At 31.7% G+C, this 72089-nt stretch overlaps 5 protein-coding genes across 9 annotated transcripts; 2 read left to right on the top strand and 3 right to left on the bottom strand.

Moving 5' to 3' along the window:
* Positions 1-12321: 12321 nt before the first annotated feature.
* Positions 12322-15496, bottom strand: LOC146932017 (uncharacterized). Of its 2 annotated transcripts, none has more exons than XM_085703605.1 (4): positions 14885-15496; positions 13871-14209; positions 13318-13385; positions 12322-12966 (listed from the first exon to the last, which is right to left on the bottom strand). In XM_085703605.1, the coding sequence occupies exons 1-4, from the start codon at positions 15027-15029 to the stop codon at positions 12565-12567; spliced, it is 954 nt and encodes a 317-aa protein (XP_085559731.1). In that variant the 5' UTR covers positions 15030-15496; the 3' UTR covers positions 12322-12564. The 2 variants fall into 2 exon arrangements, with proteins under 2 accessions (XP_085559731.1, XP_085559732.1); XM_085703606.1 differs by having other exon boundaries at positions 13318-13379.
* A 3235-nt stretch (positions 15497-18731) lies between these two features.
* On the top strand, positions 18732-22799 carry LOC146932016 (uncharacterized). Of its 2 annotated transcripts, XM_085703603.1 has the most exons (10): positions 18732-18868; positions 18976-19068; positions 19392-19429; positions 20190-20452; positions 20600-20841; positions 20927-21133; positions 21233-21325; positions 21432-21533; positions 22060-22438; positions 22553-22799. In XM_085703603.1, the coding sequence occupies exons 4-10, from the start codon at positions 20203-20205 to the stop codon at positions 22570-22572; spliced, it is 1293 nt and encodes a 430-aa protein (XP_085559729.1). In that variant the 5' UTR covers positions 18732-18868; positions 18976-19068; positions 19392-19429; positions 20190-20202; the 3' UTR covers positions 22573-22799. The 2 variants fall into 2 exon arrangements, with proteins under 2 accessions (XP_085559729.1, XP_085559728.1); XM_085703602.1 differs by lacking the exon at positions 18732-18868 and having other exon boundaries at positions 18951-19068.
* A 22024-nt stretch (positions 22800-44823) lies between these two features.
* LOC146932015 (phosphoglucomutase, putative / glucose phosphomutase) lies at positions 44824-48447 on the bottom strand. The gene is made up of 7 exons (XM_085703599.1): positions 47828-48447; positions 47479-47742; positions 46214-46730; positions 45893-46092; positions 45547-45659; positions 45185-45325; positions 44824-45083 (listed from the first exon to the last, which is right to left on the bottom strand). The coding sequence occupies exons 1-7, from the start codon at positions 48374-48376 to the stop codon at positions 45002-45004; spliced, it is 1866 nt and encodes a 621-aa protein (XP_085559725.1). The 5' UTR covers positions 48377-48447; the 3' UTR covers positions 44824-45001.
* An 826-nt stretch (positions 48448-49273) lies between these two features.
* LOC146932014 (Calcium-dependent lipid-binding (CaLB domain) family protein) lies at positions 49274-51261 on the bottom strand. Its single transcript, XM_085703601.1, has 3 exons — positions 50785-51261; positions 50466-50561; positions 49274-49716 (listed from the first exon to the last, which is right to left on the bottom strand). The coding sequence occupies exons 1-3, from the start codon at positions 50893-50895 to the stop codon at positions 49405-49407; spliced, it is 519 nt and encodes a 172-aa protein (XP_085559727.1). The 5' UTR covers positions 50896-51261; the 3' UTR covers positions 49274-49404.
* A 15880-nt stretch (positions 51262-67141) lies between these two features.
* Positions 67142-69856, top strand: LOC146932013 (glucan endo-1,3-beta-glucosidase 14-like). Of its 3 annotated transcripts, none has more exons than XM_085703596.1 (3): positions 67142-67336; positions 67439-68493; positions 69384-69856. In XM_085703596.1, exons 1-3 carry the CDS (start codon positions 67273-67275, stop codon positions 69576-69578), a joined length of 1314 nt encoding a protein of 437 aa, XP_085559722.1. In that variant the 5' UTR covers positions 67142-67272; the 3' UTR covers positions 69579-69856. The 3 variants fall into 3 exon arrangements, with proteins under 3 accessions (XP_085559722.1, XP_085559724.1, XP_085559723.1); XM_085703598.1 differs by having other exon boundaries at positions 69141-69856; XM_085703597.1 differs by having other exon boundaries at positions 69138-69856.
* Positions 69857-72089: the final 2233 nt, after the last annotated feature.

Here is a 72089-nt window from a genome sequence, read left to right as displayed (position 1 = left end):
GTTCTTTAAAGACATTGTTTAAGGAACTTAAAAAAAGAAATTAAGGCTTACAAATCAAATGTTTGTCAATGTCAAAATTACATAATTTTCTATGCAAAAACTACCTTTTTTTGATTCCTTAGACAATGCTCTAAGACACATGTTAACATTTCCCTAAAAGATTTCGGCAGCCCTCACAACTTATTGGGAATTGAAGTTGTCTACTATCCTTTACTATGTTAAATCATCTTTTTATCTATGAACATTTCCTACATTTTTGAACAAACTCATCTTTTTAATACTCGAGCGCCATACACATTTCCCTTCAGCTTAATGTGAAAATGTTCCCTCTTTCGGCGTTCTTCTATCATATCCCACTTTGTATCAAACATTGGTTGACAACTTAGCGTACCGTAGCATTACTAGACTTGATGTTTCTTATACAATGTACATTGTTAGTAACAATAACGGATCTTAGAATTTTAGGCCGTGGGGACAATACTATTGTAATACTTAAGATGTTTCAAATTTTTTTTTTTTTTTTTTAGATTTTCCAAACTGGAAATATTTCAACTTTACAAGAAATATCAGATATAAAGTTAGTTAAGAGATAGTTAGGTTAATTATCTTTGTTATCTTTTTCATTTTTATATCTGATCACCATCAATTTATTAAAGTTTTAAATAAATGAGATATTAAATAACACGGATAATAACATAACACAAGCCATCATATTAAAATTTTGGGAAATGTTAGGGCACTAGTTAAAGTCTTTAAAGAGTAATTTATCATAAAAATATGTGTAATCAATGCATCAGAAATCAAAATATTTGACCTTTTTATAAAATAATTTCTTTTTTTAGAATCCTTAAAAAGAGTGTCTCGGGAACACTCGTTAACAAGACCCTAAAATTTTTAGTGCATGCACGTGCACATGCCCATGCCCCTACACAACTTGTTGTAGATCCATCCATGAGATTGGTAAGTTAACCGTTTCACATACAATTTATTGAATAGTTGTTCTTTGAATTATTCATTATCTTCAAAACAATCAATTTCAAAATTTATTTTCTCTCGTATTCTTTTTACCTCGACTCTTATCCGGATGACAACCCCATTTACTCTCTCTCCCTCTCCCTCTCAGGTGATACTATGATATATTACACCCACAACTACTGAAATAGTTTGGTGCATTGATTACTCATAACTTTACTGTAATGAACACTTTTCAAACCTATTGAGATTGATTATATCACTCATAATCGTCGCCGTCGTCGTCATCATCATCAACATGAAACCATTACTCTCTTGTTTTTTCCTTCTTGTAGATTGCTAACAAAACAAAAACATTTTCCATTAAATATTTTTTCGTTTCTTGATTGATAAACTCTCGATTCTCCATACTAATGCATTGTGAGGAAATATACTAGATAAGCGGTATATGCTAGGTGTTGTTCATTTTTTTTTATCATCTATTGTATATACTTTCTGTATCTAACCCATAGTGAATAGATCAAACGTAATAATATACAACCCAATATCAAACAAGATGGCTGGATCTGACCCATTGATATAGTTGAGCTCGCACGAGATAGATCAGGTTGGGTCTACACGATCCATTAGACAATTCTACCAATGTCCATTAACAACTTATTTATCTTCAAAACCCCCTCATGTAGATTGGTCAAGTTGGTAAATCTTCAAAATATAATTTTTCTATTTGAATGAAGACCTCTTAGAACAATTAGTAATGATATAATTTTAGTTCATTTTTAACAAATGGAAAATAGATTATTTTCTTTGTAATTTTGATTGCTACAACTATTTTTAATATAACTTCTTACTAAATACAATATTATTTAATTATTTGACAAAAAAAAAGTTGCCCAACTAATATTTTGAGTTCAGATCCTCCCCTGCACCATGCTAATGCATTGTGAGGAAATATATTAGATAAACAATACTCCCTCCATTCCTTTTCTTTTGATGTTTTAGAGTTTCAATTATATTCAAAAACTTTTGATGTTTTAGTGAATTTATTATTGTTTTCTCAAGTTTACCCTTGTTGGAAAACACCATAAACTATTAAAGTAGTTCTGACCTTTGGTTTATCACATGTGAATTTAATGATAAATAAGGACATTTTAGTCAAAAACACATAAATATTTATATACTTTAATTACTCCTTAAAACTTGTGCCAAGAGCTAAAACATCAAAAGAAAAGGAATGGAGGGAGTATATGTTAGGTGTTATTCATTTTTTTTAATCATCTATTGTATATACTCATCAATTGCATCACATGGGCGAACTAACCAATTGGATTGCATAACCCATAATGAATAGACCAAACTTAACAATGTACAACCCAATATCAAACAAGACGTCTCGATCTGACCCATTGATATAATTGAGCCCGCACCAGTTAGATCAGGTTGGGTCTACACGATCCATTAGACAATTCTACCAATGTCCATTAATCGAGGGTTCATTAAAATATACAACTTATTTATCTTCAAAATCCCCTCATGTAGATTGGTCGAGTTGGTAAATCTTCAAAATATAATTTTTCTATTTGAATGAAGACCTCATTAGTAGATAATATGTAAGTATATATATGCTCTGAATCATGAGATTTTCTCCAACCCTGATGAGCACCCGAAATCCAACTCGTATAAACTTTACCAATCCAATAAAAAAAACACCCATGTGATGCAAATTGTATTATATTATTGGAAAAATAAGTATAGTACAAAGAGTGAAAAAGGTATGTTGTTGAAGTTGAATGATGAGCTTTCAACATCATAATAGTTAAAGAGTTAAAAGACAAACATATCACAAACTATCATAGAAAGATAAAACAAAAAATGATTTGTGCAATGGATTGTTGTGAATGATGTGATATGGGCATGGAGGTCAGGTGTAAGAGACAAGAGAGACAAGTCTAAGCCTAAGAACGTTAGTAGGCAAGATAGGATATATTAGCAAAGTAGGTTCACCATTTTAATGCATCAGGGTGGCCTCCTCTCCCCAACCTCAACAGTTTTCTTTGTTGTCCTTTTCCTTTGACACATTGTTTTGTTTGCACTTTGCAGACATGCAGTGATGACAAAATCCTGCAACTTCTAGTTTTGCATAATCGTAGACAAACCCTCCTTTCTTTCACTCTTCAATTATGAATGCCTCTTTTGCACATAAATGAATTTTACATTTTTTTTCATTTGGGTCCTTCAATTGTACGACTCTATTTTGTGGTCAGGGGACTGATGATCTTTCACTTCTGCTCTCCTGGTGGGTCAACGTCTGTCAGCCCAGTCCCACAACCGTTTTCTCTTTACCTTTTCGGATTTTCCATTTATTTTTGTATACATAATTCTCTCTTTTCCGTTAAACCACTTGTTTTTAAGAAAAATTTAGTCTTAATAATCTGAAGTTCGACAAGAGGCAAGTAAAACCTAATTAAAAATTGTTTTCGTCAAGAATGAAACTCGAATTCTCATAAACGATTCGTTCAAAGAGGAGCTCTCTAATAACTTCAATTCAATCACTTATAGTGGTATGTAGATTTTTTTTTCCTGTTATAATAGCATAATAACAAATTCACTGTTGCACAAGTTACAATTTTTTGACAGGGCACAAGTTACTTCTTTTTAAGCAAGATAACACAAATTACATTCTTTTTAAACAAATTAGCACAAAAAAGAAGGAAGAATAATTTTAATTCTTAAGAAAAATTGTGAGATTTAATTTGCTTATTTAGAAATTAAAGTAACTTCTTTAGTCAATAAGAAAAATCGCAACAACTTAAAAAGAGGCCAACTTCTTTACTCGAACTATCATTAGAAAAGAGGTTAAGTCCCTAACAATAAATAAAAAGAGTTCCTCAAAATAATATTTTTTTCCAGTCAAAACCTATCCAATTTTTTTAGTCATTATCATTATCATGACATTGTTTGGTCCATGTCGCTGATCTTATTTTGTAAGATAATGTTTGGTTGTCGTCGTATGTAGTACATAATTTTTGCATTTTGATATTTACCGGTAAAAATTATGCATTAAATTTATATCCACCGTTAGTGTAATTATTTTTTACATTATAAAACCGTTTGACTTTAATCACAACTACTTCTAAAGTTACACATTTGAACGATTATGGTTAGTGAACAGTATAATTTTTTTTTACATTGACAATGTGTCTAAATGAAATTTAAAAAATATTTGATCAGTAATATTATTTGAATCAATTTAATTAATACAGCTAAAAAGTTTTAATATTCGAAATCGTTTTGCCCCCATTTATGAAATATTGGTCAATTTTCTTATTGGATGCATACAAACGAAGTTTGTATAAAGAATTCTATTTCAATGTATGTATCGAAAATACATGACATTGACACCACAATGTCACGCAAGTGTTGTCCATGGAAGTGGAAGTGATCGGTTCGGTTCAGTTTCATTTTTTTGTAAGAAAACATTTAAAATATCTCTTTTTTTTAAGGAACACTAGTGTGTAAGAAAAAGATGTTTTGGATTAAAATACATCTAATGATTTTTTTGGGTTCTTGAAATCGAGTTTAAATATTTTTGAAAAAATCAAATCCAATTGTGAACCAAAATATGAAAATGCGATTTTGAGGCATAAAAAGACTTTTTTTTGCTGGTGGTCGTGATTTGAACCCCGAGCCTTACATATTTTATGCATTGTCCATACCAACTGATCTAAACTCACGAGGACTACAAAAAGACATTTAAATGGAGGGCAACTTTTCTATTAGTTTTTGTTAAAAAAATTATAAAAGAAAATTGATGTTTGAGTATTTTTTTTTTAAAAGAAAAACATAAATTTAAGTAGAGTGAAATCTAGACTTTCTCATATAGCTTTCCATCACTAATTGGGAGTTGCCAATTCTTACTTACATTCCACGCAATCTTCAAGTGACAACTCTTTTTGGTTGTCAATTGTATTTTGACAATTGAAGTGCATTGCATATTATTAATTACTCCACATCCTACACAAGAGAGCACTTAAAACATTAATTGTCTCGTTTGTTTACAAGAAAACTATTTAATTATATAACCTTTGTCCATTCGTACTCAAAACTAGCTTGACAACCTTCAACAAGACTCTCACTCTTTATCATATATATAGTGGACATTTAATATCTACTTGCTAAAGAAGTATAATATCTGGCAAATTGATAACCTAATAAATAAATGTTACAAACTGACGAAAATAATTACTTGGTTGGTTGGTTAGTTATTTAGTTGTGCAAAGTTTTCTCATGTGTGTGTATGTTCGATTTAGCTTTTGATAAATATGAATTTGAATAAAATTATTTTCGTAAAATCAATATAGAAAAAACGAGTTTGAAGTGAAGTAAATATTGATCATGGTCGGAACATTTAAAATTAAATTAAGTTCAATGTAAAATTCAATTATTATTTTTTCTACAAAATAGTATACAAAACTATATAAATCAAAGGTTTATAGTCAAAATTAGCTTTCGAGATAGTAACTACTTATTAGGATGACAACGAGTTTCCACAGGCACAGAAAGTAATAATCAACGACTCATTCCATTCAATAAAAATGATTTATGTGTCTGCTATATATGTATCTATTTTGATCCCTAATCGGGTATTTAGCGGATTTTGAGGTATTCGTAATTTTTTGCGGATATCGATGAATAATTTTTTTATTCAAAAAATGCTATTTTATTACTCCCTCCGTCTCATATTATGTGACCTAGTTGATTCTGTTACGTATGTCAATGCACAATTTTGAACTTAAATATCTTTAATAATACATTAGAAAAAATTATTAAAAAAAAATTCTGTTTTAGGAAAATTATTCCTCGTAGTGTGAAAGGGAAAGAGGGAGAAAGAAAGAAACATTGGAACAGAGCATCCTCAAAGTAACTTAAACAAACCACGCGCAATGCCGATTCCTAGCGACAGTCCTCCCCCCTCCAAAACCCAGTCATCTATCTGAACTCCTCCCCCCTCCTCCTACTCCGCCCTCTTCCCCTCATTCGGCACCTACGTACTCCGGTTTCTTTATCGGCATTCTCGTATGGTTGTCCATTCCTACTTTGTTTGTTTTTGGGATAACCATTTGGCTTTTGGCCAAATGTTATCTCAAAAACAAACAAAAACTCAAAAAGAAATAGGAACTGGTAGAAGAAGCAGCAACTCAACAGGAAATGGTAGATGAAGCAACATCTCAAAGATCCCCCACGACTCATCAGGAGTATGAGTGTGTGAGTTACTGTTGTGTTTCACCAAACATGATGTTTTTTTATTTTGAGGATTTTAAGAATTTGTAAGTTACATTCATGTGGAAATATGGTGTGTAACTTCAAGCACTGTTGTATTTCAAGTTTTTCTATTCTATGAAAGAAACAGTATTTTGGTGCAGAAAAATTTGTTGTAGATTATTTTGCTATTGTTGCATATGTGCTTCAATTTACCAATGCGATGCATTTTTGTTGAGCAATTATTTTGTTTCTTATAACATACTAGGGGCTGGCATTGTAAAATCTTTTTGAAAATTTTGGGTTCTGTTTTATTTTCTGACATAATTTTTATGGTTCTATTGTTAACTTGTAATATAGAATAATAACCAGGAAATGAAATCAGGTCAATAAGTATTTGTTTTGGATTTATAAACATTGTATTTATAAATATGTAATCTGTCAGCAACAAATGTATTATTATATTTTTAGAATGTTATGTAATTTGAACTACACTTAATTTAATTAAATCACATGTTCTTAAAGGAAGAAACCAAATTGAACTGAATTGCATCTTATTTGTATCATCCGTTTGAATAACTTTTTGCTTCAAAATTGATTCGGGAACACATCTACAAGTACAATATGGGCTTGAAGAAAGGACATTTTACAATGTCTTAGGATTATATGTTGAAAGTTGCTCAATAGACCTCTCAATTTCGTTCTTGATCGGGTCGTAACTAATACTGTATTTGTGTGTAATTTTCGATTGGATTGTAACTCTTGATTGGTTTTCTTCAGCCAAGTGAGAAATTTTGGGGTGCCTATTAAGCAACCATCTTATATGATTCACCTACATTCCACTTCTATATGTTGGTGAATTCAATTTTGCCATTGCAAGAATTATTTATCCCTAAATCCAAATTTCTACTAGAAGACAATAATAGTTTCTATTTCTTACAAATTAATTCTACAGGGCATATCACCATGCAATAATTCAACAAAATGTTATACAAAATCATTCACCAAAGCTGAAATAGTTACAACAAAGACAGGGGCGGATCTGAGATTCAATTATTAGTGGGGCTAATTTTTTTTGAAGGAAAGAAGACTAATTTTTTTAGAGAAATAATTATTAAAAGATAGATAATGCACAACGTAAGTTACAAAATCTTATCTTAAAACTCGTGCGCGCGCACGCGCACGCGTTCACGCACGCACACACACAAACCCATATATATATATATATATATATATATATATATATATATATCAAAGTTGCAAAAAAAATAAAATAATAACATTGCAAGCATTATATCTTATTAGAAGATAATCAAATCAATGTGTTTGGAGTTCACAAGTTCGACTCTCACTGAGTTTATTTTTACAAGTAAATTTATTAATGTATGTTGCTTATATTATCATGAAAAAATTATCAAAAAAACGCAAAAGTAAAAAGTCGAATTCCTCCCCCCTCCAAAACCTAGTCATTTATCTGAACTTCTCCCCCCTCCCCCACCCTCTTCCCCTCATCTGGCACCTACGCACTCCGGTTTCTTTATCGACATTCTTGTATGGTTGTTCGTCCTTACTTTGTTTGTTTTTGGGATAACCATTTGGCTTGTGGCCAAATGTTATCTCAAAAACAAAAAAAAACTCAAAATGAAACAGGAAATGGTAGAAGAAGCATCAGCTCAACAGGAAATGGTAAGCAGCAGCTCAAAGATCCCCCTACGACTCATCAGGAACATGAGTGTGTGAGTTACTATTGTGTTTCACTGAACATGTTGTTTGTTATTTTGAGGATTTTAAGATTTTGTAAGTTACATTCATGTGGAAATATGTTGTGTAACTTCAAGCACTGTTGTATTTCAAGTTTTTCTATTCTATGAAAGAAGCACGATTTTGGTGCAAAAAAATTTGTTGTAGATTATTTTGCTATTGTTGTAGATGTGCTTCAATTTACCAATGCGATGCCATTTTTGTTGAGCAGTTATTTTGTTTCTTATAACATGCTAGGGGTCGGCATTGTAAAATCTTTATGAAAATTTTGGGTTCTGTTTTCTTTTCTGACATAACTTTTATGGTTCTATTGTTAACTTGTAATATAGAGTAATAACCAGGAAATGAAATCAGGTCAATAAGTATTTGTTTTTTGGATTGTATTTATAAATATGTAATCTGTCAGCAACAAATGATTTATTATATTTTGAGAATGTTATGTAATTCGAACTACACTTAATTGGATTAAATCACATGTTCTTAAAGGAAGAAACCAAATTGAGCTGAATTGCATGTTATTTCTATCATTGGTTTGAATAACTTTTTGCTTCAAAATTGATTCGGGAACACATCTACAAGTACAATATGGGCTTGAAGAAAGGACATTTTACAATGTCTTAGGATTATATGTTGAAGGTTGCTCAATAGGCCTCTCAATTTCGCTCTTGATCTGGGCGTAACTAATACTATATTTGTGTGTAATTTTCGATTGGATTGTAACTCTTGATTTGCTTTCTTCAGCCAAGTGAGTAATTTTGGGGTGCCTATTGAGCAACCATCTTATATGATTCACCTACATGTCACTTCTATATGTTGGTGAATTCAATTTTGCCATTGCAATTTATCCCTAAATCCAAATTTCTACCAGAAGACAATAATAGTTTCTATTTAGTACAAATTAATTCAACATGGCATATCACCATGCAATATTTCAACAAAATGTTATACAAAATCATTCACCAAAGCTGAAATAGTTACAACAAAGACAGAGGCGGATCTGAGATTGAATTATTAGTGGGGCTAATTTTTTTTTGAAGGAAGTAAGACTAATTTTTTTGGAGAAATAAATATTAATAGATAATGCGCAACGTAAGTTACAAAATCTTATCTTAGAACTTGATCGTGTGCGTGCACGCGCACGCATTCACACACACACACAAATTCCGCGCCACTAGACCAAAGAATAACGTCACATTATGTTTCGAAATAGAATATATATATATATATATATATATATATATATATATATATATATATATATATATATAAGAATGGGCTGGGCTGGTGTGGCAATAGCCACACTCAGCCTCACACAGATCCGCCCCTGTATATATGAATGAAGGCAAAATTTGCTACCACACCTCTTATGCTGATAGAAGGAAACTTCAGATGAAATTCAACTTTCTTTAACAAAGATTTTTCCTGCCTTGATATTTTATGTAAGGTTTTAATGCAATTTTGGGGGCTCATGAGAAGAGTGGGAGTGAGTTTCCTAATAAAACTCATGCGTTTACTTTCAAAGGAGAACCCTCATTCTAATTATGAAAGAAAATATTTTTTTATGCCACATTTAAAATAAGTGACCATTAAAATCGAATAGAGCACGATTTTTTATGTGGTCAGAAGTATCCACACTTTTTATTCATGCTTAAAGTGTTGCCTAAACTGACATAGGCCACAATTTTGCGTGCTCAGAAATATTCACAAATTTTAACCTTGGCTAAGGCGTTGCCTATAGTATAATAGACAATGGTTTTTTTTTTTTTTGTTGGAAGTCATAAAGTTTATTATGTACATATTTTTTTTTTGGGTCAAGTAGTCTAGTGGCTAGAAATTCATTTTTAAGGTGAATAAGATGGGTATCCAGAAATCGAACCCTAACCGCTGCACATATTATACATTGTCTCTACCAGCTGAATTAAGTTCACATAGACAATATGTATGCAATCTTAAGCAACACTTTCGAAACTGTGGCCAATTCTTGTTTTACAAGGACCATTATTGCTCCTCATCTGCACTTATGAGCCTCCTTGTCGGTCTTGCTTAATACTTCTAACAAGAACTACTCTTGCTCCATAGTTGCATGTAAGTCTCCTAGTTAGTGTTGTTGTAAACTTCTCACAGAGATACTAATTCATACTCTATTTATTGCATTTGTCTTAATGAGCATGTACTCAAGCTGAATCTCAAGTACTGAAGTACATATCTCACATTTTTATTTGTCGTCCGTGTTTGTGTGCTCTATGTGAATTTGTGCCTTAAAGGTCACATGTTTACGACATTAGTTAAACTTGAGCTTAAGAGAGCATGATTGTTAGGCTACTTGTACGATCATTTTGTGTTTGATTCAAAGACTCCACTTTCTAGTTTATGATTATTTAAAATAGTTGGTAACAAGAGGACTGATGATGGAATGTTTCGGAACATCAGATAAAGGACAACGCAATAGTAACTTTGTAGGAGGAACCTTTGCAAAAAAAAGAAAGAAAAGGAAAACCTTACTGTTGGTGGAGAGATTTCATATGATGAATGAAGCCCTCAATTTTGTTGTCATAACATTTCAAATGCTTGAATACAGTTGTACAAAAATTTATCTATTTATAGGTGTCTAAAGACACTTTTAGAAGTAGAATCATCTAACTTCTTTTTGACTTTTCTACATTATACGGTTTTAGATGTTTCTAGCTATAAGCTAATCTTTGGCATGAGAACAATCTTAATATATGAAATAACTTTAAACGAGTTAAGATCCTCTCCATTTGGTATTCTCTCCATTTCATCCATTTGGAGAGATATAGACATAAAAAAATCTCGAAAAACTAAAAAGTAATTAATGATGGTGGGACCCACTTAATAGTGGGACCCATTATCTATTTTATGTGTCTATCTCTCTTCAAATTGCATACTCCATTTATTATACAAAATGGAGAGGATTTTTACCCACTTTAAACTATTCTAGTTGCCTTTCATTCAGTGCGATTTACTTTTATTGGATTATTTTAAATGTTTGTAGTAAGTGTGAGTTAGTAGATTTATATTGGGCTAAATATATTTAGTCTCTTTAAATATACTATCTCTTAGTTTTAGTCTCTATAGAAATTTCTTATGACTTTTGATTTCTCTAAATTTTCTAATTTTAATTTTAGCCTTTTTTTTTTACAAAAGTTCACATTTCAGGTTTCAAACAACTTTTTTGATGACATATAATTTATTAGACCTTAAAATATCATTAGTTTAACAAGTTAATGTTTAATCTTTATTAATTTATGGGAAATGCTAACCGGTGCCCCTGGGGCACTGGTTAAGGATACTAAAAAGGGAAATAATATAGTAATTATTGTATTGAAAAATGTGTAATTAATCCATAAACAAGTCAACAAAGTTTGCTTTTATGGTAAGAATTTTCTTTTTTTGTATGCTTAACCAGTGCCCCGGGGGCACCGGTTAGCATGACCCTTTATTTATCTATAACTTTAAATTACATAGGCTAATTATTAATCATAATATTTCATGGTCTTATCAATGAAATGTCGTTTAAAACTGAAAACTTAGAGAGACCAAAAAATCATAGGAAATTTTTAAAGGGACTAAAATTGAAAGTTGATATATTTAGAGAGATTAAAAACATAGTTGACCCTTTTACATTAGATGAGATAATCGATGTTTTTTTTTTTTTTGAAAGAAGATGAGAAAATGGATGTTGATCAACATATTAAATTCTTAAATTTAAAATTACATAGGCTAATTATTAATCATAATATTTCATGGTCTTATCAATGAAATGTCGTTTAAAACTGAAAACTTAGAGAGACCAAAAAATCATAGGAAATTTTTAAAGGGACTAAAATTGAAAGTTGATATATTTAGAGAGATTATAAACATAGTTGACCCTTTTACATTAGATGAGATAATGGATGTTTTTTTTTTTTTTTTTGAAAGAAGATGAGAAAATGGATGTTGATCAACATATTATATAAAGGTTTTAAATTAAAATGTGTCTAACTCACTAGTATAATTACTCTTGATTCGTTATGATCCTCAAACTACTCTCACACTAGTATAATTACTTTTTATCTGTTATGATAATCCTGAAACTACTCTGATGATCCAACACTAAAAATATGCATCAATTTCAACAATAACTAAGAGGAGGCATATGTGTACTATATAAAGTTTGTCGGTATAATCTGTTCCTTGCTTAAAGTTTACATTTCTAATTTTGTATTCTTGCTGACCTAAATTAAGGACATGGTTGACATTTTCACACGTGATATAAGAGTAAGTGTGTTTGTGATTGAGAGATCAGAGATTCTGCTATCCACGTAAAAGTAGAGTATGAACAAGACAAACATTAGGTTCAATCAAATGTACAACACTTACAATGCTAACATGCATCACCAGATTCATCACCAAACTCACTCTCATGAGAGAAAGTGAAACCAAAAGTAATTTGCAAATCCAAACAAAAAATATATTATTCATTACAGGCACATCCAATTAATTAATTGCCTTAATATATAACCTTGCATATATGTGACAAGTATTCTAAAATGACATGAATATTTGGCTACATCAATTTCTTAAAGGAAGAAACTCAAAAAACTGGTTGGAGGAAGAGTTGATTTCATGAGTGTCCATCATAGAAGCATTAACACAAAACATAGATTTTCTCTCAGAAATTCCATCTTGTTTATCCTCCTTAGCTGGAAAAAGATCAAGTGTCCTAGGATAATCTGCATTTTGTTCTTCATAATAGTTGAAATTTACTTTGTTGGATGGTAATAAATCATAATTTTGAGGGGTTAAAAGTTGTGTATTATTATTACTACATGTTGTTCTATATGCTGCTGAAGATGTTGTAGCTGGCATAGTAAAAGGATTGAAGCAATAAGGAATTTCAATATTTTGGCATTTTCCTTGTCTTTCTGCTATGTTTTTCCTCAAAACTTGTATTGATCCTTTTTCTGCTATATCCTGCTAAATTACAGCAGATACTAAAGTTAAAAGTAAAAAATAATATTTAAATTATTTAATTATTTTTATAGAAAGAATGACAGAGGGAAAGAGAGAGAGTGATAATATGTGATTGAAGTCTGAAGAGAATTCATTTTTTTTTCAGATTGAATTCACAAAAAGTCCAAGAAAATCTGAAATGTAACATAAAACAGCCCCAACAGAAAGTTAAAAAAAACAGCTTTAGAGGACACTCTTTTTTTCCAACATACAAAACCTCTTTGATTATGAAATCTTTTGGGTATCTTTGGTTAACAAAGGTGAATAAATGTTGTAATTGTACCATCAACAAAGACAAGAGAAATTACAGACCTCTGCTTGTTCACTGCAGTTTGAAGTGGTTGCCCACTTCTTTGTCTCTTTAACTCCACCACCTGTCTCTTTCAAAATCCAATCACCACAAATTCAACTCATATACATATACATATTCACACACACTTCAAATTGTAAGGGTGTTAATTTAATGCCTAAAATTTCAAAAATAGCAATAATTTAGTCCATTAAATTGAATAAACATCAATAAATTTTTTTCTTTCAAATATAGCACTATACTTTTAAAGATGTTAGGTTTATCCTATGCAAGAATATCATATTGACTTCTATAGTTTCTTGTTGCATCAGAATAAACCTAAAATCTCTAAAATTGTAGGGCTATATTTGAAGAAAAAAAAATGACCAAATGGGCTAAATTGATATTTTGTAAATTTGTTAAATTTACCGAGATCCTTACAAAAGCTATTTATCCTTTTCTGTCTCTCTCTCTCTCTGCTGTAACTTGTAATGTCATGAGTGAAATATAATATAGGAATCTTTTGACCACTAAAAGAACCTTGAATAACCCTAAAGATAATATCTAGCTGTATACCTGCAGCTTCTTGCTTTTCTGAATTTCCCATAACGTACTTCTCTTTCTCTTTTTTATCTTCAGTTGAAGAAGAACCAATTGTTTCCTCCATCTCAAGGCGACGACGCTTCTGTCGCTCTCTCGCCTTGTGATTCTGGAACCAATAGAACACATTTTTTCCTTCAATCTTTCCAAATTGTCGAAGCTGCGAAGCTATTTGTTGGATTTGTTCAGCTGATGGTGTTTTCATCCCTTGCCTATACAATTCTTCAAGGACTAGTAATTGAACTGGTGTTGGACTCCACCTTGAACTTGGTTGAGGATGCATAGTATTGCTTGTACCTTGCTCAGCTGCATGAGCTGTATAATATATATACAAAACACATAAAGAAAATTGTTCAAAAAAAAAAAAAAAACACATGAAGAAAATAGTTTAGCTACTTAGGGCATATATAACATGATTTTTAAATTACTGCCGCAAGTAGTCACATCATGATATTATGATATCATATGACTGTATTTATCTGGAATTTCTTGCAATTTAAAACCGTTGTTTATATATAGCTCAAAATCAAATTATTTTAGTGTATGTATGGTCAAATTTCTTAGTAGAAATATACAAACAAGTAAATAAGTAAATGACCACATGAATATAGTTACTCATATTGAAAAAGAGAAGATTATACTATGATGGGATATTCGAGAAAATATTCAAACATATGAGAAAGTTAAAAAGTGGAATGATAAGGATGTCAAATGTTCGATCCCAACCCGACTATGATACTAATGATACTAATATTTTCTGTTAAAATAAGAGAGATATTTAAGAAAAGTAGAATGCTAATGAATGCCCTTGGCGCATTGGTTAAAGTGTTAAAATTAGTAGGTTTGCATTAAAAAATGGTGTAATTATTCCTAAAACAAAAATAAAAACTTATATTTTCAAGATAAATTAACTTTCCATTAATAGATTCCTTACCAATGCCTTTAGGGCATCAGTTAAAAAGACCCATAAGAAAATTAAGCTTGCCTTACCGAGATGGTGATTGAAGGGGATGAGATGGTTGCAATGGGTGCAAATACAATAAGGTTGGACTATGGAGGAGGTTTTCGAAGGTGCATGGGAATTATGGTTGGAATTTGGAGTGGCAGAGAGAAAGCTACAGAATGAATCAGACATGATGGGAAGGATGATTAGAATCAGCTTATTACCTTCAACAAAATACAAGGTTTTTGTTTTATACTATTTCACATTGGAAAACTAAGGATATATAATCTCTGCAAATTTTCACTGTTTGAAAATAGGGTTTTAATTAGTTTGAGTGAAGATAGAATGAGAAGGAAGCTGAAGAAGAGACAGTGTATTTATAAGAAGTAAAGAACGTTGTAGTAAAAGCTAGCATTAGGTGGAGCAACAAGAAATATAAAGAGTTGACCAATAGTAATAATATATAATTCAGAAATATATGTTCAAATAATGAGTTAAGGTGTTTCTTTAAAAGGACAACAGTCACAGCATGATGTTGTTGTCATGTGTTATTAAAGTTTGCTTCTTCCCCATATGTCTCCAGCTCTTTCCTCCTGCAAAACAACCTCACACTTAAGTTGATTTTTCTCTCACTTTGTCTGATGTTACACTCTCCTTTTCTCAAGAGAGCACATAAAGAAAATCCGTTATGCAAACAACTCCGTTATTTTGACAAAGTTTGTTCATAACGTACAAATTAGGGGTGTGCAAAGAACGGTTTAAACAGGTTGGATGCGTCATTCACCAAACCCTAACATTAATTGTTTAGACCCGGATCTGATCCTCAACCCAATCAAATTCGATGATGTATATGTTTAATAAAGACGAGACGATATAAAGATAAGACTAGTCACTAAATACTAATACAAAAAAAATTAATCAAGTAACTGAATATATATGAATATTGGATAATAGCAAGTCACCAAAGTTGTGAATCAACAACTCATCAAAGAGTAGCATTGTCTTACAAATTAATCAAGAGTAGTAACAACATTGTCTAATGAGTAAATAAGTGCATATGTGATAGGAGTAGCTGCTACAAATGATGGTATGTATCTTTTTTTTTTTTTTGAAGGATGATGGTATGTATCTTAACTCCCCTCTCTCATGTTGTTGAGATTTTTTATTATTTTTAATTAGATAATGAGTGAGTGTGAGAGACTATGCATGAAATTACAAAATTAATAAGTGAAAAAAACTTTGTCCTCTTAAGCTTTCAAGACTAGACAGGTAACCCAAGAGTGAAACCGAATCCGATCTTTACTTTAGCTTTGTCCTTGTATTATTATTTTTTAGTTTGGGTCAGACCCGACCCAAAGCATTCGAGTCAAGACGGTAAACGAGTCGAAATTGGTTTTGTACATCCTAATTCAAAATATTGCATGACACTACTCACAAATATACGTGAACTAATGGTAACACGGTTAAAATACATATTCAAGTAAGTTTAGTAGATGATAATGTATATGTGAACACAATGATATTTCGACACAACGCCTCATTTATCCATTATATAATTTGTTCAAATACATAGTTAATTACATTCAATAACTGTTTAATGACTTATAACACTTATAATATTCATATAATTAATAACATGAGAAGTGCTAAAGACAGACGCTCTAACACACGCCTGCTAACACTCGCTCTAACTTTGAGCCACATCATTACCTCTTGCTTGGCTACCGGCTATACAAGTTACTTCTTTAACAATTATTTTCATTTTATTAATTCTACAAAAAAAAAACTAACGCTGTGACCGTCTCCTTTCAGAACTATACTGTTGCCATGCAATTTTCTTCATCATGGTTCTATATGAAAGATTGGCGTTCTACAATTTCTGTGTCATGGAAAAATAATGAGTAATTTCTGTTCCACGTTTTCAATTTTATTTTCGAGATGATGACGGGAAAGCAAAAAATAAGGGTGAAGTTGAAGATTAAAGAGGTTGAATTAGATGATCCCATTTTGGGGTTAAGGTTGTAAGGATGGGGAGATGTGTTGTTTGTTTGTTTTAGTAGTTCAGATCTTACATGATTATGCAGTAATTGATGGTGTATGATAGGTCTTACGGCAGTTTGTGATGATGGGTGCGGCGGCGGTGGGTGATTGAAGCAGCGGTGGTGGTCATGAAAGATTTCTAATGTTTTTTTAATTAAATAGGAGAGTGTTAAAAAAAAACAACTTCCTTCCAAAAAAACAGAGAGATGTCCAACTTGTTTTTTTGTTGACAGAAGAGAGAGACACAACTTAGTTAGCCTGTAAACAAGTAAATAACTTTTGAAAATGGTTGACGTGGCTTAACAATACAGGCGTGTGTTGGTCCGCGTCTGTCAAAGCGTTTGCACCTAGCATCCCTCTTAATAACATATAACGAATACATATATATGATATGTGATAATATAAGATATGTGATAAACATATAACGAATAAATAAGCAATATTGTGCATCTGAAAATTATTAAACTCAAATATACTTGATATTCATTGATCATTAACTAAACTAAATGTAATTAACAATATATCTGAAATGGTTTAATCATATATTAACAGATCTACCGTGCACATGATGTTTGTGTCAAAATAACTTTTTTTTTTGGCAAATGTGCAATTGTTTGGTTTGTCTTGTACCTGACAGTTGACACTGTATAGGAACAATACACTTTAGGACTTGACAACTTTAACAACTAAAATTGGAAAAAAGAATTATCTATAAATTTCTAAACAATGAACAACTCCAACCATATTGTGATATAAGGTGTGGTTCTTTTACAAAGATTCCCCTTTAAATAGGTGAACAAAACCAATCTAACTGGCCCAGTGGACGCAACATTCATAGAAAAATTCTTTAATTTTTGCTCATTTTTTCTTCCAATTCATTCAAATTACGTCCTTTCCCTAGAAATGAACAGTTTTGAGCTAACACAACTCTTAATGTTTTTCTTTTTTACATAACAAACTATTAATATTGAAAAGCATATATATGATTGCACAAACGTGGCTAAAAAAGTAGGATCGAACGTATATTATTTACTTACTTACAATTTACAAGGCAAAATATCAAGAATGTCATTCAAGACAAAATATATTAATAGAAAGCTTATTTTTGATCTCGTTGAGGCTTGAAGCTATTCTTGGTATAACTTTTCTAGCTTCCTGCTTGTCCTTTTCTGAATCTATGAATCTATCCATTATATGTGAAATTATGAGTGAAACGTTGGTTTTTTTAGAAATAGACCTTGCTGGCGTTGTGGGGTTGGGTAATCTTTCTTCTTTAGTTTAACTTTCGTAATTATTTTTTTTTAATGACAAAGAATATAATGAAGGATCACCCTAACCCATAGAATTAAGTTTCATACTTAGTTTAGGTTATTTTTGTTTGACTCTCTTACTCACCATAGCTTTATAGCCTGTACATGCATTGAATAACTCCTTATTGTTTTTTTTATATATATTGTTGGATATGTGAATGGTAGTCTCATCGACGAGTTTAACATCTGATATATAAAAAAGGTGACATATTTTCAGTGTCTTAAGGTTTTGGCTCGAGATGTGGCGTCTTCATCTCCTGTAGTATTGGATTATTGATTCGTTGTTGCCCCATGAATTTTCTAACAAGTGATATCAGACTTTGATTGGACTTGGTGGGGAGAAAAACACTCAAGAGCAAATGCGTATACATTTTTTTTTGAGAGGAACAAATGGTTATACATGATAATAGCATATAATCAAAATAACTCCCAATCAAATATTGACTGTGAAAGAATTGAATTAGAGGAAGGATATTGATTTTGAAAAGAATCTCTCATGGGTAAAGATGATTTCTATTTGAGCTGTGCTTGAATTAGTCTCTAACACTACCAAAAAACCGGCTATTAGCCACGGTTATTTAGCCACAGTATGGTGAACGTGGCTAACATTTCATTTTGCCACGGGTTAAATTTTCATTTTCCACGGTCAAAGTTGTGGCTAAGTCAACAATCCCAATTCAGGTTTCCCCCTCTACTAAAATTGTCTCCGCGCCTATTTTTTTCATTCTCCCTCCTTCATTCATTTATTATTTTTTTTTCATTTCATTTCCCTCAAAAACGTGAAACAGAGAGACAAAATTCATTTTCCCCAAACATGAAACCCTAACCTCCTTCCACCTACTAAGCGCCGTCCATCCAGCATTCTCACATAAGGAATCAAGGTGAATCATTTTTCTCTCTTCTTCCTTCCAGCCGAACCCTAACTTTAGTTTTCTTCAAATCTCAATTTTCTTACCTTTGTAATTTCCAATTTGTATTCATCTATCTCTGTTTTGCTATTTCAAGTTTGATTTTCAATCTGTATTCATCGTTTGGAGCATGAAATTTTTAGGTTCTCTGTGTTTTTATTTCATTTCATTCCTTAACCCACTAACCCATTCTAACCCATTTCTAGGTTCTCTGTCTTTTTATTTGATTCTTTGATTTTTGCCCATGTTTCTTTTGATTTTAACTTGTTCTTTCTTTTTCATGTTTTTTAACACAGGTTATTAAATTTCTGGTTTCACTTTGATCTTGCTCAAGGTAAGGATTTCTTATCTTTCTCTTGTTCGTTTAGTTTTTGTGATTATTATTCTGTGAAAAGTTGTATTTAGCATTTTTTTTGTGATTATTATTCTGTGAAAAGTTGTATTTAGCATTGGTATTACTTCAGTTTATATTTTCTTCACTGAGAAGTTGAATTTGTATGACTTGAAATTATTAAGTTCGATCGTTGCTATTATTTGATGATTTAAACTTATTAGGTTTGATCTTTTTGTGTTATTCAATATTTTAAACTTAGATTTGAAACCCTTAAATTGTTAATGTTGTTTCTGAAGTAAAGGATAAGCTATTACTTATTCTCAAATTGCGGCGTAGTCGAGTTTTACCCTTTGTTGGTTGTGTTATAATAAAGAGGGAAAGTTTTTTGGTTTGGTTGTGGTGGAGGAAAGTTCAGGGGACTGCACTGCATAACTTATTTAAGTTGCATTTTATTGTTGGACTGTCACAATGAATGTTCTCCTGCACTGCATAACTTATTTCTAAACTAAAACCAATGGAACAAAGTCCTTACACCAGTTCTGAATTTTATATGAGACTTTTTGTTAGTATAAATTTGAATTTTATATGAGACTTTTTGTGCTGTATTAGTGGTAGGTAGCGATTAATCTTATGAACATACTTCTTCAATTGTGGTTGATAATGTGCTTCATTTAGTTTTAGTATTTATTCACAATTTTATACTTTTTTTTGTTGCTGAAATGAGTAATTCAAGACATGAATTGTAACCATGTATACATAGGTATTGATTTGATATGGGTAGAAGACGCAAGAATACTTCAGGACACGAATTGTTAGAAAGGTTACAAGGACAAGAAAATCAAAATGACAGGGAGACTTTACAAGACCAGCCCCAACAAAATATCGACGATCAACTGGATGACCAATTTACCAATGTGGACATGACAGATAACTCAATTGAGAATGACATATTTGACTCTTCTTCATGCCCAAATGAAACAGTCCCGCAGCTAAAAGAGGAGCCCTTACTTGTCAAAGTTAGAGGTAAAAGTAACATTATTACGTTTATCCTCTAATTAGTTGGTTGCACGAAAAATGTACTATTAAGTTTATTCTCTAATTTGTTAGTTGCACTATTAAGTTTATTCTCTAATTAAGTTTATTTACTTCACTTCATGTACATAATTTTAGATACTATTACCAATGAAATTACAATTCGAAGAATGGTAGCAAACCAAGTTTGGCATTTGGAAAAGACAAAGAAAGTTATGGTGGAGATCGGTGGTGACGGACCAGGCATTGATGATGGTTCAAATCTACTTGTGAGATATTTAGGTAAACTTGCTACAAAGTCAGCATTCTGTCCTGTATCTATTGAAACATGGGATCTGATGCCAATCGAGAATGGTCGGGCACAATGGAAGTCTATCGAGGTTGTTATCTAAAATTACCATTACTTTAATTGTTTTATTGTATTTCTTGTTATTACTGATTGATTGATGAATATAATATTTAAAGGATCGTTTTGAATTTGATTATGCTGCTGGAATCAATTGGATATGGAGTGCACTAGGGGAAAGATGGAGGGCCTATAAATACAAGTTAAGGTGTGATCACTTTTATCCCAGGAAAAGTAAAGAAGAGATACTTGCTAATCGTCCTTCTAGTGTTCCTCCTGTTCAATGGGCAACTTTTGTGAGTTACTATACTAGTGACAAAATGAAGGTATAGATGTTCATTGTATATTTTTTAACAAAATATGTAAAAGATATTTATATTTTCACTTTGAAGGTATAAAATGACTAATATATTTAACAATTATAGAAAATAAGTGAGCAAAATACAAGAAACCGCAAGAAGCTGAAAGTTTCACATGCTGGAGGTAGTAAGAGCAATGCAAGAAGGGGTCGTCAGATGGTAAGTTGTTTAGAGCGTTCTATATTACTTTATCATAGTAAAGTTTAAGTATGTTATATGATATATGATAATTAATGGTTAACTTTTATTGTATTGATTTTATTAGGAGCTACGATTAAAACGACCAGTATGTCGCAGTGAGGTTATTTTGTCAACATTAATAAATAAGCACGGAAAATTTGTGAGTGACGAAGGAAAAGTTATTGCTGTAAGTAAATTGATTGCATTTCCTTTTCATTTTTCTATAATTTTGTTTTAGTTTAATGAATGTGTTCTAAAGACTTAGATTAGACGGGACATAGATTCAAATAAGTTGTTTGGAGATGTCAAATGTATTTTCTGCAAAATTTCCAGGTTCCCCTTGATCTTGTGTGTGAGGGCTTCAGTTTCAGTTATAGTTGAATTTGATAATGACGTGTTATGTTTATGTTTTGTCATCTTTGGGGTGGGTGTTGGTAGAACATGTTGCTATGACACTAGCAGTTTTTTCATGTTTTTTTGGGTGGGCATTGGTTCTATATTTATTGTCTGGATACTATTTAATTTGAATGAGTCATTGCTTTCTTTTCTATGTGACACAATATTTAATTTAAGAGTAATGCTGAAATTGCATTATTTAATTATCAGAGCATATGAAATTGCATCTAGTTGGGTCGCGAGATATAACATCACTCTTGATGTATATAGCCTGCTATTTGGATATTTCATGGTAGCTAATTACCTGTTTTTAATAGGATAAGATATCAGAGAATTTGCTCAAAGATCAAGAGCGTGTTGCTACTTTAGGTGTTCCCTTAAAGATTAATGCCTATCCAGATGATGTTGTCGGAAAAGTGTATGGAGCTGAGCATTCAGGTCGAGTGCGTGGATTAGGTGTTGGTGTTTGCCCCTCTAAGGTATTTGGAACACGCAAGCGTTTCTCTGAATTTGTTAATGTTGGTAGCTCTAGCCAAAATATTGAGGATTTGAAGAAGCAAGTACACACTTTAGGGGAAAAGTTAACTGGATATGAAGAGACTAAGGAGCAGCTTACACAAGCTCAAAGTCACTTGGCATTTCTCACCAATTTTTTGCAAGAAAAATTTGGCGATGAATTACCAAGTTTCAACCAAGGTATTTCTTCATAATAATCATATCTTGTGTTTCTAGTTTACATTATAATTAGCATTATACAATTGTTGATCTTTAATTAACCAATTCTTCCTTTCAATTTTCTTTACTTGACAGGTACCAGTTCTAGTAATTAAACCAATAAGGAACATGCTGTTTTTTGGACTGCTAAATGAAGGACTCTGTTTGTGTTTTTAGCTTCAGTAGTGAATGTGTTAGTATATTAGCTTTTGGCCTTGTTAGTATATTAGTCATGCTATAATATGTTAAGAATGTAATTTTGATTCCACTACATTTTATATGACTGCAACTTGTATTTTGATCCCTACATATTGCTTTAAGAAATTGGCTCTTGACCTTGTTAGTTTAATGTCTACTTATATCCCAAGCAGGAGTATTGCTACTATTGTCTTTATATACTGTACTGCATTTTGGCTAGTATGCTGAAGCTGAAAAATTAGCAATTATTAAAAAAAAAAAAAACACTTTAGCCACGGATAGGCCTGTGGCAAACTGTATGTATAACAGACCTTCTTCATTTCTTTATCCACGAGTTAACCGTGGCTATAAGAGCTCAAATCCGTAGCTAACACAAGGTTACCACGACAAAATTAGCCGTGGCTAACACATGGAATAGCCGTGGCTAAAGTTTAGCGACGCCCTTGTTTGCCACGGTTGTGGTCTGCGTGGTAACATTCCTTAACCACGGTTATACAATAGTTTAGCCACGCCTTTGACCGTGGCTAATCACCGGTTTTCTGGTAGTGTAATTTGAACCTATATGTTGAGCAACTTGAATTCTTTCATGATAGTTTGGAGGAAGAGATCTTTAGTCTTGAAGAGAATCATATTGTTAACTCTCCTAAGACTATGTTGGTTTATTTCTACGAATCGAATGAAAAATTTCTTGAGTCACAATGATATTGTCATGATATTGAAATTAATTTTAACATTTTGCAAAACTCGTATTTTGTCTAAATTCACTTTCACACATATATTCGTTCATATGTTACATATTAACTTCTCTAAGATCTCATGGTCGCACCAATTAGACATTTATTTGTTGTCGTCGGACTTGAGATACTTCTTTGCTTGCCAAAAATGACCATAAACAACATACTAAAGAAGCATATTGATTCATAGCATTTGGGGCCTCCACGTTAGTGAGATTGTTCCTTTGTATCAATCATCATTGCAAGAAAACACGTTTGCGTGTAGCGTACATTTGAGAAGGTACTACTGCTAGTCTGTTGAATACATAACCAAAAACCTTCATATGATTAAGACATGGTTTCATGTTTCACGTGTAGAATAAATGTTCACTTTGCACCCTAAGTTATCATTAGCTAGATCATGTCATAGCCTACCTCAAATTGTCTGCATTGTGTTTCAAGTTTGAAGTTGATCAACTGCTGAATGAATAATAGGCAGATGTTTGTCCCCCAACCATATCCTACAAAATAAATAATACAACCATTATTATGATATTTTAGGTCAATTATATTTATACGTACTACAAGATAATAGCCTCACTAAGGTGGGGCGCTACAACTCTTCAAATTATATGTAAAAACTTTATTGTAACACCGGCGGAAACACGAACACTCATGTGTGTTTTTTCGCTCTTTTTATTGCACTGACATTTTGAAAAATATAAACAGTGTTTTTAATGAAAAGTTAGCACAAAATCCTTTATTCACTTTATATCAATAGTATCAATAAATAGTGTGTGTGTGTGTTAGAGTAAGATTTTCTTTGCCACATGACACTTTCACGTTTATTTTCATTTTTTTTTCTATTTTCTAAAATTGATATTTGGATTTGGCATAAATATCTCAACAAACTACATATATTTACATGAGCTGAAAAAAATTACATACACATGTAATTTTTATTATGTTCAACCGAATATGCATTTTATTAATTCTAATTTTTATTAACATATTTTTCAATAAATTTAATTATTTTTCATAATTCAAATTTAAAAATATTTTATATTTTAATCTAGTTTTTATCTACGCGTGTCACTCTCATGTTAATTTTATTTTAGCATTTTTATTTTATGTTTTTGGGTGTTAATTGGTATCTCTTCGCGCAACTATAGAAATTAATCCATTGAGGCGTGTAGGACCACAATGGATGGTAAAAATCTCAAAATACATATATTAATTTGATACTACCCACTAAATATTTTGTTTATTTTTTTGGTTGATTTATATTATGTTAATTAAATAAATATTTAGAAATAAAATACACACATAAATTTTGATTATATCTAAAAAAATTATTTTAATTTCTAATTTTATTTTAGCATTTTTTCAACAAAATTTAATAATTTAATATTAATTCAAATTTAAAAATATATTTCTTTTTTATGCACGCGGCCACTCTCATGCTAATTTCAATAATTTTTCATTTTTGCAAAATCAACACTTGTTAGCTAGCAAAAATATCCCAACATACTACAACAAATTTTGTTAGCTAGCAAAAATATCCCAACATACTACAACAAATTTTAGAATAGTATCTTTGTATCTTAATTTTTTGAAATAGGGTTTAATTAGTTATAACTTCTTTAAATTTCTTTCACAAAAAAAACTTCTTTAAAATTTAGCATCATAATTGGATTCAAATTTTAACTATAAAATAATTTGATTCAATGAGTTGATTTTTTTTGTTTTAAATATTATTTAATTTTATAATTTGTTGGTTATCCGGGATGGTGTGTGTTGAAAATTACACCTTCATTATGGTCCATCCCTAGCCGTCTTGCGTCATTTAGGTTGTCTTAGTTGCAGCTTCAAACACCTTTAGTGTGTTGGGTGTTTAGGGGTGGATTTAGTTCCATATTTCCTAGAGATATGGCATGTGTATTGTTTATAAATTTTGAGTAGCTCTTACCTTACAAGCCAATTTTATATGGTTGAAATATACCCAATCCAAAATCCGAAGATATATAATGCGACAAAATTTGAACCAAGCCAATAACTTTCAAGATCACCCACAATGGTGAGTGATTTACTTATTTAGTACCAAACTAAATAGGCACCCTTATTGTAGAGTAAAAATTTTGGGTGCATATATAGCAAATAATTGTTACAGAACCATCAAATATGTCATCACTTTTTGCAGACCTTGCTTAATAAATTATATAAAAATAATTAATTTTATTGAAATGAAATGATATAAAGTATAATGATTGATTAGTATTATTTTTAGAACTTGAATTAATAGAAAAATAGATTTGAACCAGACTACTTTCTGCACCTCCTCGTTTCTGCACCTCCTCGTTTCTGCAGGAACTTGTTATCCGAATGGGATCAGCTCAGTATTTCATCGGGCCATTTTTAGCCTAGTATGTGAACATACAATATTTTTACTCAATCATCCTTCTAATCACACCACTGTTTTAGGTAAATATTTTATTCACACCCCTCCCTAGAAACTTCTTTCTCTCAGTTTCCATCTCTCTATCCCTCTAGAATATAAATCAATGTTAACCACTTTTCCACACAAAACGGGCCTATGAGTCCGGTTTCGGCATCAATTTCATCGATCGTGGCTCCGGTTCGCCGCTCTCAATATCTTGGGTGGACGAAAATTGATGGAATTTGATCACCACATCCGTCGTTTGGTAAAATGGATATTGTTTTTGAATTCCTTTCGTTAAAAATTTCTTAAAATATTGTTCTTTTGCGTGTTTCAACGAAGTTGACGTCGAACCCTATTTGTCTGTTCTACAGGGTCGTCGCGTTTCGATGATTGGGCCAACTCGCCACTACGTAATTTTATTTTGGAACCTTTGCAGCATTTATGAACTTATTTTTAACTTTTTTTTTATCATACAACATTGTCAAACCAGATACGAGGTGAGAGTGAGTTCGATAATTAGCGTAAAATAATTGTGATGAACGGAAAAGTCGTATTTCCCACAATTCATTTCAGGCTCATTGTGAGAGTTATAGACTTTTTTACGGATAATTAAATTAATGTGCAAACATTAAAGCATGAGGATAAAATAAGAACTAGAAACATTATGAAGTTCGTATTTGATTTAATTTGCATTTGAGATGTGTGGTAAATGACTAATCGATAAATTGACAACATGTTCTTGATTGATTGATTACATTTATTGAATTGTTGAACTCCAGATGATATATGTTCATGTGATTTTTTTAAAATACGTTGAATGTGTGTTGTTACAAGATGAAGTATTGTTTTATTTCGATATGTGTTGTTGAAAATATGAAATCTTTAATTTAAATTAATTATAAGGTAATTATTACGAAATGTATGAGTATATTATATAATTTTTGTGATGGATATTATCGGTACGAGTTACCCAACTTGTGAGAGGTGAGGACGATGCTTTAGGTAATGTCCTAATTGTGACGTACATATCCTCCGAAAGACGATGATGGTACTCATTTAGATGATGAGGAGTAAGGGTGAATAGTTCGTTTGCAATAGTTCAAAGCAAGAATGATTTTTTTTTGTATGTGCTTATATATATATATATATATATATATATATATATATATATATATGGGTTATGTTACAAGCCACCCTTTGGTGGTGTCTTTTATCAAGTCACACCTTAAGGTGTGATTTTCACTTTTTAGTTATAACTTTGATAAAAGACACCTTCCTAAAAGTAAGTTGGTGTCTTTTCGCAAATGCTCATAGAGTAACTTGATAAAAGACACCTTCATAAAAGGTGTCTTCTATCATAACCCTATATATATATATATATGAGAAATGATATTTTGACAACCACTTTTTGACAACTTTTGGACAACTTTCTCTCTCATACTCACATGATGTTGTTATCCTCTCTCTTCCTTTTTCTCTCTCCATTGTTTTTGACCAATAAGAAGTGAGAAAAACAAGGTTGTCAACAAAGTTGTCATCAAATGGATGTCAAAATATCATTACTCTATATATATATATATATATGGAATGGAAGTTAACTGTCGTTCACCAACAAACGCTATCTAAATGTCACATGAGATAAGATATTCAGTTTAAAGTGCATTAGAGCAAACCATGGATGCCTAAAGAGCATTTTATAAGGCCTTTAGGAGCCATTTTTTTACTATTACTTTTTTCACCCTATTGCATTGCTCGCACCCTGTAAAATTTCCAAAAATGCCCCTTGCAGTTTGGATTTCATAATCCGAACTGTGTTTATGTATAATCAGCAATCATAATATCTCTCATTTCAGCAATTTTGAATTTTACTTTTAAAAACAACCAAAAAACCAAGTAAAAAAAATGATAAAAACCTGTCAGATAAAATCATAAAAACACGAAGATGAGAGTTAGGAAGATTAATATTGTCCTTAAAATGACTATCCATGTTACAAACATGTTCAGAATTGGTACTGATGCAGTTTGAATTATGTAATCCGAACTGCATCAACATCATGAAAAAAGGGTCTAAACGATGAAATTTTGGATTTTGAGGGGTGGAGTCCCGTAAGAAGTCCCTTCTAAGGGAGTCTTGATCCAAAAACACAAGGACGAGAGTTAGGAAGATTAATATTGTCCTTAAAATGACTATCCATGTTACAAACATGTTCAGAATTGGTGCTGGTGCAGTTTTTATGTAATCTGAACTGCATAAGCACCATGAAAATAAGAGTGTTTAGGGGGTGTTCAGATTCTATAATTCGAAAAAGAAAAATCAAATAGCTTGCCCTATTTTTTGAGATTTTCGGATTATAACGAATTGGTGAAAAACTCATTTTTTTTCACCCTAGGGTGGAAAAAACTCAAATTCGGATTATATAATCCGAATGGTATATATTTTGGGAAAGAAAAATAGGGCACGCGAGAAGCACATGGGGTGGGAAAAGTAATATATATTTTTTTTTTGTTCTAATGTAGGTTGGGTTTGGACTAACCAGGTAACCCAACCCAATCCAGGGAAAAATTTACCTCAAACTTATACTTTCATCCGTAGAAGAAATCATTAAAAATGTAGTTTTTCCCATTACCCTGAGCAGCTCCTACATTTGTAACTTTTTTGGTTTGTGCTCTTTTTTTTTTTATAAATAAATATACGTCAAAAAACTTAATATAACTTTTTCGAATATTGTACCTGAAATACGTACATATATTCGAAACGTCGCCATAGGGTGAGTCTTGGAAGTGGTTCTTGGATTAGAAGAGGGATTGAGGGCTCAAATCCTCATATGTTCTTGGCAACTTTATGACGGCCTTGCAAGGCTAGAAATCAAACTTGTATTACTCAAGAACCTATTAACATTCATCAATTGAAGCTCCAAATTTATAGTAATGCCAATCTCTTCCAACAATTTTTTCCCTACGTGGACACACCCAGTTAACAATGATAAATGGTTGTCTTGGCACCAAGAGACGGGGTTGGTGTCAGTTTTGAACGTTGATGGGAGTAATCTAGGCAATCATGGTGCGTCAGAGTTTGGAGGTGTTCTTCGGCACTCCGGTGGCGCCTGCGTTGGTGGCGGCATATCTAATATTCTTCATGTCGAGTTGTGGCACTTTATCATGGACTGAAGATAGGTTGGGACAAGGGGCTAAGAGACTTGTATTCAGACTCAATGTTCTTTTTTTTTTCCCTTTCTTTTGTTTCCTTTTTTTTTTCTTTCCTCAATATACCAAAAAGAAAGAGGATAAAACAACTGTTTATGCTTGTTGTCATGCTTATACCTATGTTTTTGGAAATAAATGTATACCGAAAAAACTTGTGCACTCAAAAATAAAAAGACTTGTATAAAAATAAAATAAGTTAATTAAAAAAGTATTTTAGAAATGATAGAGTAAAATTAAACAAAGTTAGTTAAGTGTTACTTATATTTTAAAGTTTAAACTTTAAAATCTGACTTTTTTAGTGATGGTAATTATATCCATCTAATACACTTCATTTTCTTTATGTATGTCTTTGTATCACCTCACCAACATGCGTAAAAGAAAAACCATCTCGCCAACATAACACATCACATCTATCACAAAGTCTTATTTGAATATATAGTGGTTCAACAAACATTTTTTTTAATGTTAATAATCGAGGAATGAGAGAGTATTTATTTTCTTCACGGTGATTCACCGTAATTTTGACAAATTTTGTTGTTCATACTCTAAGAATGAGTGAGTATTTGTTTACTTCACTATATATGACACTAAAGATACACTTATTTGATCAATGATCCATGCATCAACCAAATTAATTTGGTTAGCGATAGTACAAGGTTTATAAAATCATGACATGACCGCTGAGCTTGGTTCCCGATGACCTCTAAATTTGAATATGTTCCGGAGACAGCGGTTATTAATGCTGACTGTCGCACACCCTTATCAAGCAAACACACAGTGTGAAGGTTTTTTCTGGAAAAAATAAAAGTATAGAAAACATTTGTATAAACAAAAACAAACCAGATGCCAAAAAGCAATGAGAAAGCCAAAACAGCCAACCACTTATGGAAATTATGTTATTTGGTATATATCCAAAAATTTCTTTTTTTGGAGCAGTAAAATAGTAGTATATAATATTTTTACATAAAAAGTAAAGTTTAATTTGCATATATATGTTAGTGTAAAAAGTTATACATTGTTCCTTGAGGGAAAAAAGTTTTTAAAATAGTATACAAAAAAGTCAAACACACTCATAATTGACACCGTAAAATAATTTTACATTGGAGTGTATAATTTAAAGCAATTTTTTTTTCTTTCACTTATACTCTCTCCGTTTCAAAATGAGTGTCGTTTTAGCCATTTGCACACAGATTAAGGAATGAAATGAAATAATCATTAGACATAACACTTTCACTAAACTGCCCTTACTTTATAAGAAAAAGACAAACTTAAAGTTGCATTGAAAATTGTGTGAGAGAAAAGTTGGAGAGGGTAAAGTTGGAAGAAAAAAATTAAATCTGTATTGGAAATGTAAAGTGACATTCATTTTGAAACAATTTTTTTTTAGCTAAAGCGATACGGAGGGAGTACATTTTTTTTAATATGTATGAAATAGTCAAATAACTCACTTATTTTGGGACAAAGAGATTATAAACCTCGTAATGTTGGGACCACGATTTGTTGCAGTCAACAGATCGCGCATTCACGTTGTCACACTCTGGTAGTTGTATGATCTTGGTAGGACGGTCTTATTTAAGCTCGTAATTTTTAAAATCATAACATAAAAATGAAATATGATCTCTCTAGACCGTCTGATTCCAGTGTTGTGACGGTCTGATTTTGTGAAAGCGGCGAATGCATAAAATCCTATTTCCACATTATTGTTTGTATAAGAGCCGAAATTCTTGCACAATCAACTCTCTCTTCATCATAAAGACTACAATGTAAATTCAATCCCAACACACATCTCATCGACAAAACTCACGCCAAGGTCATTTCCTCTTCCCAACACTTCTAATCAAATTCAAAGCATTGTTTTCCAAACAAAAGACTATTCCTCATATGATCACCATCGTCACTGACAAGTTCTAAAATCTTCCTCGAAATAATCCTCTCCGAGTTATCAACAAAGTGCAATTTTCCATTCTATTTGTCACACTTTCTTCATATAAAATCATACAAAGTCATCACTCCAGACAACAGACTGGCGACATGGGGAAACTGTTTTGAACTGGTCCAATGCCTAGAATTCTTATTGAAGGCTCATAAACATATAGGCCCGAACACATAGTGATCCAACCGAGCCAGTTCAACAACTAGCTTTGGATTCTCACCATTTGTAACGTCTCAAACGACTAGTAACGATCGTTGGAGTCAAAAAATTGATGGACGCCATTTAAAGCAAACACTCCATCACTCCCCCAACGACTCCTAATAGACGAGACTATAAAATCACCATTCAACGTTAATGCTAGGTAGACATCTTCATCATTTCAACACCTCTCGCTTTTTGCTCTCATATTGAGTATTGACTAGAGTGTTGATTGAGTGCTTATTACAAGTACTCTTAAATTTCAATCTCAACAACGACTGTACAATCTCGGTCAACTCATCTCAATCACATAAGATTAATATATAATTTAATACACAATATGATTTATAATTTCACCAACATTATAGAGAGATCAATAATCTTATTTAACACTTGATAGTGGTGGTGACACATCCATTAAAATATCAACGATGATGATTCAATGACTACACTTGAGTTTAGAAGATTTCTCTTTCACTTTGGGACAACACCTGTTTTATTATGCAAGAGACACACTCTTTTTATGAAGATAAACAAATATAAATTATAATCAAACATTTTTTCCAAGTTAGTGTGGAAATTTCCCTAGCATATAATGCGCATTTGTCGCCCATTGTAATATATTGAAATACCCCTAATATTGTCATGAATTAATAATATTTTCTTAAACGAAAAATGTTCTATGCCATAAAAGTAATCTTTGACTCTTTAATAATAATAGATTTTAAAAGTGTCCTAGTATAAAAATTTAGTTAGTAAATTTTATTTTATTTTGACAAGAGTCGACACATTTATAGTTAAAAAATGAATGAATGGAGTATAAAAATAAAAAATGGGATGACAAAACCCGTATATTGTGGTAGATTGCAACAAAGACCAAAGAAAAAAGGACTATGAATTGAGATACTATAAAATTTATAAGAAGGTTCCAGGAATCAAGGGTCGAGATCATGTGACTAGACCCATAAGACAAGGAAATAACCCAAACTTTGAGGTTCTTTTTTTTCTTTTCTTTTTGTGTCTTTCTTTTTTACCTCTTTCTATCTGAATTATCCAAATCACACTTTGTTTTTCTTTCTACACACTCTCTCATCTATAGCTTTGTGTTATCATTATCAAGTCAAAATTAGGAGTGAGAGAGAGAAAGAGACATATATTTCTGTGCACAATTTCATGGTGGATTTCTGAAGCTTCTAAATTTGTATGTGTATGTGTGACAAAATCTCTACAAGAAAAAGTGCAATGATAGGTTTGAGAGAAAGAGAAAGGACAAGAGAAAGAAGGGTTTCTTTGGCTAGAGCTGGAATTTTGTTGTTGTGGGTCATGTTAGTTTTTGCTCTTATAGTAACATTGTTTTTCTCCATTAACAATGAAACCAAAAACAACAACGACAACCATTCAAATATTCGGTTACTCAGACAACGTACTTTCAACAAAGCATTACTGTCTCATGCACCTTCAAAACAAAGAACAAGAGCTAGAAGCACTACAAATGTTGGTGATCCACTTTATGGTGATGACAAAAGATTAATTCACACTGGTCCAAATCCTCTTCACAACTAGCTAGTAATTCTTCCATAAATATGCATGGTAGGGGTTTATTAATTAATTTTGTATGTTAGCTAGTTTTAATTAATTATTGCATTTAGTGCATATTATGTAATATCTCTATGTTTGTTTGTTACATTTTAATTTTGTTTTTATCATATTATTTTGGATCTGGAAGAATGAGAGCATAGCTTTAGCCTTTTCAGTGGGGTTGTGACCATGTAGTAGTAAATGGAAAGGAATTAATTAGGTGGGGAGGAAAAATATGAAGAGGCTAGTGTTAATGCTCTTGTTTCTTTTGCAGTAATGAATTTATTTCTTTCTTTCATATTTCTTCTTTGTATTATTTTTCTATTCAAAGCAGAATAATTCAAATATCAAATCAATGTGTGTGAATTAATTGGTAAGTCTTAGTTATTTTATTAATTTATTCATCTACTATTTTTATTAATTTATTCATCTACTATTTATGTTCTTCTTCTTCTTCTTCTTCTGGTATTGAACCTCTCTATGATCAAATTCAATGCTATGCAATTATAGAGCTAACAAATAAGTACAAAGTACGCTAATTTTACAGTCACAAAAAGATAAAGCTTCCTGTATAAAACTGCAGCAACATTGATTCAGTGACAGTGTATGCAATTTTGTGCGGAATTTCTAACATTCAAAGCAAGGAATGAGTCAAGATCCAAGAGGTTAGATAGAAAATATAAAATATCTAATAAAAATAATATATTTGAAGATCACAGTTAAATTTACTTGGGGAAAATGAGTCTGAGATTTCCTTCTTTGACGTTAATTATTTTATATTGTTTTTTAAGAAAATGATTCTATAAACCCTGTAAGTATGATAATTAAGAAATACGGCAGATCACAGATCACTGACATTGCATTTACTGCCCACACCGTCGACTAATTCCTTGCCCTCTTGCATGGCTGCATCAAAGTTTAAAATACTACTAGTACTATATACTATGCCTAATTAATTTTTTTTTTTTTTGAAGCAGTAGGCCTAATTTATAATAACATAATTTTTTTCTAAAGTACCTAAGAATAATAATGTAAGAATCCTAGTTTCCCTCTTAAATTAGGTGTAGTTTAATTTTATACATGCTCTTTTTAAAAAATTGACTTTTGAGTCAAAAACAAAAATAAGAAAAATGTTAACAATTTTTTATTTTTTTTTTAGGGAAAAAATGTTAACAAATTTGTGTTCTTTCATTTTAACCTCATTTATGATTTTTCCCCCTTATTTTTAAATTTACACGGTCCTCAACTTTTCAAAATTACGTGTTTTTTTATTTTTATCATGTATGCATTTCAAGTTGAATTTCGATGATGTAGCAAATGAGATGGTTATGCAGCAACTAATAACAATAAACTTCTACGGACACTAATACTTTGATGTGTGGAAAAAAATTAGCAGCAACCGAATTAAAGTGATGAAATAAAAGACAAGCAATAAGATACAAGAGAAGAAGGAAAAACACAACGATATTTGTTTACCCATTTCGACCCAAATTTGACTAGTGTTTTGATGAGAGAGATTTCTCCAATTCACTTTCAAAGAATTTCTTACAAAAAGATACAAGAGTTACACAAATCAGTTTTCAACAATAAAATATAATTTCTACCATGTTTGTGAATGTCTTTATGTGGCCAAGAGACTCGATTTATTCCCAAGATGTACAAAAATGTTTCTTAATCCTAGAATTTCCCCAAAGCTCTCAACTTTTAACCAAAAAAGTTCTTTCTTTTGTAACCCTAAAATTCCCATTTTCACACTCAAAATTGATGCATAATGCGAAATTTATAGACCTAATCTCGTGTGTGTACCCATGCGCCCGTGCATCATGCATCAACAACAACTACTGACATTTTCTTCTATCGCTCCATATGTGCCCCGCGCATGATGTCATGCGCCCCACACATGAGACAGAACAACACCAATTACCGCGACTTCACAATTTCAAGATATTTGCAACAATTCTCCACCTTGCCTTTAAATTGATAATGATACCACTTTAACCATTAATCTCCTAGTTTCTTTCCCATGCCTCCAACTACACTCGTAGTCTCACAAGATTTCACATTTTTCCTTAAATCTTCTAAATTACTTCATCCCTCTTTAAGATCTTGTGCCCAACTACCTTAGTCCTTTTAGGTAGCTTCATCATAACCTCTTCAACATCCGAGGTGATCATTTGCATCCTCTTAAAGATTCACTTGCCTCAAATTACCCTTGGCTTTTAATGTAATCTTACAAGTTGTACCATACCTTCTTCAACCCCCTAAGTGCGCATTTGTATCCTTTTGAATAATTCCTTGATCTCCGCTAGATAATGAGACACATGGTATCCGTAGTCGTACCATTATGTTGTCACCATTTGTCTCCTCCCACTAGTGAAAGTCATCACCTCAAGCTGAATTTTTTCTCCCCAACTTCCAATTGCGTACATCAATTATGTCTTTCACCTTGTAACCTCCGTCTCTTAAGCTGGTCGTAAGTGTTTTTACCTCTGCCTATCTAGACTGACCTTGAGTATTCTTATCACCACCTATTCAGGTTGATGTTGAGTGTTTTAATGTCTCTTTAGATAAACACCTTTTTAGGCTGACCTTGAGTGTTTCAAGGTAATATACTCCACCTTCTTTCGGATCCTAGCATGAAACACAAGAGCAACCACATCCTCATAATCCTCTAAGGCAACTTCGAACCGCGCAAAATCATCATTGTCCCCTAACTCTGAAAAATCCCTCTTGAAGTCACTGATCTTGTAACACATGAAGTACTTATATATTGACTTCTCACCACCCTTTGAAGACACCAATCATAGAGTATTTTTGTTCATAGGCTCTCCCTGAATTCCTTTCTACAAAAGTATTTTCCAATCCTAGAATTTCCCCAAAAACTTTCAATTTCGCTAAATCTCTTTTTACAAAAGTAATATTTGTTGTCATTGAAATATTGTTTGTAACAAGATGATTATAAAGTCGGTTGATGGGCACTCCTTAAACCAAACTGAGGGACACGAGTGACTCAAATACATAACAAGAGTAATCTCAATAAACCCCTTGATGGAGTGTGATGGTAGGAATCCATGCATGACCATGCTGAAATAAGTTAATAATGTATGAAATATTGAACTTTATATGTTGCTACTAAGTCAACTCAGGAATCAAAGAATATAATGTTGAACTTATACAAGGGTGACACAATTTATATGTTCTGTGTCCAATATTGACATCAGAAAAAGGAAAAAAAAAGAAGGTAATTTACACATGATCATTATTACTAAAAGGTTACGTTAGATCAAATGACATTCTTGAGATCTTTAGTGGAACATACTCTAAGGTCCAAAACCAACACCACCCGATCAACCCAAGTAGGTTCCGTAAGATACAAACTTATAAGTGGACACACAATACACCGTAAGGTACGGTGTGCACAAATGGTTTTATAAATAGAACTCTTATGATGAAGCAATTCACTCACTTTTTTAGAAACCCTAACCGCACAACAAAAGGTTTTGAAACCGTTCTTTCTCTAAGCTTCTGTTATATTACATCTAGCATCGTTAATGGAAGGAGTCTATTCAGGAGGACTGAGTATAAGTGTTGTCGATCGTGCAACACTCGTGGTCGGTCTTGATAAATCAATGATTTTGTGTTCCAAGATGTAATCAATCGATCACTGATTCTTGATCTTTCATAATGATCCATCAGAAGGATAACTTTAATATTCAGTTGCGGTTATTTGTTTTATCATTCGTGATTTCCCTAAAAAAAAGAAATAAAAAATGATAACATATAATAAAAAGTTGAATTTGACGATATTTCAAGGAGTCAAAATCATTCATATTCGACTTTGTACTAAGGAAAATAGTAAAAGTGCTCTTAACATATTTTTTTTATTAAGGGAAATGTTAACTTGTGCCCTAAGGACCCAAGTTAAGGTTCCAAAGATAGAAATTATGCATTGTAAATTGTGCTAATTTATTTCTCACAAGATTGAAATTTAATGTTTCTCAATAAATATTTACTCTTTATAAAAACCTTAACATGTGCCCCAAGACACAAGTTAACATAACCCTTTTATTAAATAGACTAGCAATGTCCTTTTTCAATATAAACAATTAAATCATTTGCATGAAACTCTTACATACTCCACTTCATTTCATACAGAAATAATTGAAGCATGTTCAAAATTATAGAAGAATCCTGACCATTTGATCAGCATAGAACATGCACTAGTATAATTTACTACTGGTCCTGGCCAATGTGAATATTTTAAGGTAAAATATGTTCTACCGTGGTGTGTACTATGTATTGGGTAAAAGTGTGACACTGCCTATTCATACATTAATAATTGGGTAGGAAATAGGACTTGTTTGATTGATTATTCCTAGAAGTCCCCAACTGTTTTTGACTTAAATGCACCATTTTTTCTCTAACAGGATGCCTGTGTCGATGCTTCAACACGCTTTCTCAAGGTTAAGTTTGGACACTGCAATTCAAAACCAAATGAATATTATTTGGGTCTTGTTAACCAGTGCCCCGGGGGCACTGGTTAAGGAACCCAAAAGAGGAAATTTTAAATAAAAAAATATATTTTTTCAGCTTTTAATGCACTGATTACGCATATCTCAATGCAAATCCTACTATATTTGACCTTTAACCAGTGCCCCCGGAGCACTGGTTAACATTTTCCATATTATTTGCATTGCACATTATAAAATGGGTGATGTTAACTTGTGCTGCCCTAAGGGCACAAGTTAAGAAGTTACAAAAGGAATTGAAATATAACTTTTGTATTGAAGAGATAAAATTTTAAAACTTTAATGCATTAAATGTACAATTTCCAAGAAAATGTTTCTATGTTTAGTTTCTAAACTTGTGCCTCAAGGGCACAAGTTAACATTTCCCTTATAAAATTGGGTCTTGTTAACGAGAAATGATATTTTGACAACCATTTTTTGACAATTTTTGGACAACTTTCTCTCTCATTCTCATATGATGTTGTTATCCCCTCTCTTCCTTTTTCTCTCTCCATTGTTTTTGACCAATAAGAAGTGAGAAAAACAAGGTTGTCAACAAAGTTGTCATCAAATGGATGTTAAAATATCATTACTCCTCGTTAACTAGTGTCCTCGGGGCACTGGTTAAAATTTTGTATGAAGCTTCTCTGTGGGCCTACCGTATTTCATAAATGAGGCACTCTTTCTAAGGAAAAATATTTACTGGTCCTCATTTTCAGTTGATAAATGAGCCTACAAACATCCTTGTGTATTTGGGAAATCACTTTCTTCCATGTACTGTTTATCACACATAAAATATGAACCTCTCTTAACTTGCAGTTTTTATTTTCCTCTTCCCATATGGGCAAAACAAAGTTCATGGCACAAGTTGTGATCATTGAGTTCCATATTGGGGAGTGCTAGGAAACCATTCATTAACACATTGTTTTCAACACCTCTTTAATTTCAATTATTTGAAATACAAATATATCCCTAGAGATAATATCGGCCACACATAAATTTGGTAGAACTCGTGAATTTTTCATTTCGTACAATCACTAATTATTTATCTCATTACACATATTTCTCTCTATACCAAATAGTTGGTGTTGTGGTGTGGATAGGTTTGACAAAACAATAATTATCATTTTGAACTTTGAAAATAAAAAAGTAAAAAAATAATAACAAAAGTTTTCTTAAAAAAGGCGGCAATTAAAAAAAATGACTCATTACACCATTTTTTTCTGTGGTGGTCGGGATTTGAACTCCGAACCTTGCATATATTATGCATTGTCCCTAACAACTGAGTTAAACTCACGAGGATACTCATTACACCATTAACCATGCATTAGATGTCGACGATAACTCAATAATTTATACTCCCTCGGTCTCTTATCATAAGACTGACTTAAAAAAAAAATCAGATATTAAAAAAGTAGTTGCAACAATAAATTTGTTAAAAAAAATATTAATGCACGTGCTAAGAATGGGGAGAATATCCCTAAAAAAAATGGGGAGAGTATAAACTACTCCCTTCGTCCTACATAATTACCCTTACATTTATTGACATTTTAAGAGATGCAAGATAAATTTACGTTTTTTAATGTGAATTAAATAAAGATATTTTTGTAAAATTTTTATTAAAGCATGTGAAATTAAAAAAATAGTTTTTTATTAAGTAACAACAAAATTTCAAAAGTGAGTCTTAATTTGTAGTATTTTTCCATTACAAAATATAAACAAAAGTGAGTCAAGCGAAACGGATGTATTTAAACTAAATTTTAAATCAAATACATCAATTTTTTAACTCAATTTTGCTTATATTTTAATGATTATGCTAATGAGAGTCCTAATGATATTACTACTTGTTAAAAAAACCAAAAGTAGTAGGTTTGCATTGGATTTAACAAATTTTTAACTTTTATAAAGTTAAATTATCATTTTTCGTCATTTCTCAATACAATATTTCATTTTTGTCTTCTTAATCAATGTCCTAAGGACACTCTTTAACATTTCTAATACTCCTTCCGTCTCACAATATTAGTCGTTTAAGGTTTGTGCATGATTACTAAGGAATTAATTGTGTTGATTTCAATGGTAAAATTAGTTGTAATTACTAAAATACCCTTATTAATTGTAGTTAATGGGGTAGTTAAGTTGGATGAAATTCAATAAATAAGGGTATAATAATGGAAAATAATAATAAATGCTGCATTGGTATTGCAAAGTGACAATTATTTTGAGAAAAAAAAAGTTAAAGAGACAATAATTGTGAGACGGAGAGAATACTTAACAGAGTGACTTAGATTTTTGGTAAACAAGGTGCATATAGAGTAGACATTTCCTTGGAATGAGTTGTCATAGAAATTTCTATACATTTAATTTTAAACATTCTGTTCAAGAATAAGATGCTTTCAATTTTTTTCCCCCTTCTCTTTACAAGGGGAATAGAGTTAAGAGTTTCCCCATGAAATGAATGTCTGGTTGGACCTTGAAGTCATTATAGAGCACCTACATAAATGTGTGAGTTAAAGAGGCAGTGATACTAGTGCAACTACCCCATCTCTCTCTTCCTCTTTCTCCAACTTACAAAAAAAAACCTTAGTTTATTGCTTCCAACACCCTATTTCTTTGCTGCATGTCTTGCTACTTGTTGGCTAATTACAATGTTCAACCCCATTTGTTTATCTCATTATTAAGGGAACATTTTGATCCTTAATGTGGAAGCACCATGACTAAAATAAAGGCCCACAATAAATATGATGATAAATATGATGTTAGTTGGAAAGATAATTTCATAAATAATACCAGCTGCCCAAAATAAAGGCTCTATAAATGTGATTCAATGAGGGTCACATTCATACAACTTTGCAATGATAGCAGCTTCTTTTGATGATTAGTGTAAGTAGTTTCAAATAAATGCATGCCTTGTAAATTATCTTTTCATTTAAAAGATCTGAATATCATACTTCCACGGAATGTTCTAATTGCAGTTAATTACTCAAATCAATTATATTAATGATTAGACAGTATGGCTGTATGGGTTTTATAAATTTGATTATATCATAGTCAACCATAGTCAAGCGGCAAGATGAGGAAACATAGGAAAACCATATGCACTAAGAAACAAAATAAGTTAGATTTAAAATCATGATGGAAACTGTATAAAGTGTAAAGTCCGTGAAATTAAAGTTTTTTTTTTTTTAAAGTTCGAATAAATTGAACCAGAAGTTGGACTTAACTCCTCTAGACCTTTACTATATATATAAAAAAAATTGTTTACAGTTCATTATGTCCATCTACCAAGTGTCTTTGTGGAATTGCATAAATCGTATACTGAAGCTAGTCAATCGTACCTTGGATATAAATACATGAGTAGTGATATTTGAACAACCTTTTTAGACAACTTTTGGTACAACTTTTTTTTTCTCACTTTTCATTGGTCCAAAATAATGGAGAGAGAAAAAGGAAGAGAGAGAATAAAACATAATGTGAGTATGAGAGAAAAAGTTGTCAAGAAGTTGTCACAAAATGGATGTACAAATATCATTTCTCTAAATATATAAAAATTGAATTCATATAGACCCCAATTGGTGCTCCTATGAATGAAAAAAAGTACTACTCACTACTCAGCAATGTTTGTTAATAGGTGTGTTAGTGAGCATGACAATACCGTTATGAATTTATTACCTCATATTGTTCTATTGGTAACAACCATCCAAAGGTTATTTGGTGCCAAGTATTTTCAGTGAGTTTAATTGGAAATTAAATTACCATAGCTTTAGATACCACTTCGCCTATAGTTGGTATCACAGTGGATATACCACCGTGATTCTGACATATTCCTCGTGATATCAAATATATATTTAAAGAAAAATACTAACTGCATGTTTGGAATCAAACTTGATAAAATCACGATGACATGTCTGATAAACTTGTTGCAAATTCAAATTAGCTAGGTTGCAAGACAAGACAGATAGTCCTTCAACAAGGTTGCTTCTTCTGCCTCTGGGGCCTGGGCTCTGAGGAGTACTGGAAATGGAGCCAGAGTTGTTACATGGCATAATTTTGGCATTACATGACAAAACGAGAAACTCTTGGGTGAACACAAAGATTTGGACTCTCTATTTGATCACACACACATAAAAAGGAAAAAGTAGAAAAAATAATAATTAAATAATCATTCATTTTCAAATGATTATAACATGTCCACTTTTTTGTGTGTGTGATCAAATAGAGGGTTCAAATCTTTGGATCCGTCCAAGAATTATTCTGACAAAACGGGATCCCCACCAAAAATGGTTTTTATATATGGAACCCATGCCAGGTCCAATTCAGAATGTAACTATTTCAATTCTTGGTAATTGACTAGGACACTCTATAGCTAAATAAGCAATGTGATTAAAAACAGCTCATAGGTGTTTTTTGTTTTTAATCTTTTGAGGGCAAAGTCAGATAAATTATGTAGCAGATGTCTCTGACTTATTTCCATTCAATGTCTTTTTATTTTATGAAGTGCATACCATACGGCCTAAATGAATTTCAGGCACCAATTCACAGCCTGAACATCAAATTTATTAAATAATTCACCGTTGGATATGGCTTATAGTTTCCTGATAAATGGGCAGGTCACTCGAGGTACAAAAGTAATTATATGGGATATGATTCAAGAGTAATCTTGTAAATTACTCCCTCCGTCCCTGTATGTACGCCTCCTTTGGTTTTTTCACATTTCTTAAGAAAAGTTGTCACTCTAATTAATGTGTTTGTTTTGTGTGTTAATATTATCAAATTGTCATTTGTTTGTAGGAAAATTCTATGGTGAAGTCATAAGAATGACTTTTTTGGTGAAGTTAACACTATAACATCAAAAATGTAATGAGTAACCCCACTGTTTGTACAATGACATCAAAAGTTAAGTCCTCATAGTATCATCAATTCATCAGATTAACAAGACTACACTTAATCTAATTTTATCCTACCTTGTTATAAGCGTAACACCCCCACAAAGTGTAACACTTAAGACTATCACATAATATCATCAACTCTGTTTGCATGTTAAAGATTCCAACGATAAAATAGTCCATGTAAGTCCAAGATGTTGCAAGCATTACTAGATGAATTACTATTGATCATTAATCAGTAATCAACAATTTAAAAATGAATCAAACATTAAAATCAAAATTAACTTTTTCAAAAAAGTCAGTTTCCTGACTGCACCGTAGAAGCTCCCTTGTTTGTATGTGTATTAAATTCGACTTTTCAAATTTCAAGACAAGTTAGTAGTATTAATTAGGAGTATGTTTAGAAAAAAAATAATAAATGCATCTAGTAGTTTGAAAAGGAGTTTACATTTAAGAAAAAAAATTAAATCAAGTGTGTAAAAACCTTTAAAAACCTTAAACGTTATTATTTTCTTAATACGTTTAATACGTGTGTAAAAACCTTAAACTTTAAACGTTATTACTTTCTATGTGTAAAATCTTATTTATGGTTCTATTAAAAAATGGTTCTATTAAAAAAAAAAGAACAATCTTATTTATGGAGGACCAACATAACTAAATGACTGACATGACATGACAAGACAATTAGTTAGTTAAAACTACCTATAACAATAACCAGCCAATTGCAACAATGATGAATACAGAAGCTGTCTGAAATAGCTAGACTCTAGAGCTAGATATAGCTAATAAACACAACAATGTAGTACTACCTCCTCCGTCCCAATTTAATTGACACAATTTTGTTTTTCACACATATTAAGAAAAGAGGGATGCTACCGTCAGTCGTTTTAACAGACGCGTTTCAACACACCCTATGCTAAACTGCCACGTCACTTTTTCAATTAAACATTGTGAAAGGCTACCGGCACAACCGGTTTGGAAAAAAATGGCCAAATCTCCAATCTTTCAAACCACCCGCCGCATCCCTCATCTCTCCCACCTTGCCAGCAATCGCTTCGTCGTTAGCCTTACTCTTTCTGGGATGATTTACTTTTGATGTTAATCTGGATTGTGGTTTTCAATTGTGAGAACAGCTTGCAAGAGATGTTCAATGTGATAATATTTGTTGTTGGTCCTAACATAACATAAAACATAAAAGAAGAATGAAAATTGAAAAAGCTTGCAGTAAAGGATTCGGATCTTCTCTTCGATTGTAAAACTAGTTGTGGCGGTAGAAAATCTAGAGAGAAAGACTATTCTCATAAATCATGGCTGATGTAAGCTGGGAGAAAAAGAGATCAGTAGTAGTCGAAACTTAGATCAGATTTTGGAGTGTGTTGTTGAAAAAAAGAAAGAGTAGAAAGATGATAGAAATTGTTAGATGGCTTGAGTGTCATCTGATGCTGCAGTTTTTTTTCTTCTGAAAGTAGAAATAAAAATTAAAAATAGGTACAAATGCTGAACCGGTTAGCAGGTTAGTCATTAGAGTAAATGGGTAACGTGGCACCATATAACAGCGTGTGGTTAAAAGCGAGTGGTACAACAACTGACGCTAGCATTGCTCTTAAGAAAAATGTATAAATAAAGGGGAAAGTGGAATATATTGTATTGGGAATGATAAAAGTAGTATTATTTAGTGTTATATTGTATTGGGAATGATGAAAGTTGTATTGAAAATTGAAATGGGTCAGTTATTTTGAGACACTTTTTTTTAGAAAATGGGTCAGTTATTCCGGGACGGAGGGAGTACTAACTTTCGTGTAAAACTCTTTGTTGATTAGGTGTGAACTTAACAAACACATTGAACTTGTATAAAATCAAATGGAGGTTTTGTGTATATATGCTTAAAGGAAAGAAAAAACTTGTTTTTCTACTTATAAATGAACATTGGTTTTGCCTTAAAGGATCTGTAAGGAACTGATTATGAATGAATGCAAAATAAAACTACGTACCTATTTCTAGAACACACCAATTTCACTGCCAAGGCTCTTGCTTCCAGTCCATTATTTCATGCAAGGTCCAATCACATTGAAGTTTATGACCATTATAAGGGATCAACTACTGAGCAATAATATCAGTACGTGTTGCATATGTGCCTTCCTAAGACCAAATAGTGCTTGAGTAACAAAGTCACTCATTCGTTAGAGGGGGTGAGTTAAGTATACGGTTGAACCGGAGTGGACTGATAACGACAACTGAAACTAGTTGGTTAAGGCGGAGTATGGCATTGGTACTCCACAAGGGGTGATGTACCAAGAAAGACTACAATACTCAAGTAAGCGAGGGTTTAAGGAAAGTCAATGGTTTAACCAGAATAGTGAATGTACCATTTTCTGAGGCCGAAACCTTATATAGGTGAAGCGTAAGGAGGGTGAAACTTTGAGATGGTTATTCATTCGGTTGCTTGAATCCCTACATGATTCGTGGATCGCAGTTTGATTTTAATCACAGAGAGATAATTTGATGACCGAGGATTATCTAGTGTGTCACGGGAATAGAGTAACATTGGCTTCTTTGGGGTGAAGGATCCATTCGGATTGGGATTTAGCCGGTCCAAAACAAGAGTTTAATTTGAAGTAACTTAATCTTATATATATGTAACCGTTGAAACACTCCCTCCGGTAAATTACATTTTTTTTTAACTCTTAGAAAATTAAATTAGACCAAATGAGATGTGAAAGTAGCTTCTTTTGTTGACATATGAGACAAGATGGAGTATTCATATTCCTTATATCTTGGGATTAATCTATTTGTATGAGAATGTTGTATATATACATGTTCATGTAGAGAAAGAAATAATAATGAGAATCAATCATTCAGAATCTAATCTTGTAACCTTGCATATTGTAAATCAGGCTAATGGGCCATTTTCAACAAACTTATCAATTTGAGCAATGTCTAGGAATGTATCAACTCCACTTGCTTTGAGAAAACTGCAATAATAATTGAATAAAAGGATAAATCAGATAACCAAATCATGGCTCTAATAAATACTTTTAGAATAATAAATCTGAGTGGCAGCATTGTGACATACTCATCTCTGAAAGCTCTTGCCATTGACAAGCAACCTCCTTGAGCAGATGATTGCAAGTTCACAGCAATGTTTGGGTTGTGAATACTCTGCCTCATGTGTACCCAACCATGTTGTCCATGTTCATTGTTTGATACTTTTGCCCTTGATTTGCCACAATAAAGTCAGTTTTTTATGAACAAAACATAGAAATATAAAATCAAATTTGTTGAGCTCCTAGAATACTCCCTCCGTCCCTTTTTGTAAAAAATAAACGCGTCTAAAACTATGAAAAAGTCCTTATATTTAAGGAGAAATTTCCTCCCCAAAACGTGCTTATAAATAGAGGCGAAGGGAGTATTATTATGTAGTAGCTTGCTTCTCACCTGTACATTTGAGCATCAATATGAGCCGGGGTGTCATTTGTATCAACAAGGCACCCTTCACTCACCCAACAATCACCACATGAGTCTAACTCCCACCCTTTAAGCCTCCCTTCCTGTACAGCAACATAAAAACACTCCACTTTTAAATAACCACAATGTGTCAAAATATGTAGGAATGTGACTAGAATTAAAGTAAGTAACCTCAAATATCGATGAAATCAATGATTGATATTATATACACGTATATAAAAAATTGTGGATACTGTGAAATATCAACTCTTAATTTACTCTCAATCGCTTTAAAGAAACCAAAGCTAGTTGAAGTTTAGTTGGTTTTAAGACATACCTCGATGTAGTTTCGAAATGTTTCGAGTGCCTCCGATCCTTTTGCTTTAGCATTTCGAGGTTCGGAAATGATATTTATCCTAAGTTCTACTGATTCATAAGGCTCTTCAAGATCTTTTATAAGACTACCAATCCCTTCATCTGATCCACCAAGCTTCATTCTTACCATTTCAATTATAATTTTCACCACCATGTAGGCCCCTTCATTATATATATACAGAAACATAATCAGATGAATCATCTATAAAACATTCAACGTGGAAATTAAAACAATGAAACAAAAAATCCATGAACATGAGTTTTAACTAATTAACTAACTAACCATCATCAAGGAAATGGTTTTCTTTCAAAGCACCGTGACCAGATGTTTCAATCATAAGATGTGTTTCAATTCCCTCCTTGTTAAGCTGAACTCCTTTGTCAATGACATTTCGGTAACCAACGCGGTATAAACAATGGTGACCTCCTCTATCAGTTATAAACTTAGTGAGCGACATGCTTGTACGAGCATCGGTTACTATGGTTGATCCTGGATTTTCCTTCAATACAATGGCAGCCATGAGAGCAATGAGTTTGTCACCGTTTATTGGATTCCCTTTGTTATCAACCACGCCGCTTCTGTCAACATCGGTATCAAAGACTATTCCAAGATCAGCTGAATTTTCTAACACTGCTTTTCTTGTCATTGCCATGGCAATTTTGTCCTCGGGATTGGGAATGTGATTAGGAAACATGCCATCAGGTTTGAGATGCAGAGAGCCAAAGGTATCTGCACCAAGCTTGTCTAAGACATCGTATGTGAAGAATCCTCCTGAACCGTTTCCAGCATTCACTATTATCTGTAGAAGATTCTATTTCATTAGTTGCAATTGAAGCGTAAATTTTCAAAGAAAATAGAGGGTGAAGACTTCAATTTGAATACAGCGCATTACAGGCATGCATCTAACCTCTCTTCAAAATTGCATTTAGACTTAGTTTGGATTAGGTTCTAACCTATGCTTTATGCCAGCTTATGAGTTAAAAAGAAGTTAAATGAGAGAGCTTCTCAAAGGATTGAGATACATAAGCTAGTTTTAGCTTATGAGAAAATCTGTTGCATAAAAAACTCATGATTATTGCAAGATTATTTCAAATTTCTTTCTCTTGAGTGAGTGGAGATAGACGTATGAGTTCTAAATAATGTTTTAGAAAACGAACCGAACATCCAACCAATGAGACCTCTAGGTCATGTTTAAAATGCTAGAACCAAAACGAAACTGTGATCGCTCAAATAACTGAACCGTAAACAGGGTCAATTCATGGTTCAGCCAATTGAACCATCTGAGTCATGGTTAAACTGCTTTAAACCGCTAGAACCGGAACGAAAGTGCGACCGAACCACTCAAATAACCATAGTGCATGCATTGCTAATTCATGGCTCAACTAGTTAAACTGTTCAATTCGGTTTTTAAAATACCTATCATAAATGCCGTAGTTCCTAAGATCTTAATATATTGAATAGGGCATAAGGCAAGGGTGATTTAGAAGATACCAAATACAGGCATATGTAACAAACAAACAAGAAATGTGTAGATATAGTAGTCAAACCTGAAATCCCTTAAGTGGAGTTTCATAATGCAAAGGATGACTTATTCTCTCCTTGATGATTTCTCTTAGGTGCTTTGAATAAGCACTCATGAAATCAACTTTTGTTGGAAGAACTTTAAGCAGAGTAGACACTCTTGCCAATCTATTTGCATATTTACGAGCAGCTTTGTCACACACTTCTTCTACCTCCAGCGAAGTCAGCCCCCCTCTCTTCCTAAAAAATTTCAAACCATTACGTGTGTAAGGCAAATGAGATGCCGTCATCTGTTGAATAAACAACTTAGTTAAACGGGAATTGAATAAGCACTTGTGTATAGTACTTTTGAACTAGCAAGTTTATGTAACCTACCATTATTGAAGCATCATAGACAAATGGAGGCAACAATGTGCTCATGAAACAAGCGGGCGTGGTAGCTAGTCCCATATCGAACACCATACAACCAGCACGAGCAAGACCGGCAAACACTGCAACGCTCAATTTCGACCCTGTAACTCGAGGGTCGCGTCCAAGAGACACACGCACATTCTCAACAGGATATCCTTTTTCCTTCTCTAAACCATTGATAACCCACTCCCCAAAACTCTCTGATATTGCCTCCACAGCAGGTGGAGTAAGGTCGACTGTTCTTCCTTTCTCGCCTTCCAATGCAACTCCTCTAACATCCGAACCATTCTGAAGCCTCCTAATCTTGTCCAATTCTTCATCCACCACTACTTCATCATACTTTGCAGTTCCATAACATTTCACACTTATTACAGATTTATTGAATGGCACAGAAGATGAGAAACCAAGTTTGGTTTGCAAAAATATTCTATTTCCTAGCAAAGAATGACAGTGTGTTTTCTTTGTATTTCTGTGCAAAGATGATGAGAATTTTGCTGAAGTAGAAGCAGCCATTGTTGATTTTGTTTGCCGCTCTTGCTTTATTTGAATTATAACCAAGTTTTAAGAGATAAGGTGAATGCAGTAGCATAAACCATAACCTTACAAATCCAATATAACAGGAACAAAAAAAATATCTCTAAGATTTTTGTTGTTCTTTTTGTCTATATGCCAATTATTTTGTCATTAGTTCCATGTGATATTTTGAAGACTAAAATGTGTGCCTGGTATATTCTTGCAGATTACTTCTGTATCTAAAACGTGACAAAAAACTTATAGCAATTTTGTCATTATACTCATATGATTGATTAAACACAATTGACCATGCTTGTGGCTAGTGTCAGTTGAAGATCCAAAACAACTTCTAGCAGTAAGTTGAGCTAGCAGTGTCTGAAATCACAAGAAATTTTGAGCGTTTCTGGGAGAACGACGTAATATCTACTAGATAGTGGTCCCAAGAAATTTGTAAAATGGAGGCAACCTACACAAATTTCTTGGGAGAACGACGTAATTTATTTTACTTTCTTATTGTATATGATTGAACCTATTTATCTATCAAGACAAGTTACGTAGACGCTTGTTGGTCTGAGTAGTAAAGAATCCGAATTTTCTTGGATAATGTTTCAAGTTTTGAAATGGCAAGGAAAGAAAATAATGGTAGAAAATTTTATCTGGTGAGTATTCAAACTTCAATAAAATGAGTCTGAGAATATGAATCTTACTTAAAATTATAGTCATATTTTGAAAATGGTGAGCTAAATGTAAGGGGAACATTCTTGTATATTTTGAGCGAAATTCGTTTTATAATCCATATTTGAAATTGAAAATGATAGTGCAGTTTAGTGTATGTATTTCATGAACCTTCTCTTCTGTCTGACTTGTCTTTAATAATAAACAAAATTTCAGACCATATCAGTGAATTTGACATCATTATCAAATTAAGATTAAGGAGACAATCTTACATAGTAACTTCAGGTTATGATGATACAAAACAGTCACACAATAAAAGTACTAATGCATAAAGTTAGAGAAGGCAAGTACTCCTAAAACTCAACCTCGGATAAGCCTTTGCCTTCGGATTCTGTAACATCAATCCACTCAATTTCGACAAGTACTTCACCAGAGTCAACATTTCTCAATCTTAAACTCATTTCTTGGACGACTTTTCCATCTCTCCATACGCAGCTACTCTCTTCGGCTAGGCAATTAGTCGTATCTGGTTGAACAGTCTTGATTACATGTCCATCTGGGAGATCGCTCAACCCCATCTTCACACATTGGAGATATGGTTTTATGTCTATGTCTGCTTCTCCCATTTTGTCGTCCACAGTGAAAGTGTCTTTGTCGCAAACTGTCTGAATAGAAAAACAAAATTCAATACCACCAACAATTTAATATTAGGCTCGTCAATTTGAAACGAAAAAAACGGTCTGTGTGCACCCTTCATCTAGGCTACAACATCAAGACTTTTTATGTCTTCGCAAATACAATGCATCAGCCGTATTTGTTTGTGATTCTCATTGATATCAAAGATCACAATGTGATTTAAGCCATTTGTTAGGCTACATTACTTACTAATGACATAAGATAGAGAGTTTCAATGATGTAAGCGCCGCAACCAAGTTTGTGATGAACTCAGTTCCCTTTGATCCTATGGTTAATTTAAATTCAAATCTCAATGTTTTAATGAATGTAGACTCTCGCCAAGTTTTTGGACAACGATATGGTCGATTTAGATAATGACACTATCTCAGTTGAAGATAAGTTTAAGGAAAATGCTAATCTTAGAAATTTTATCTTAGGGCACTTGTTATCTTAGAAATTTTATCTCGGAAATTGTGCATTCATTACATTAAAACTTTAAAAACTGACTTAAGTTTACATCCAAATCACACAAGTATAAACCAAAGGAAACGCATAAAAAATTCTTTAAAAGCAAAACAATACAATAGTAGTCTAATAAATTAGAGGTAGTCATAAATTTGTGTAGCTAATTTTAGTTTTATTCTTCTTTATATATGTTTCCCATTTTTCCTTTTATTTATTTTCTCTTTTGAGATAAATTCTTCTGCAACTTAAAAAAAGTTGGAGTTTGAGTACTGACCAGATGTATTGGTGTGTTAACATCTTTAATGTAAAGTGTCAGTTCTTCATTCCATTCAGGATGGCAGTTATCTTTCACAACAGCAGTCTTCAGTGTCTGCACCATTTATAGTAACATATCATAACAGTGAAATTAATCACAGATTTATATATTTACTATACCAATAAAAAGAAAGATCTTAGTTCAACTTTATGTTATTAATTATGTTAAACATGTAATCCAAATTTCAATCAGTTCTTAGACATCAACATAAAATACTGATTTGGTTAATATTTCAAATATGAAATAAAATAAAATAAAATAAATACAAATAACTAACTTGTTCTTCCATGGTGACAAGAACATAAGGGTCGCTGGTACGAGAATCATGAGGTATGAGATTAGTGCCTTTTTTGATACGAAGTCTGATAAGACCTAGAATGTTTGCCATCGAAACCAACCTTAACAACCTTGTGTTTGCATGCACAACTTCACAAATCTTACTTCTTCTCTTGTTATGTTAATTGTTACCCACACAATATTATTAATTTTATTATTATTGTTGTTGTTGAATATTAAATTAAAGGCACCAAACACTCAAGGATTTTTAGATTTAGATTGACATAGTCAAACATGATTTTTGGCAAGCACGTGGATCACCGCTATTCTCACATCCTAGTGATCCTACAAGCTTCCAATGTCCTTGCAGGATCGCAAATATCCCAATTTTTATTTTTATTTTTTTTGTTATGAAAATTAGAGAAGATGGAGAGAAAAGTGAGAGTTTTACTTTTCTTATGGTGACATTCTTGTGTTACACTTCTCTTTTTTAAGGAACACCTCTTTTAAAAATGCAACAAAAAAATGCAGCCATAAATATCACAATAATACGAACAATGATTTAGTTTAGTAGTCCCAGCGAGTTGTTTAGTAGGGATATCACATAAAATTTTATTTCAAAAAGTATTTTTTTTTATTTTTTAAAATTTTGGAAAATTAATTTTCGTATTTTTTACTAATAGAAATGCCACATCAGATGCCACGCGGCCAGTTATGCACAGTCAGTATGTGCCACGTCAACATCAGAGTGCCCCCTTGCAACTTCAGTGGGCCTATGGACTATCTTTAAAAACAAAATTTTACGAGGACGGATTTCAAATTTTATTTTTCAATAGAGCAAAAGTCAAACGAGATATTTGCAGAAATCTTTGGAATATTTTAGCCTAGAAAGAAAAGTGAGAGTTTTAGTTTTCTAATGTGTGCCTCTATTCCAAATGAACTTTATTTATAAGGAAATACTTAAGTATGAGAATTTATAAATGGACCAATTGATTGACCCAATGATTAACGAAAATCCTGGTAAGAGTAGCATTAGGATGGTGACCAAGGTTTTAAAACTCGAGAGTTTACCTCAACTCGTTTTATCTATGTAAACTCGAAGCATAAACTTGACTTGTAAACTCGTACAAGTTTATCTAAAATTAAAATTATATAAAATTTATTATATACATGACATATGTAAGCTAATATAATATTGCAAATAGGTCAATAAGGCAAAACATGTGCAAATTTGCGCATGATAGAAAAACCTTAATTATAAAGGCAAAGTATACATAACCACCATAATAAAAAGTTATGTTCAACTTAACATCAAAATACAAAATTAACTTGTAAAATTATAAGTTTCATAAGACTTTAATCAGCATCAAAATCGTCGACGTCAAAATAGTTTGCCAACACCGCAACCTTAACTGTTGTGTGTTCCCATGTTTGTTGTTTCAGAACTCAGATAAGAGAAGAACGTTTCAGACTTTTAGAAGAAGTCAGGCTAAGTGTTTTGTTAATTGTCAAGGAAACTTTTCGGTACCTTAGACTTGAAAAAAGAATTGGGTTTTGAAAGAAAATGGACAAAAAAAAGGCCCAAATTAAAAAAAAAATAATAAACATAAACTCGGTCGAGTTTACATGAGTTTAACACATGTTAACTCGATTAAATTCGTCAGACATTCAGATTTCACCAAAAACTGAGTTTGCCTTTAAGTTAACACGTTTTTGCCACCTAAATACATAAATTCAGGCGAGTTTACGAGTTAACATTCGATTTATGGAACACTGTGTTACATCTCTTTATTTTATTCTGAAGGAACGCCTCTTTTAAAAATGCAACAAAAAAAATTGAGCAATAAATATCACAATAATACAAACAATAACTTAGTTTAGTATTCTCCAAGAGCTTAACTGATTTAGTAGAGACATCACAAAAAATATGGAGAAGTCAGAGTTCGAACTCTGGACATCTTACTTATTCATCTTAAGAGGTGAATTTCTAACCAGCAGCCGGCCTAACAAAAAAGAATTCAGTTAAGTTTGTTGAAGGATCGATGCAACTGTCCATGGTATTTTTTGGGTTGCACATGGGTGTCATTGACTTTTGGTGTTACGGGTGCTTTTAATTCATTTTAGATGAGAGAGAAAGATGAATTAATGATTAAAATAAATTATTTAAATGAGAGAAAATGAGTGGTTAAGAAAGAGATAGGAACAAAGGCACCAATGATACCAAAAACCAATGACACCCAAGTGCAACCCGTATTTTTTCTACGTTAACCGTCCATAGTCTTTTTTAAATAATTCTCCATGGTTAATAATAAATATATATTTCTACTAACATAAATATTTGCAAGACTCTTTAAAAGTGCTTAAAAGTACATGAGTTGTTTTTAACCTTTTCATTTTTTTTGTCACATAGTTTAATGGCTAAAATTTATTTATAAGATGAATAAATTGAATGTCCGAGATTTGTTACAATGCCATTAGCAAGTGAGCTATGTATGCCCAAGACTATTTTTAGCCTTTTTACTGTTCGCTAAAAAAAAAAATCCCTTTTACTGCATGTCGACAGCCACACATATTGATTTGATCCCATTTATACTCTACCATGTTGCTTCCTTTAACAAAAGCATTGATATTTTTCTATCAAAAATAAAAAAGCATTGATCTTTATTTATTTTTGTACAAAATCCACTTTTTTTTTTTTTGACAAAAACAAAATCTACTTTTAGTGACCTTTCTACTCGGATCCATTGGATGTCGGGGAAGAAAAAGATATGGCATTCACTATCCTAACAAAAGATTCACATTTAAGATATCACTTTTTTTACTAAAAATATATACTACAACTATCTCACACTGATTATAAAAAAATGTAAATAAAAAGAATAATAATTTTATTTACAATATCAATGTGTATTTTCGTTTTCCTAAAATTTAAATACAATCTCAATGATATAATTACAAGTTTGATATTTGCCAAGAAAAAAAACTACAAGTTTGATATGGTGGTAAAAACAAGGGCCATTCAACCTGAGAGGCATGGTCGTCTCAATCAAAATGGAGGTTTGTTCTAATATTAAAAATTTATCCCTAATTGAAAAGCATAATTATTTTTTTTATGGCATATCCTCTATTTAAACCGTAAATGACATCAATAACAAAAAAAAAATAGTCATATTTGTAATTAACAAAAAAAAAACATATTTCAATCAATAACGTCAAAATACAACTTCAACCTAATAATTATCAACTTTTTAGCTAATAAAAAAAGTCTCCCTTCCAACATTTTTTTAAAGTTATCCTTTTAGTTGTGTGTGTGTTTTTTTTTATTGCCGGTGGATGTGTGTGAGTTGAGATGGTCCCATTATCCTGTCCATTTACTTTCCTTATAACTAGAGCTTGCAAAACAGGTTAACCCATATGGCCCGGTCCGTCAAACCCGATTAATTATAGGGTTTGAACCTTAAATATTGAACCCGGATTTTTATAGGGCTTTTAAGCTCGGCCTTAAAAAGTCCGGAATCTATTAGGGCTAGCATGTATGGCCGCGGGTAGCCCATTTAACCCGCATAACAAAAAAACTTTTAGATATCATATATATTTTTTAAATAATTCTTTACTTAGTTGATTATATTAAAGTAAGAAATAAAAGTGAAAATTCAAATTGTCAACACACAAATATAAAAGTAATAGAAAAATTACCATTTTCTTTATGCTTCTGGGCTTGGTCGACTTTGATGAGCGGTCTTATGTTTGAGACCTAATTGACACCGAAGAGAATCGAACCTAAGATTTTGATGAGGAGCACACTCCAAATTCTCAAGTCAATATCATCAGACCAACTCAAATGGATAGCTCCACTAGTATTCTTAAAAGGAGATAAATACATTTGCAAGTGTTCTTTAAATTTTAAAATCTCTATCGTAGACCAAAACATTATGAAAATTGCTTTTCTGACATAGAATACTTCCTATTGACACAAGTAAATGACGCTTTTACCCCAGCGACAGTTAACAACCGTTAGCTCAAGCTCCGGTAGTTAACAACCGCTGACTACCAGCGGTAGTTAACTACCGCTGAAAATTGCTTTTCTGCATATGCCCACTTATTCTGCTACACTTCCATTTTTTAATACCCTTTCTTCTTCTTCCTTTTCCTAAATTTTTTTATTCTGCTCAAGATTGTTTTTCTGTGTGTTGTTTTGGATTTATCAATTCATGTTGGGTTTTCATAATTATGAATAGACAAACATCTAACTTTTCTTCATTCATCTTCTTCTTCTTCATACCAAATAAATAATCCAAATTTAACATAAACCCATAGAAAAAATTTAGTTCAACAACAAGTCCAACAATCAAGAGTATTCATAAATTGCAAAAACTCACCATAAATTGCAACAAGTCCAACAATCAATGAAATTAGGAATTATATAAAGTTTGACACAAGAAATTAGGAATCTGCATTTGTCTTCTTCAATTTTGCGGTTCCAATTTTTATTAAAAAATTGATGTTGTGAAAACGTGAGAAGGAGTTATATTAATTTTGCTGAGATGTTGAATTCCCGTTCCTTGTTTCCATGATTGAGATTGAAGAAGACAAAAAAAAGAGGAGTTGCTTCATTCACATATCTGTTTTAATGGTTTTCCAATTGAATCAAAAATAATATAGCCCATATTCTTTTTCAGAAATTGTATCTTCATTGTACAAAGAGGAGTTGTTGATTACTGAGTTTGTTGATGAGAAAAGAAAGAAGAAAAGAAGAAAGGAAGAAGAAAAGAAGAATGAGAAAAGGAATGGTACATCAAACGTAGTTAGGCTGTGTAGAAATGAATTCAGCGGTAGTTAACAACCGCTGGAAGCCAGCGGCAGTTAACTGCCGTCGCATGTCCCAGCGGTTGTTAACTGCCGCTGAAGGTAAAAGCATCATTTACTTGTGTCAATAGAAAGTATTCTATGTCAAAAAAGCAATTTTCAAACATTATTCCTTCACTCTAAATTTTAACCGTAACAAAAAAAAAAAAGAATCTAAATCTACAACTCATGAGTGAAGTATCAAACTAATGAATACTTACCGACCTATTCAATTATTACCAAATTATATTCAAGTCAAATTAAGACCCTACATAAACTTTTCACTTTTTTGTTTTGTTTTTTTGTTCATTTGGTTAATTAGAGGTGAAGTAAAAATCCTCTATGTACGTATAAGAAGCATAAGAATCTATAATATTCCCAATGAAAGATTCAAAGCGAGCTCCAAATTGAAGTACGAGCAGATAATAAAAGTTAGACAATTGCATACAGTACCACATCTTTTGATTCAAAGATAGATAGCAAGATAACGTATTATCTTCTTCTTCTTCTTTTTTTTTTTTTAACAAATATTATCTTCTTCTTTTTTATACTACGTACCGTTGATTTATCAAAACATATACTAAATGTTGTCCAATGCATTGACATGACTAAACAGCTTGATTCGATTAGATTTCCAACTTATTAAAAGTAGTGTATTGATTTTAATCTATCTTTATTTTCTGTCTAAATCATTTTCAAAAATACTTTTTTTTTTTTTATATCAAAGAATCTAGTAGCAAAACCTCCTCATAGTAAGTGTGGAGAATTGAGACATTGCATTTGCAAATTTTAATCCGCGCTCTTGACAACTATTATCCATGTAAATTTATATAATTTCAACTACATTTACGAGACGTTTTTAAAAATACATTTGAAACTCACTTTTCTATTGTATGACAAGAGTCACAGAGTAATGCTATACATAGCGACAACTTTTTTCAAGAAATTCCACGATATATTAGTGTCAATCATCTAAAGAAAGAGATAGCATACATTTCCGTTTTTCTTAGAATACATGGGAGAGTTATAGGTTGACTGACCATTGCACATTCGTGATGTGTTCGGGATAAGCATTAGCCAGAGTCATATTGTGTTCTTAACAACCGAAAAAAACATACTGCTAGCAAAATGACGTTTGAATTTCCAACATATGTGTAGATTTTTGTTTTGTTTTAAAGATTAAATTGGATTGAACTGATGACTCGACCACTTAAAAACTAAAAAAATTGACATGTAATATGTATATTAATATTTGTATAGCTATATTTTGTTGACATGATTATGTTTTGCATAAATATTAACATTAATATAATATGTAGATTTCTAAAAAAAATATATGATGTGTATATTATTATTATTGTATAAATATTATATTTAATAATAATGTGTTCTTTTTCTTAAAAAAAATAAAAAAATAATGTGCTCTTTTTAAAAAAAAAATATGATGTGTTCTTTTATCGTATAAAATTAAAATGTAATATATTTACATATGTAATATATTTCATTTGATATCAAAGATTAGAAATTGTTGCAGTGTTTAAGTTTCTACCTATTCCGGTATTAATTAGTACATAATGGAGCAATAATCGGTTTTAATGACTAATTATGAGAATTAATATTAAAAAAAACCAGATTGGCTCGGAAAAACGACCGAGTCATCAGTTTTAACCGGTTTTTAGCGAGTCAAAGCGGTTTCCACCGGTTTAAATGCATAACTGATCTGACGTGTGACTCGAACCGGCATACCCACCGATTCCCGGTCGCACCGGTTCGAGCCGGTTTTTAAAACTATGGTAGAAATTGTGCATGTTCGAACTTCTATGTAGTCTTTTATTGTTAGTGGCCGAGCCACTTATGGGCAAGGGTGGGCCGCCTTAAAGAAAAATCATTTTTAGAGTATGAAATTATATTATATACAATATGCTATCTTGCGCTAGAAATCATAACTCTACAGCGTGTTCCAGTGGTTAGGTCAAGATTCCTCGTGCTTCATGTTCCAAGTTTGACTCTTGTCCTCTTGTGATATTTGTACAATTATTTTGTGACAATTTTTTCTCTCACACTCACATGATGTTTTTATCCACTCTTTTCCTTTTTCTCTTTCTATTGTTTTTGACTAATAACGAGAGAGAAAAATGAGAAATATTACTTTTAATTGCTCAAAAAACAAACACAATTCTTTTTTTAATTAAAAGTATATGTGTAATATAATAAAAATTATATAATATTTATGTTGAAATATCCTTGAAACACCGGTATAAATTATGTTTTATAGACAAAAACAATTAATAGTCACTCGAATTAACTAATTAAAAAAATATAAATTTACATACATTACAAAAATTGGCCCACCCAAAAAAAATATTTCTAGCTCCGTCACTTATTATTGTCTCATAAGCTGTTGTACTTGTGCAATTATGTATGATGAATGTTACGTCATATTTTATAATTAAGTTATGGTTACATTTTATTTAAAACTTGTTACCTGGTTCAAGGACCGACTAGTTCGAGAAGTCAAATCTCACCGTTCACTTGTGAGGGTCCCATTTAAAGTCTGAGCTAAGCTATTTATGGACTAGTCCACCAATAAGCTATTTATTGACAAGTCCACCAATAAGCTATTTATTGACAAGTCCACCAAAATTAACACTAGGGAGAATCGAATATGAGACTTTGAGATGAACACACTCTAAAGGTCTTAAGCCTACACACTACACCAACCCAAGTGAGCACTTTAACAATTATAAATTATTTTACAAAGATATCCTTAAATTAAAATAATTGGAAAAAAGATAACGTGATAAATAGAAAAATAAGCATTAATAGTTCATTGATATTAAAATATGACGTATAATTTAGGACAGAGAGAGTAATAATAACATTATCAGTAGTAAGATAAAATAAATCTTAATTAATATCAAATATTAATTCACATATAATAAATAAATAGGTTAATTAAGTGAATGGTCCTTATAAATATTCATAATTTCGTTTTTAGTCCCTAAAAAAATTGCACTTTTTAGTTCATGTAACATTTTCCATTAGCATATTTTGGAACTAAAAATGCTGGTGGAAAATTTTACAGAGACTAAAAATGCCGATATATTTTTTTACAGGGAGTAAAATGTTGACGGAAAATTTTACAAATACTACAAGTTGCAATTTTTTGTAGGGAGTAAAAACAAAATTCTAGATATTTTAGGGATCATTTACCTTTTTTGTCAATTAGTCTAATGACAAGAAATTCACCTCTTAATTAAGGTGAATAAGTGGAGTGTCCTGGGTTCGAACATCGCCATCTGCATATATTATGCAACGTCTCTATCAACTGAGCTAAGTTAACGGGGACTAGGGATTATTTACTCAATTAAGCCCACGATTTTGTCTGCGAGTTTGATTGGGAATGGAAGGGAGAGCTTTGGAAAAAAGGAATAAACAAGTGGAGGAAGTTGAGGAAAATTGGAGGGGAGGGCATTTCGGGGTTAATTTTTCTTGGCTTAATAACAGTTTTGGCCCCCTAAGTATTAAGAAGTTGCGATTTTGGCTCCATAATAAAATAAAATACAATACAGCCCCTAAGTACTGCCCATTTTGCAGTTTTGGCCCCTAGACCAATTTTGACCAATTCAACGCTGACGTGGACGACACGTGTGTAATTTTCAATTTAAAAATAAATTAAAATGCCCGTGTGTATCGCTTTAATAAAAAAAATTATTAAAAAAAAAACAAAACAAAAAACAATTACACACATGGCCTCCATGTCATAGTTGAATTGATCAAAATTGGCCCGAGGGACCAAAACTGAAAAAGAAGTAGTACTTAGGGGCCTGGATTGTATTTTATTTTGTTAGGGGGTCAAAATCGTAACTTCCTGATACTTAGGGGGTCAAACTGCTATTAAGCCATTTTTCTTCATAATATAAAATTCTCCTCATTTGGGAGGAACTAAAAAATTGTAGTGGTGGAGGGTTTATATGAATTCTTCAAATTTAATCTATGTTATTCTAATATTCTTAAAATTAAAAATATAATAATCATAAACATTAATTTATTATTCTCGAAAAAAACTACTCTTTCAAAAAATGGAAAAAATTTATCCATTTTCCTCATATTTTTTACCCTCCAAATCCCTCCCTTTCTCTCCCTTCAAACTCCCAAACAAAACCTAAATAAATTATAAATAATAGGATTAGATTCTTACTTCATTAATTATTATTTGCATCCCCTGCCAAAATTGTACCGTCGGTATATTGTAGAATATGGTAATGTAAATTGTTATGTACCTTGTACCATTTGAAAACTCCATGGTCAACTGCCTGAAGAGCAAGGCCTCTCAACCCCTCTACTGTTTATATATATATATATATATATATATATATATATATATATATAGGCCATATCAAGTGAGAGGAGTAGTTATAATGAGAGGAATTAATTTGGACCATTAGATCAAAATCAACGCTTCAGATTTAATTGCTCTTTAAAAGGGGTCATGCACTACAACATCCACCTTTCATCTTCTCCACTCTTTCGTTCTCTTTCTCTCACAGGTAATTTCTACACTTTCTTTGTTTCTTCTTCTTCTTCTCATGGATTTAATTTCACCAGTTGGTCAAAGCTTCACTATCACCATCGTTGTAATCAAAAGATCTTTTTTTTGGTTTTTTAAGTCAAAGGAAAATTAAAACTTGCATTCATGGAATTTATAAAATTCAATTAAACAAACATGCAGATCGATAGGAAATAAAGAGAATCAAAGTTGTGTTATTAGATTTCAATTCAAGAAATTACATGTGATGAATCTCCTGCATCTTAAAATAAACACAGAAGCTTCTCTACAGTCCAACAATGGCGGAGATTTTTTTATTTATTCTTACCAACATAAAATTGAACCAAGTTTTGAGATAAATTTCAAACAAATTAACAAACTTTGAGAAATTGAATAAATGATGGGTGTCTCTGCCAAGTTGGATGCCTCCATGGGTATCTCAATCTATTGTGTTCTATTGTGTTTTAATTCCATGCGGTGCTTGATTTTTAAGAACTCTTTTTATGAATCAACATGTGGTTCTTCAAATTAAAGGAAGACCTTGTAAAAAAAATCCACAAAGCTTATCAATATCATGAACCAGAACAAGAAAATGAATTGAAGATCTCAGCCTCAACAAGAAAAATGTCACAGGGAAGAAGAAAGGTTTCAACGCAAAAGAGAGAGAGAGAGAGAGAAAGGCGCTAGTGATTAATCACATGCTTTTAGTATATTTTAAGATGAAAGCATCCTAGCCGTTGGATTTAATCGAATGGTTGTTAATTGCTCCTCTCACCCTCTCATTTAAAAAGCCCTCTCACTTGATATGCCCTCTATATATATATATATATATATATATATATATATATGAAAGAAGTGCATGAAGGCTGAAGCACTCTTTCAGGATAATAGAAAATGGAGCCAATGATCCCCTTGTCCAAACTTAAAATATGCCGTTGACCTCTCATTCACTAAAACTGATGGAACTAGAAAATATGCATATGCTTGCATCAGATCAACTGATTCATTTTTATTAAGAAAAAAAAAATCATATTTTGAAACATGAACAACAAATAACCCTAATTTATCGAGTCTTATGCCTTTTGAATATCAACTTTTAATGTCAAACATTAATTTTGTCAAAAAAAATGTCAAACATTAATTGTATATGGAAAAATTAAAAATTAAACACACAAAATATATTCATTTAAAATAACATAATCTGAAGTATTATATTCATAAAAACCTAGTATATGTTTTACCCAAAAATTTAAAGCAATGACTATATGAGTCACCGGCCTCTCTTATATATTCAACATTTTCTCTATTTCTAATGGATGTGTCATTAACCACTCACCCTTGTATTTCAACAATCTTCCCTCAAATGTGAGTGACCCACATTGATAATCTCATTAACAACTACAACTACAACTCCATCCAACAATTACATATCTAGGACTATTAATTGTATATGGAAAATTTAAAAAATAAACACACAAAATATTTATTTAAAATAAGATCTTCTAAAGAATTATATTAATGAAAACCTAGTTTGGTTTACCCAAAACTTGAAAGCAAGCAACAATCATATGAGTCAGCTTTCTTATATGGGTTTGTCTAACATGTGCAATATTGCACATATTAAAGCAACTAAAAAGTAGTAACCTTTTATTGAAAAACAACAATTATTTATTAAAAAGTTACATATTTAATATAAAATGTACAAGTTTCAAGACAAAGTTAGTATTTTAAACTTCTTATATATCCAACATTTTATCTATTTTTAGTCGGCGTAGAATTAACGACTCACACTTGCATTCCAATAATTTCCCCCTCATGTGGAAGTCGAGTTAAGATCCTCTCCCTTTATCATCATCTCCATTTCTACTATTTGGAGAGATATAAGTAAAAAGTAATTAATGATAGTGGGACCCATTTAATGGTAGGACCCACTACCTATTTTATGTCTCTATCTCTCTCCAAATTGCATCTTTCATTTATTTTTATAAATAGAGAGGATCTTTACCCGTGGAAGTCATCCACACTAGGATCTTACTCCCGCTTCTCCACCTAGCCGAACCGTGGCTCTAATACCCCTTGTTGGGGAGTCTAGGAGCGTCGTGACTCGTGAGTAGCAAGTTAAATGTCCGAGACCACTAAGAAATCTTGACACCTTATTTTTACGTAAAACGATTGTGCAATGAGTATATGGATCATCTCTCTTTACATATCGAACATTTTCTCTATTTCTAATCAACGAGGGAGTAACCACCCACACCACACTTGTACTCCAATAGTTATCATATAGTAAAAAATTAAACCTTATTGAAGTACATTTTAATGTAGTGTTTTTTTTAAGGAACAATTTAATGCAGTGTTGATGTATACATATGCTGATCATTTACACCATTAATTTTATTTTGTTTATAGAATGACAAATAGAACTTTCATTCTAATTACGACAAAATAGTGGACTAGAAATAGTTCTATATGGACGACTGCTCAAATGATCAAATTATTAATATGAGTTATTTATTCTCGGATATAAAGATTTAATTCTCCTATCCATGATTGGGCACAATTCTACATCTGTTGTATATTTAAAATAAAATTCTTTAAAGTACTACTGTGAGCATGTATATTTATATTTGCTATACTTTGGCATGAAATTGACATCTGTTTGGACTTTGAAAGATCAATCATATCCACAATCTTATTACAAATAGTAAATTAAAGGTAGAGACAAACTGCTTTTTGTTAGTATAATATAATATGTCGACTAAAACAATATTTTTCATATGATAGAAAATCAATACTTGTTGGTTTTGTTGCATTTGGATGATATTTCCTTTTATCAAGTCCAAATTAAGCCACTCATTCAAAGAAAATTCACTGTTATCTAATTAGGAAGCTTCTCTAACCCTGACCTAAAGCATTTATATACAGAGAACTGTGGATGAACCCAGAAAAAGTAATGAAAACAAACACAAGAATTCTTAGTAATGACACGCATGTATCGCACTACTTTATATGGATTCATATATCTAATATATAATATGACACTTCAACAAGAAAATATGTACATTCCAACTCAGACACAGGTGGATATAATACTTCTCATTTTCCATCCTTGCTTTTAAAAAAAACCTCAAAGTTCTTCAAGAAATTGAGGGACTTTTTTTGAAATTTTAAATTTCCTACTTTTTTTAAAACATTTAAATTTCCTACCTAAAAGTCTCTTTTTTTGTTTTTTCCCAAAATGCCATGCCATACAAAGTCTACTTCATGCGAGTTTAATTTGTTTTCCTCATGACTTCACTAATAATTTTTGTGGATTGCTAATTAATTATGTACCTCATTTCAAATGAGTATCAAATTTGCTATAATATAATTTCCTTGCAGCAGCCAGCAGTACATTTTTGATATTTCATTTCATATACTTTGAATAATAGACAATAGTCGTACTCGTATGTCAATCCAAAACATTGATGGTGAAGTGTTGAATCTATTCTTTATTGGGTGCTTCAAGTGTTTCTTTCCAAAATGATTTAACTTGTATTTTATTTTATTCATGTACAAATTAAGGAAAGATTTGGACGTGTAGAGGAGGACTTTACGAATTTCATGAGACAATATATAAATAGATAGGGGAGAATAGTCAAATGTAAATATATTAGTTTTATGTTCTAGAATTTGACTCTGACTGCTGAAAGAAAGAAAAAAGAATCCACTATCAATGTTGATCTTGAACGGATTATAGACAATCGGAGTACAGCTCAACATAAGGTGGTGGCACCTACAAGGACTCTAATACTCAAGTCCGCAAGGGTTTTAGAAGAGTCAGCAGGAGAAGCGGGAGAATGAATCGTGCACGCACCTTTTAATAATTCTTATTTATTAATTTTGTTAAGTCTGCAACAACTTAAATTAATTTTTTCCTGCTCATTTGCAAATTAGGTTTGCAATTATTTAACCTAACAAATTTCATCTAAAAAAATGCATTGCACCAATTTCATTCCTATCCTCTTGCCTTTTTTTTGTACACTTATTTAATACTAAAAAATGCATCGCATCAATTTCATTCCTATCCTGTTAGCTATATCCTTATTCGTATGTCAATCCCTTTACAATAAACTTATGCGGAAATATCTAGTGAATATTATCCTTTTATAGTAAAGGTTTAATGAGATTGACGTATAAAACGGTTAGGGTGGTTACGTGAATTCTGACATGATTCAACAGATCACTGTTTGATGATAATCAAATAATTTGATCACCGATTCTATTAATGTGTAATTCATGAGTATCATAGCACTCAGAAGATCCATAAGAAATTATCCTAATTTGATCATTGTTTAGGGCGGTTAGAATTGGTTAAAAAAAATTATAAGAAAAGGTTTAGTATTTATATTTAAAATAAAATAAAAAATTTGAAAGTCTATTAATTTTTTATTGGCAATACATGAAGTCTAATTAGTCTAAATAAATAAGGTCCTTTTGTTCAACTGTTCCTGTTTAAATACAGCTAGCATAAAGGATTAAAGGTTTTGTGTGCTAAAAGGGTTTAAAGTTATTGATAAAAGAAGATATATAAGATAAGAACACGTACATTTCATCATCCTCATTGAATACTATTCCTTATCCATTCACCAAAAACATCTTTTGCTGCTCTCTTTGGCCATATTACATCAGCAAATTCTTCAACATTCATAAACCAATTGCGCATGTTGCACATTTGGTTTGTCTTCTTTGGACTTTATTATGTTATTACTTTTCATGATCTCAGGATTAAGAAAACTACTCACCCATTACAGTGATAAACATATCTAATTAAAACAAAGAAAACAAATAAAAGAAAAATAAGAATTTTATTGAAATGCAAAATAATTTTACAAGAGTTTTTCTAAGGGGAAGTGTGGTATGAAACAAAGATCGGGCTATAGGCTTATTTATAACTTAAGCCTTGAAATTTCGTGTACCATCTCAGTTACAAGACACTAAGAGTTTACCACATTTTTACACCATTACTTCATATATCTCATGCATTTACCTATATACCCACAGCAAAGAAAAATGTAGTATAATGCAAATAAAACTTATTTATCTCATGCATTCTAAAAAAAGAGTAGAAAACTCTACGACATTTTATTAGTCAACAAGTGGCTTAGTTATGAAGAAGTGAGGCATCGCCAGGTCAAAAAGGAAAAAGAGAATTGAGTTCCGACGTGGCTCAAAATTTGGTTGAAGGCTGCCATGGGAAGTCAAGTGTAAAAGAATTCAGTCTCGACGGCAGGTTACTACCATCAAAATCTTCACAGCAACACGTTTCTTCACCGCCAACCTACTAGTAAAAACATAAAGAAAAACCACACAACGTATAATAGTTTTTTATTCCTTAAAATAATTAGTTTTCCACACAAAATATTATCATAAAAAATAGTAACGTAAGACACAATATACACGTGGTTCTGTCAAATCAATGAAGATATTAGATAACCAAACAAAAATGTTTCATAAACACGCATTTTTCATATATTTGTCGCACTTAATTAACCACGAGAAAAAATATAATTAATTAAGTTGAGTAGATGACTAATTTATGTAATTTAATTAGTCATAATTTTAGTTGTAATTTGAATCAATCATCTGGTCAACTAAATTAGCATATTATTTTACGTGATTAACCAAGTGATGTAAAAATGAATAAAAAATAGATGTTTATGTATCATTATTTTTAAATGAATATCTTTGATTTTGCGAGATTGATTTTTATAGCTGCACATATCAGAATATACAACTACTATTTGAAAGTCTAGTTCAAAATAAAATTAAGCTACTTAGTACATTGAAGTGTTTTGGAGTTGGAGAAGACTCATAGCCTCACCCTTATTGTTAAGATAGTTATAATCTTGTTAGAGTTAGTAGATAGGTTAGTCCTGTTTATATAATTCAACTACAATAACTAATAGAGTAATTTAAGGGTGTATTTGATCTGCTAAAAAATAAAGAACATGACATGACAATTTCAATTGTACAATGTTTGATTTATAAAACTGTTTTAGGGATATGGCACAAACTAAATTTTTGTCCCTCGCTAAACCACTACACAACTTTTTGTCTCACATATAAGTTGCCTAAAATATCAAAATAGTCTTTTGTCCACTAAAAATTGTATAAGATCAAAAATTATTCAATACCATAAAAGTTTATCATGTGTTGTTTTGTCTAGTACGTTATACACATTACATCTATCTTTTTTCAATCTATGTGATTTTTCAAGAGTTTTTTTTTTTTTACAAATATTTTATGAGCTTTTATGTCATGAGTATTCCTATTGTTTCTTTCTTATGATTATTATACCTATCATCACATAATTCTTCACACTTATTCACATCAAAATGAATAAGACTTCATTTTCAATCAAAATTGTATTAGATGAGAATTTCATATTCATTTAAAATAGAGATATTTTTGCAAAGAATATTAAGTAGATTATCACTTATTTTGAATAAGTTATTACATATTACACAAAAATCCACAAAGTTATTAGATTCGAGTTTTTACGAATTAAGGGAGAATCAACTCCTAAACTCGTGTACGATTTAACACGAATTTGACATCTAAAAACTTAAAATTGTACCATTTTAGGAGTTAACACGCAATTTTAACAACCTTGTCTACATATTTCAAAAGTTTGCATTCTTTCTCTTCTCGTTATTTATCTAATACCCATAACATCAACAACCTATTTACTGTTGCAAAAATCTAACCAAAACAGAGCAAAATTCATTTGTAATGCCATGACGTGGCTCCCCTTCAACATTTGACCGACTACGATTCATGTTTGCTTTTGATAGTGACTTAGTGAAGGATATTTACGTCAATATTTTTTTTGAGGTTGGTGAGTGCGTTGTAAAGACTAAAGACACAACCCCTGTCCTAGAGAATATTATATATATAAGACCAAACCATTTAGTATCACCTTACTTACTTCTAAGGCAAACCAAATCAACCATACAAAAAATCTCATCTTATTTCATTTTCTTCTCCTTCTTTGCCTCCAAATTTTCAAACAACAAAATTAACCTATTTCCCTCTAAATCAATATTTGTCACAATGGCAACATTTACTCAAAGAATGGCAATATGTTATATTCTTCTAGCATTTTTTCTCTCTGCAGGTACCCTGTTTGTTCTGTTTTTTCATGCATGTTATCTTATCTTTATTGCATTCTAGTTTGTAACATTATTGCTAATAGATTTTACTGATTATGCAATTACAGATACTGGATTTTTCGCACGTGTCGCGTCATTTGGAATCAACTATGGACAAGTAGCTAACAATTTGCCACAACCAGAAAAAGTACTAGGACTTCTCAGCAGCTTAAAGATCACAAAAACAAGAATCTACGATACGAATCCACAGATTCTTAAAGCTTTCGCCAATTCAGACGTGGAAATTATCGTAACAATTGAAAATCAAATACTAAACCAATTAAATGATCCACAACAAGCACTTCAATGGGTAAATACCAATATCAAACCATATCTTCCAGACACAAAGATCACTGGAATTCAAGTAGGGAATGAAGTGTTCACAGAACTTGACACAACCCTAATTCAATATCTTGTTCCAGCAGTGATCAACATTTACAATGCTCTAGTTCAATTAGGTTTGGACTCAAACATTCACGTGTCAACACCTAGTTCATTAGAAGTTCTTGAAGAATCTTACCCTCCTTCAGCTGGTAGTTTCAGAAGTGAAATCTCTGGAATCATGCATGATTTTTTGAACTTTTTGTCAAAAACAAAATCACCCTTTTGGGTCAATGCTTATCCTTATTTTGCTTATAAGAATGACCCTAATCAAATATCTCTAGACTATGTATTATTTAATCCTAACCAAGGAATGGTTGATCCTAATACAAATTTACATTATGATAACATGCTTTATGCTATGGTAGATGCTGTTACATTTGCCATTGCTAAATTAGGTTTTAATGGGATAGAGGTTAGGGTTTCTGAGACTGGTTGGCCATCAAAAGGTGACTCTGATGAAATTGGTGCATCATTGAAAAATGCTGAAATTTATAACAAGAATTTATTGAGGAGACAAATGAAGAATGAAGGAACACCTTTGAATCCTAGAATGAGATTGGAATCATATTTGTTTGCATTATTTAATGAAAATATGAAGAATGGACCAACCTCAGAAAGGAACTATGGTTTATTTGAGCCTGATGAAAGTATGACTTACAATGTTGGGTTGTCTTCTTTTGCAAAGTCATCAAATCCTTCTACTTCAATTTCTCTTACCTCTTCTGCCACTAGGACAAAGGTAAAAAAAAAAAAAAAAGAGTAAAGACATTGTTTTTTTTCTTTCTTTTCCAACAATATACAAGTTATTTATCTTATAGTAAAATTTTGTGATAGAAAATGAAAGTATATAATTTAGATCATGGTTGTTGGTATCTTTGAAGTGCATGCAAATTGTGGGTATATATACTTTCGACATGCAGAAGAATTTAGATTCATTTTGATATATAGATTATGTTTTTTTGGAGTTGAACATTTGTGAAGCAAACAGTTTTTATTTGTTATTTTGATCTATAACTTAGAACCTTGAATTATTTTAAAGTTATTGTATGGTACACCAGCTATGATTTTGTCTATGTCACATGCTTTTTTTAAATATTTTTATTGATCGTGCATCTTATGACAATTTATAAGATTTGAATCATAATTTAAAAAAAAGATGTCTTTTGATACACGATTTGCATTTTGGTTCAATGACCGTGTTTTAGACAAAAGAAAGAAATGTATATCAATTTTAAAAGAAAGATGTCTAGTGACATATATTAGTCAAATATTTACTTGAAGTATACTATGACTTTTTTGCTATTTTTAGCACTTTATTATATATATTAATTTGATCAACATCAATCTGATTATCTTCTTTTCAAATCAAATTTTACTTTGAAGCAGGCATCACAAAAAGAAAACCAAAGCTTATTCCACTGGATGTTTGTGTATTTGCTGATTTCATCACTTTGTGCCTTTGTTTAAGAAGACTATCTATAACACTGTGGAGTGAGATCATGTGTACATATTATTATTTAAAACCAAGTGCATGGGATTTTTATATCATTCAAATTGCAAAATGGTGACAGCTTAAAGTATATTATCAAGCATATGATATTATATCTTAAAGGTAACCCTATTTTGCAGAAATTGAGGCTAACACGCTTTCAAATTAATCCATGGGGCAACGAAATCAGTGGAAGACGAAGAGACATAGAAACTCAACGAAGATTACCACCTTCAGTGGCTATATATATTTACTTTAACATGTCACATTACCCTACCATAGTCACATTCCAGCAACATGCATGTGGCGGTGACGTTAGATTGTGCTTATTTTAGGTAGATAAGGACCAAATGCCACCTCATTCTTTCATTGTTGTAGAAGAATGTTTCAATTTAGTTTCCTTAATTGTCAAAAAGGAAATGTGTTGTTTTTGTATATTTAAATTGCTGATTTTGTAGAATTAATTTCATATAGTAAAAATAAATAAGTTGTTGGTTAAGGATAAAGTATGAGGCTAGACATGTCAACCTCATGCATCATCTTATTGGATGTTATGAAAAGCCCCTATTTTATGGGACGTGGAATCCATTCATTATTATTTTTTGTGTGTGTATATATTACTCTTCCTTCTCTCTCTTTTTTCCCTTTCTCAACTTGACTATATTTTAGTATAGTAGAAAGTTCAATAAAAATGTGTATATAATGAAAATGTAATCTCTTTCAAAATAAAAAATGAAAATGTAATTAAATTAATTAAAGTGGACAAAGTTAAGGCTTTGCTTGTTTCTTTTTATTATCCTTAAGCAGACAATAGGACGATTTCACTTTATTTCATGGCCAAAAAACCATCAGCAAAGGGTCATTGCCCACCCTTTTCCATAGGGCAAAGGTACCTTTATCAATTTTTATTTTTACTCAAAGTTTTTTTTTTTTTTTTCTATTTTTCTTATGTTTTAGAAGGGGACAATCAAAATCAGCCTTATTAGAGCATGATGGGGATTGGCTTAGCTCAATCGAGATCAATAAACATGGTGGTGTGCACATGAGCCCCTCAAATTATAAAGGTAAGACCAAATGAAGAAATAATAATACTTTTTTTTAGGGTCATAAAATATAGAAAGGCAATTTGCAAGCATATCCCACCAAGAATTCTTTTGTCAGCAATCAGCATGCTCTTAAGGAATTGAATCTTCTGATTTGAAATTTCTTGCTCTAGACAAGTCTAGTGGCAGTAATTTGACCTTTAATCGTGTTTATCACAAGTCTAATATGACACAACCCATGTAGGGAGACCAACCCTACGAGTTAGGCAGGCTTGTATTTGGATAAACAACGTAACTAGACACTTACTATATAAGTGTTATGCATGCATTATTTTATATTAAAATTTTATATTAAAATTGTTATGATACAAAATAGCACATATGTGGCAATACACTTTGCGTAACAAACTTGATTAAGCAAATGAATAATTGGTTAGTGATCCTAGAATAAGGGACACAAGGAGTGGCAAAAGAGAGAAATTTCCAAACAGAAAATATTTCTTGGATTATGTATAAATAGGACAATGAATTACCAATGATTGATGTGCATAAAATTTTTAAAATTTCATTTCTCAATGAAACGGAGAAAACCTCAATTTATAAGAAAGAAAGACACCTTAAAGAGTTTAGTGGGTCCCGTGTATAGTAGCCCTAAGCACAAATAGGTAAGATTGTTATTCTTACTAGAGGGATCAATGTCTTCATTTTTCAAAGAAATAGAGAACTCCATTTATGAAAGAGAAAGATGCATTAAGAAGTTTAATATGTCTTATGTTTAATGGAATCTACACAGTAGAGTAACGACCTCAAGTGTTTGTGCTTAGACTCTTCTTTTCCCTTCTAGTACTATTTTGTGTTTTCCATGAATTGATCCTATACTAAAGGTATCTATTGCATTATTTCTTTATTTTTTTTTTTGAAGAGGCATTATTTCTTTATTAAATCAATACAAGCACTCCTTTTACATTGCACAAGTATAGATACCCTTGCAAGAATCTTCAATAGAAATGCCTAATTGAGTTTTGGATCTAAGTAGTGATACCCTTACAAGAATCTTTAATATAAATGCCTTAAATCAATACAAGTACTCATTTTACCTTGCCAAGTAGTGATACCCTTACAAAGTTCTTCAATGGAAATGCCTTATTGAGTTTTGGATCTAATTATGATTTTTTTTTTTTTTTTATGGATTTCAACATTCAAGTAGAATGAGGTGTTGTAGAAGAACCTGTTCTTAACATTAAAAAATAATTTATCTACAAAAATAGTATTGGGATAACAAGTGGAACCCATTGTCGGATTGCAGAATATTGGAAGGCTGAAATGAAAAGTGGCTAAAGTTTGATAAAGTTCTTAAAACTGATGTGGTTGGTATCTTAGTACCCATCAGATAGTAAGATAAGAAATTAAAAGATATATCTACAATGTATATATGTAGTTGTACACGAGCATTGTTATTTATCTAGAGAGTTTTTATCAAGAATTTATCAAGAAAATGTCTCAACCAATTAAATTTGTTATTTGACGGAAATCAAAGGAGGTAATCTATATTATATAAATTTGAGACCTATTTCATTTTCTCTTCTTTTGGTGTTGACATGTGGCACTCTTCCTCAAGCATTTGCATTTGCTCCAAGTCTCAACATGTGGCACTCTTCTCTCATGCATTTCATATTTAATGCTATCCCAAATTAATTTTTATAACCGTTTATATTTTTGATTTTGATATTATAAATAAATTGCAATATTAATATTCCTAAAATAGCATTATTATGATTATTATTTTCTAGAGAAAAACATTAT

The sequence above is a fragment of the Medicago sativa genome, chromosome 4 (assembly GCF_051527215.1).
Source record: "Medicago sativa cultivar Bolivia chromosome 4, Bolivia_mono, whole genome shotgun sequence".
Taxonomy (NCBI): domain Eukaryota; kingdom Viridiplantae; phylum Streptophyta; class Magnoliopsida; order Fabales; family Fabaceae; genus Medicago; species Medicago sativa.
The sequence above is the reverse complement of the archived record's forward strand: the minus strand, read 5'-3'. Positions and strand labels throughout refer to the sequence as shown.

Excerpts from the sequence above, each read along its gene's own strand:
- LOC146932015 (XM_085703599.1), bottom strand. The coding sequence starts at position 48,376 with ATGGCTGCTTCTACTTCAGCAAAATTCTCATCATCTTTGCACAGAAAT. Across the intron at positions 46,093-46,213 it reads AAACCATTTCCTTGATGATG|GGGCCTACATGGTGGTGAAA; the intron begins GTTAGTTAGTTA and ends TATATAATGAAG. Across the intron at positions 45,326-45,546 it reads ATTGATGCTCAAATGTACAG|GGCAAAAGTATCAAACAATG; the intron begins GTGAGAAGCAAG and ends TGGCAAATCAAG.
- LOC146932014 (XM_085703601.1), bottom strand. The coding sequence starts at position 50,895 with ATGGCAAACATTCTAGGTCTTATCAGACTTCGTATCAAAAAAGGCACT. Across the intron at positions 50,562-50,784 it reads TTGTCACCATGGAAGAACAA|ACACTGAAGACTGCTGTTGT; the intron begins GTTAGTTATTTG and ends TAAATGGTGCAG. Across the intron at positions 49,717-50,465 it reads TTAACACACCAATACATCTG|ACAGTTTGCGACAAAGACAC; the intron begins GTCAGTACTCAA and ends TTTTCTATTCAG.
- LOC146932016 (XM_085703603.1), top strand. The coding sequence starts at position 20,203 with ATGGGTAGAAGACGCAAGAATACTTCAGGACACGAATTGTTAGAAAGG. Across the intron at positions 20,453-20,599 it reads CTTACTTGTCAAAGTTAGAG|ATACTATTACCAATGAAATT; the intron begins GTAAAAGTAACA and ends ACATAATTTTAG. Across the intron at positions 21,326-21,431 it reads CAAGAAGGGGTCGTCAGATG|GAGCTACGATTAAAACGACC; the intron begins GTAAGTTGTTTA and ends TGATTTTATTAG.
- LOC146932017 (XM_085703605.1), bottom strand. The coding sequence starts at position 15,029 with ATGTCTGATTCATTCTGTAGCTTTCTCTCTGCCACTCCAAATTCCAAC. Across the intron at positions 14,210-14,884 it reads CCCCTTCAATCACCATCTCG|CTCATGCAGCTGAGCAAGGT; the intron begins GTAAGGCAAGCT and ends TATATTATACAG. Across the intron at positions 12,967-13,317 it reads ACTGCAGTGAACAAGCAGAG|GATATAGCAGAAAAAGGATC; the intron begins GTCTGTAATTTC and ends GTAATTTAGCAG.
- LOC146932013 (XM_085703596.1), top strand. The coding sequence starts at position 67,273 with ATGGCAACATTTACTCAAAGAATGGCAATATGTTATATTCTTCTAGCA. Across the intron at positions 67,337-67,438 it reads AGCATTTTTTCTCTCTGCAG|ATACTGGATTTTTCGCACGT; the intron begins GTACCCTGTTTG and ends ATGCAATTACAG. Across the intron at positions 68,494-69,383 it reads CTTCTGCCACTAGGACAAAG|AAATTGAGGCTAACACGCTT; the intron begins GTAAAAAAAAAA and ends CCTATTTTGCAG.